Source organism: Hyposmocoma kahamanoa, unplaced genomic scaffold, assembly GCF_003589595.1.
Source record: "Hyposmocoma kahamanoa isolate Upper Pololo Valley unplaced genomic scaffold, ASM358959v1 100021, whole genome shotgun sequence".
Taxonomy (NCBI): Eukaryota; Metazoa; Arthropoda; class Insecta; order Lepidoptera; family Cosmopterigidae; genus Hyposmocoma; species Hyposmocoma kahamanoa.
The window spans coordinates 6,854,918-6,927,006 of NW_020653200.1; the positions used below are offsets into that span (position 1 = coordinate 6,854,918).

The 72,089-nt window shown below is 36.1% G+C and overlaps 2 protein-coding genes across 3 annotated transcripts in view; one reads left to right on the forward strand and one right to left on the reverse strand.

The window, feature by feature from the left end:
* The first annotated feature begins 9,510 nt into the window (after positions 1 to 9,510).
* Positions 9,511 to 34,064, forward strand: LOC113230259 (WD repeat-containing protein 47). Of its 2 annotated transcripts, XM_026464146.1 has the most exons (8): positions 9,511 to 9,965; positions 10,049 to 10,460; positions 20,376 to 20,602; positions 24,992 to 25,169; positions 28,102 to 28,245; positions 30,176 to 30,331; positions 30,487 to 30,706; positions 30,786 to 34,064. In XM_026464146.1, exons 1-8 carry the CDS (start codon positions 9,718 to 9,720, stop codon positions 30,929 to 30,931), a joined length of 1,731 nt encoding a protein of 576 aa, XP_026319931.1. In that variant the 5' UTR covers positions 9,511 to 9,717; the 3' UTR covers positions 30,932 to 34,064. The 2 variants fall into 2 exon arrangements, with proteins under 2 accessions (XP_026319931.1, XP_026320014.1); XM_026464229.1 differs by lacking the exons at positions 9,511 to 9,965; positions 10,049 to 10,460 and adding an exon at positions 14,983 to 15,625 and having other exon boundaries at positions 30,786 to 34,062.
* A 12,418-nt stretch (positions 34,065 to 46,482) lies between these two features.
* The window catches only part of LOC113228351, a 115,001-nt gene continuing 89,394 nt past the window's right edge, over positions 46,483 to 72,089 (reverse strand). The window contains exons 6-9 of the mRNA XM_026461620.1: positions 65,557 to 65,637; positions 62,586 to 62,730; positions 51,784 to 51,906; positions 46,483 to 46,971 (exon numbers count right to left, since the gene is read on the reverse strand). Of these exons, the coding sequence (XP_026317405.1) occupies positions 46,907 to 46,971; positions 51,784 to 51,906; positions 62,586 to 62,730; positions 65,557 to 65,637 (414 nt within the window). The 3' untranslated portion in view covers positions 46,483 to 46,906. The remainder of the gene's footprint in view (positions 46,972 to 51,783; positions 51,907 to 62,585; positions 62,731 to 65,556; positions 65,638 to 72,089) is intronic.

The window sequence follows — 72,089 nt, forward strand, 5'->3', positions numbered from 1 at the left end:
AACAAAGTGATTAAGTTTCGATGACTCACACGTGGTGATAATTAGTCTCGCGATGCGCTCACTTCCGATGCACAAAAGTGAATGATAACGTGACCTAATTACATTGATATTTATAGTTTTTGGAAGCTTGTTAACTAGTTACTAACTTAGTGAGTTGATCTAACCGGGATAAGCCAATGATTTTTTTTGATTTATGGCCTATGGGGGAATCACAGTGCGATGGTATATTATATGCAGCTTGCATTTTATTTTGTGTGAATTTAAGTTTCCTAACCCAAACCCCAAACAAGTATCTATATATCTATCATCGAATCAATTCTGTTTGGAGGATTAGTAGATGTGGAATTCTCTTTATATTTATAAATATACTTCTTCTATCTTCAATAGTCTCTTAAAAAAAATGTCTAGACCTAACCCTTTTTAAAACTTCTTCATTTAATATCTTCTTAATCCATTTTATTTTCTTTATTTATTCCAGCACCTTTTCAAATAACTCCAATCATTCCCTATTTATCTCTGTGATTGTCCTTGTCTCATAATCATAACGCAAAATATATCCAAAATTAAAAACCCTCTGGTTTTAGACCAAACCCTTAATCTTCGTAGCTGTATATAAATAGCCACTTTAAATTTTGATGGGACTTAGCGCAAGCAGATTCAGCCATTTGTGATCGGAAGGCTTCCGTTATGGATCAGAAGAATATCATAATTCCCCTGATAAAATCACAATTATAAAGTGTCAGTACTGAAAATATTCACTAAATAAAGTCTAATATAATTTAGTTAAGCAGAAGCCTCATGGTCTCTCATAGTTATAGGTGTCGCTTATTGCGATAAAAGCCAAAAAACGAAAGATCTGTAACACACATTTAAAGAAATTCATATCATAGGCTCGATCAGCTTAGTTGGCACACAGACGCAGGTTCGAGCAGCAATTTTTCGTTATGTTCGATTTTCGTATTAGTTAGTAATTATAACGAAGTGGGGTAATTTCCCAAAAAAATTATGCATATCTACATTGCAAATTTAAAACCTCTTATGTATCATTTTGTTCAACATGAAATTTTGTAATTTATTGAAAAGCGTATTCAAAGATGCAGAATACAGAAATATTTCTTCCATATATTTTAATATCATTTTTATACAATTAAATAATATTAAATTTAACAAAATGAACAAAAAATCTCAAAAAAAACCTAGGAAAATTTTAAAGGAAATAAACTTTTTTCGTTTTTCTATGATAGTTACGTTCTTTACACATAGGAGATATTAAATTTGCAATGACGATATCGTGGTAGTAAACTCATTATATTCAATTGAAGTCAATAAGTGAGTTAAGTTTCGCTTCCTAGATAGCAACGTGAACATAGTAACGACTACATAGTCACTATTGTCATAAAATCGATTTAAACTTACGTCATTCGGAATACTAAAAGCTAAGGTTATTATTTTGTAAACGTCAAGAGGTTCTAAATAGAGTTGCAATTTTAGAATACGGTAACAGTATCTGACCTTGCTGAACTAATGAATAATACTTAATATATATAAATAAAAAAAAAACTTAATTGTTGCCTCGGCAATACAAAGTTGATTATTGATCATTTTCATTACAATCACGTCATTACAAGATGTTACAATTTTGGTAGGTCAATGGTTACGAGTGACATATGTATGTACCTCTTTTATAACCTACCTACCTTGTAACTGTGTTATTCTGTATTATGGAAATGAATATGTGTGTTATTCAATCCTGGTGGGCGTAAAATAATAAAACACGAAGGTCAGAATTATATGGAGCAATAAATAATTTTAGGTATAGTTTTACATTTTTATTGTTATTGACAATTTGTGTTTTGTTTAATTGCCAAATTCATTTGTTTGTTGGATTTTTCTTTGTAATTTTCTACGGACTTAGGTAATGTAATATTCTCAATAATGCAATCCTTGCTAGACAGTTCACATAAAATCTCTTGTTTTACGAAATTTCAAATAAAATTTCTGGGAAGAAATTTTTCGTTTATAATCGTTTTTTTTTATTTATAGGCATAAAACATTTAAAAGTTAGTATTTAAATTATATTTTTTAAGTATACATTACACTATAGACACAAATAGACGATCGATTGGATGATTGTTTCGTAGTCGAGAAGAAAACAAACCATGATGCTTAGTCGGTTTAAACTCTTCAATTATTTTACTTAGTTTTTTGTATCTCTCATCTACCAGAGATGAGTTAAGAAAATGCAAGTTTTACTGAGGCTTCATTTGGGGCATAAAAATGCAGCTTCATTTGTGGCATAAAAATGTAAAAGAAAACTTTACTGTGGGGTACGCCATTGTACGCATTGGCCTATTTCAGGAGTTTACCACAGAATTTAACAAAAGGTTACCAATCCAAAGCTGATATCATACATTGCATATGCCCATGATAACTCCGACGTTAATCCAACATACTATACACCTCTCAGTAGTGGGAATCTATGACCCGTATACGCATCCAAGGGACCGGCCAGAGCCATGTTCACGATCAGATTTCTCAATATTGAATTAGATCAATCTATCTATGCTCAATCATATACTGAATACGTATATCATACTTTCAAAGGTATAACTATTTCAAGCGCGGACAGAATGACAGTAAAGTGAAAATAAAGTTTAAAAACACCAAGACGAGTAGTCAAATTAAATATTTCTCTCAAAATGCTTATGTATATTTTAATTCGTGTGATTTATAAGCGAAGCATGATTCGCAATCGAGCATTGGTGGCGCTGAGACAAGAATTCTTTGAAATAATAATATTATACACTCTAAAGTTAGGTAAAACATCGTAAATAATAATAACAACGAAGAACTACTATAATTTATTATCGCGACGTCAATCTTAGTTCCAATAATTGGGCCAAATGAATACTTGCCGTACTATCCATTAAATTTTGTATTTATTAGTCAAGTTTTCAAATTCAATCCATTTTTAAAATCATCAACTGACTAAACGAAACAACGGATTCAAGCAAAAAATAATAAGGCTGATTGAAATTATGAGAAATCGAAATTAATATACGAAACGGTAACCTTTTTTCACTTTCCATAAGTTAACAAAACTCACAAATAAGAGCCGAATCACAAAATGGTATACCTAATCGTATTATTGTTACCACGAAAAAAAAACGGATTTACTAATTGTATTATTCCAACAACACATAATTCAAAGCCGACAATGCAATAGAATAGTAGAAAATCTGTCCACATAGCAGGCACAAAAAGACTACAACGACGTACAATGCACTTTCCAAGGAAAAACCTATTTGTAGTGCGTATTGTGATTTTACACACTTGACACGTTTTTATTCTTATAAATGTTCATCATCATCAACCCATTTATACGTCCCACTGCTGGGCACGGTATGAATCGGGTTGATATATTCCGACATGACCGGGTACATGATTTATACACATACCGAATCGTAAGCAGTCCATGATATTATTGAAAAAACAAAAAAAAAATTACCCAAGTGCTTCAATGTTGACACATACAACAAATGTAAATCACAGTAATGAATTACATAACAGATCCTATCAATATAAATTAAACACAAATACGTAATTTGTATTACAATTACTACCTAAAAACTTATTTCTTAATTAGTATTTTAAATCTGATTTATTTTCGGTCTCCGGAAGTTTGATCGTGTTTCCGAATTTCGCGCTCGGTTGAAATGTTTCCCAATTCGCCTTCGCCGTAATGTGCATATCCTGTCTGCCCTTTTTAATATACTTCATGACGCAAACTCCCCTTCCTACCTTCGATCCCGGTTTCATTTGCTACCCCTCACACACGTTCAAGGCGTCCGTGCATCACTAAGATGCTCGTTCGTCCTAACTGTAAAACTAATTTCTTTTTCAACTCCTTTTCTTCTCGTGCAGCGCAGTTGTGGAACAGACTCCCTTCCCATATTCAGTCTAGCCCGTCTATCGCTTCTTTCAAGAAAAGGTTGAAAGCGCACTTTCTTGCTGAATTCTCTTTGCAATCATCTTATTGTATTTTTTTACATACTTATTTATGTATGTATATGTGTACCTATGTGTAAATACATAGGGTGCACTATAAGTTTCCGGAAGCGGCCACTTACATAAACAATATTTAAAAAGTAATTACAACATTTGAGAATGGAACTCTTTGGCTGTAGAATACAGTTTGTTTCATCTGACTGTCACTTGTTTTTACATTGTGGGTGTCATTTTAGAAATTGGTTGTTTACAACACCTTGGATTTAACTCGTGAAAATTTTCGTAGTATTTTCGACGACTACAAATGTAATATAACAGCTCTACGGAGCTTCGCTCGGCTTTCAACTGCTTTTGGCGATGAAGCACCACGCAAGACGACTATTTACAGCTGGTTTGCAGAAGTCAAACACGGTCGTGTGAATCTCAGTGACGAATTTCGTGATGGTCGCCCGTCCACTGCTATGGACAACAAAAACATCGATGCTGTGCGCAGTATGATCAAAACAGACAGGCATAAGACATACGAAGAGATTCGGGCATCTTTAGGCATAGGCATGAGTCAAATACAATCAATACTACTCAAACATTTGGGTATGAAGAAGCTGTGCTCTCGGTGGATCCCACACAATTAGTCTTAGTAAAAAAACGGATCGCGTAACTTGGTGCAATGCCATGCTTACCAGATTCAACGACGGGGCGTCAAATTTGGTGTCGGACATAGTAACAGGTGACGAAATATGGATTTATAGTTACGATCCCAAAACAAAGCAACAATCGAGCATATGGGTCTTCCGAGATGAGCCGAAACCAACCAAAGTAGCGCGCGTGCAAAGGGCCTCTAAGCGGATGATTGTTTCTTTTTTTAATAAAACTGGACACGTGGCTACTGTTGCTTTGGAGAATCGTTGTACCGTGAATCGTTGTACGTGACTGGTACGCGACCATTTGTTTAGCGGAAGTTATTGACAAACTCCGTAAAAATAACCGTAAACGCCGTGTCATCTTGCACCACGATAATGCCAGCAACACGGCCAGACAGACAAATTAATTTTTGAAGGTGAACAACGTTGACCTTATGAGCCATCCCGCGTACAGTCCCGAGCTGGCACCTTATGACTTTTATTTATTTCCAAAAATTAAGAACCAGTTACGCGTTCAACGATTTTCATCACCTGAAGAGGCTGTCGAAGAGTATGTAAAATATGTTTCAGAGATTGTCACGGAGTGCCACTACTCCGTGACTCCGTTTTTTTTTTTTTAAATGGAACCCATAATGACTTAACTAACCCTTAAGTAACCAATTTCCTCAAATATACTTGATTTCAAGAAACACACGTGATCGGTAAACAACCAACATTATACCATTCTCGTCGAATCGTAAATTTTCAGTAAATGCAATGCAATGCAATGCAATGTAGTCGAGCCGTTTTTATTCGTCACTGACCCGAGGTACTTTATAATGCCAATTTCGGCAATTATTATTATTATTACGTTTATTTTTCTCAGCCTATTGGCTGGTTTTAACTACATCTACGGAATAAAATGAAGTAAATACAGCATGGTGTGTTTCTTATATTGGAGTTCACATCGTCCTCTTGCAATCTGCGTAAACTTTCTTACAATACGGCATGTATGTAAACTTGCTTTTTGCAAGTAAATGTAGAGGGTTTCTTTAAAACCTAATAATTGAAAAAAAATGAGGCTATGGAGGATACGATTTTAAAGCTCTTTGTAAAAGAGTTCGTCCAAGGAAGTACTGCCACCTCAGTTATTTCTACCGCCAAACAGTAATGTCAGCTTTGTTGTGTTCCGGTTTTGAAGGGTAAATGTGCTGGTGAAATTACAGGCATATGGGACTTATCAACTTATGTCTCATGGTGACGGGCGCAGTGGCAGTGCCGCTCAGATCTTTGCGATTTGATATCCGAGTGGCACTGCAACTGTTATGGACAGGCGTGTAGCTTGTCGTAGGCGCACGACTTGTTCGTCCCGTTACTTGTATTATAAAAAAAAATTAAGATAACGCCGTTACATAACGTTGTGGCAAAAACAATACGGACAATTGTTGTTATTATTATTATTATATATTTTATTTAATTATTTGTTTACGAGTTTGAGCCGTCTTCGTCGTAATATGTGCGCAAGGCGAGCGTTGGAAAATATTGAGGTTTCTTTTATTGACGCGGGGCCGGTGGGGATACTTATTCTCTTAAGTGTGAGAATGATTGTGTCTATTATAACCTGCCAGAGCGCCATAAAAATAGATGGCGATAAAGATATGACATCTTCAGTAAATTGCAAAAAAACTGTTAACGACGAGGCGTAACAATAATTATAATAACCTGACAACATAACAGAGCGTCTAAAAAGTAGCATTGAATTTATTATGTCATAGATACTGCTTATTGTTTATGCCGACATCTACAGTATGTTACTTTGTTCAGCTTTTGTTGCTTATGGAAGTTTTTTGTAGCTTATATTATTTTATATTTATGTAGCACAATAAATTGAATATAGAAGTATTTCTTAATAACCGATTTCAATAAAGGAAGAGGTTCTCAATTCGATTGTATTTTTTGTGTGTGTTTACGTGATTACTCCGACATTTGTGAACTGATTTCGATGATGCTTTTTTTTTGTTGAAAAGGGGTAACGAAGTAGAGGTCCCAAATTGAAAGAGGATATTCCACTTTTAAGGCTGGCAAATTAGGGGATGAATACTGTTTTTGAATTTCAACCACTTTCCGTTAATCGATTTCAATAAAATTTGGCACTTGGATGTAATTCCAATGAAAGAATGTTATGGTGACCTAGAGCGGATCTGATCTGATGGAAATGGCAGACAGGTGAGCGGAACTCCTCACGTACGTCAGCTTCCTTGCGTTTGGGTTCATATTATTCGTTTTTACGAGGACTTCCATATTAATACGCGTTTCAGTTATAGTTGAGGAGACCATGGTAACGAACACGGCGAAATCGGAAAACTAACTTTTGACGATGGTTCTTTTAAATCAAAAAGATGTAATTATATCCATACGTTTGTGATTTTCGTAATACTTTTAACTTACTTCCTTACTTTATTATTATTTATAAATTAATAAATAAATATTAGACAACATCACGTACGTTGCTCTGATCGCAAAGTAAGTAGTTAAATAACTTGTTTCATGGAAATCGGAAACAACGACGGTACCACAAACACCCAGACTCGAGACTATATAGAAAAGTTAGTTTCCTATTTGGCAATCTCGTATTACTTGAAAACCACTTAAAAACGAACAATTCATTCTTAAATTGTATACATTAAACTGCAAATTCTGCTTTGACCACTCATCATAATATAACAGGGCTAATTGTGGCGGTATTGTCCTGGAAAATTGAGTAATTGATGGTGACTAGCTTCGATGATTAACGATTATACAGCTTGTAGGAGGATGTAGCCGCTTTAATTATACGCCAGTTGTTTCCATTAGGCAAAAAGCCGCAGCAAAAATTCTCTAGCTTAATTTGTCGGTTGCTTTATTTTTCTGCCTGATACACACTACCCGATGTTGATTATGTACAGCATACGTAACATATTATCTATCCGTAAATCCACTTAGTAATATGTAGACGTCAAATGGAGTTTAGACTGCCTCTAATTTGAACACTTTGTCGTAATTAATGTTCTTGTATTTTTAAACGTTTCTAAGGGTTAATATTAATTAAATAAAACTCATTACGCATTTAACGCTCGTTCCATTCCAATGAAAAATTCTACATTTTGACATTTGTAAACAATACCATAAACAACAAAGGAAATATGAAGAGTGTTAAAGTATTCAATGCATTCCAAAGCATATTATTCAATATCTCATGCCACCATCTAAACAATGAAATGACGTACCAACCTTAGTATATTTTATAGATATATTGTAAAGCTACACAATTTTTGACATAACTCTTCAAAAAATTCCCGTGTTTGGTTAGCGTGGATGCCTGTGGCCTTCATTTCCTATGTAGAAGAGATCCATGCTCAGCTGTGAGACGTATATAATGATAATGATAAGGGCACACACTCAACATAGCCCCACACTAGGGAAAACCTGAGTCGCGAATGCCATGGACACACACATAGACAACCACAAATTACATCCAAACTCACGAGAGAAATAAATGTAGGCCATACAAATATTCCTCCCGGCCCGGGAATCGAACCTGGGACCTCTGTGTGGCAGTCCGGCGTGGTAACCGTTCGGCCACCGAGGCAGTATATGGATTGATGGTGATAACAACTTAGAATTAAAAAATAAAAAAGAAAATAACATTTATTTCTGGCGACAACGACCCCTTAACTAAAAAAATTTGCAATTAAAATAAATAAATGTGAAAATAATTAATATAATTCCCATAAAAATCAGTCAAAAATTATAAAAATTAAAGTAAAATGGAAAAAAAAAATTTTAATAAAATGCCAAAATTGAAATTAAAAATTTCAGTTACCTACATACAATAAAATAAATAAATCAGACTAAAGTATGAGAGTTTGATTGAGCATGTTGATTTCGAATAAAACATATTGTTGTTTTTTAGTAGTAATATGATCAAACAAGCTGTGAATGTATCTCGTCAAATATGCTAAGATGGGATGTGTGTGTAAAAGGCTAACTTTTCAACTAACCATGAAATCGCCAAATTAACACATTTGATTACATCATTCAGTTCAGGCTTGTAATTAATATTCAAGAAAAACATTGTTCTAAATGAAACATTTAATTGAGTACTAGTTATACTACATTTTCTTTCATTAGTTTCACAGAGTTCCGTGCTTTACTATGTAATTTAGTATGGATTGTTAATTGGATTATTAATAATTATGATAACAGTAATAACGCACAAACTCTCATAGCCCCGCATTAGGGAAACCCTGTATCGCGGGTGCCATGGACACACAGATAACCACAAATTACACCCAAGCTTGCGAGAGAACTAAATGTAGACCGTACAAATATTTCTCCCGGCCCGGGAATCGAAGCTGAGACATCTGTACGAGACCTGCGTAGTAACGACGTAGTAGTAGTTACGGAGGCAGTTATTTAATTGTTAATGTAAAAATACGCATGGAATAAAATGATATATTATAATAAGTAAGAGATCGTTTCCTTGGAATAGGATATTGCTTTTTATTAAGCAAATCCCATAAATTGTATTGAAAAACTACCTGTATTCAGAAACATCTGAGTAGAGTATAAATGTAGGTGGAAGTAAATGAAAAAACATAATATGGTCGACATCATCTTTATGTAATTCACTTAATAATAAAGACGTAGCAAATTACAAAAAACGAGTTTTTCTCAAGACTTAAGTACTTGGTGACCTTCATGTGAACTTGAAGTTACGCCTACATGCGGTTTGGTCCTTGTTTATTATTGATGGCTCTGCGTTGGTCCATTATTTACCTCCTTGTCAGCTATATTTATATCTACTGTGTAATTGTAGGACACTGATAATCGTCGTCTCTTTGCGCGCGCGCCAATCGTGACTCATCGGTAAGCGTTCTGCGCACAATGCCGTCCGAGCAGTCCAGTCGCGACGCGGCATACTTAGAGGGCACACATGTCATTTAATTCACGTTTTTCCGTTGGGTACGATCGACGGAACTTTAAATTTTTGACTTAAGTTGTGAATTAAACGTTGGTAGCAGAGACAAGTGAAATCTTAACTTTGACGATGACTGCTGTGAAGAAGGTACTGGCCATGCGCCAGCTGGACTCTATGTTTGGAAACATGAATATAGATGGAGACGGCCGGCGCTCTCCGTATGTAAGCTCTGTGATAGAGCACGACCCGCATTGTGATGTGCATGGCTCCAGCCGATGCAGCACTCCTTACCGTTCTTCACTCTACCTTCACAGCAGAGAGTCTACTCCAAGTTATTACAGAGATTCCGTTTCACCTTCAAATGGCCTAATTATCAGGTCTGTATCATACTTAATTTCATTTTTTTTGTTTGAAGTACAGTTCTCTTGTCCTATTTTTAATGAGTAATGTAATGAAACAGACATCGTGATTCACTGGGCATGTCCGGTTCACCGGTGCGAGAGATACAGCATCCTTCAACGTTCCCGAGCTTGCTACGTCGCGAACGGCACAGCCCGTCTGTAACTCCCCCTCGCCGCGAGACGCCCAGTCCCACTCACAGACACAATAAGAGGCATTCTATGGGCTCCTTTAACAACCTTACTCGAAGCAACATAGTCAACTACAACAGAAGGGATTCACTCTCCGGCAATGGAGTTAGAGACATGAAACGTGACTATGTTGGCTCCACCAGCTCATTGTCTAGAAAAAGCTCCATAGACACAAAGAAATCGTCATCTGACTCTCTGGACAATTGGCACATCACATGGGATTCGGACCGAAATAATTCAATATCTTCGAATGACGAAAGGCTGTCATTTGGATACAATAAGGTAATTACTTCAAACAGTATAAGCCACTGTTTCAGTGCTCGTGACGGACTGCTATTCATTTGGACAATTTATTCCAATGATTGCAAATTGGTTACCTCATTATGACACTTGACCATGGCGTCCATTCATGATTGTTTATAAGGAAAATACATTGTTCATGTCTTAAAACTCATATTTTCCATATTGAGTTTGTAAAGGACATTGTTTCTCTTCTCCACTCGTGCCTTTGATTATTGACTAAATCTTGTACTTTGGAGCCATCCGTGCAGATACATGAACATAGTATGTTCAGTATAATATTTTCGTAGCATATTTATTTCCCAAAATATAAGTAAGGTCGTGTAACACAAAGAAATAGCCATCTACTAAATACTTGTAAAACCGTGCAACAAAATAGAAATTACAAACTGAACCCTGCAACTATAGTAAGTTAAGTATTTTTTTGCATTCTAATTTCTAAAAGGCATTGTAATATGTTAATAGTTAGTAGTGTTGTTAATAGTTTGATATTATATAATATCATAATATCAAACTATTAACTCCCTTTATATTCTAGTAAATTCATTGCAGTACCTATCGCTACATCTCCAATATGCATGTTGCAAACTTAGCATTCCCGGTATCTTACGTATACATTATGTTATTCTGGACCTGCGTGCAGCGGCTTAAAGTTTATACAACAGAATCACGTTATCGAAAATAAGTAATTACTGTTACGATTTGATATCGTAACTTAGGTATACGCAACTGTAACTTAAAATTACGCCGCTAAACTTCTACAACCGGTAAGACAATAAACATTTGCTAAAGTTTACAAGTTTGATATTGAAACAGGTAAAGTCAACTAAGTGAATATAGTTTTGAAATGTATTTTGTGAAGTTTATACGGACTATAATGTCTTAAAATGTTATTGTTTCTCTTGATAAAATCGCTACAACGTCGGAACGAGAATTTTATTCCGTACGAACGTAATTCAAATTATTTAAAAGCTATGTATTCAAATGTTAGTCACAGTGATTGTTAAAGTATATGTTGAAAAGTAACGTTTCTAGAAATGTGCTGTCACTGAAGTAGCAGCACTATATGGCCAGGTCGCTCTACATGGCTCGCTAGTAGGGAGATGGCGCGCGGTGCGTTCGTTGTCGACCAGCGCGGCCATACATGGACATGACGCTGCTAAGTAGCACCCGACACGGCACGACACCACTAAATCATTATTATACATATTTACATTTTATCTCGCACACCACTGCAATATTTACGCAGTCAGCTGTCTTTTACCAAGTCTTTTATTTGGATATTACTCTTTGAATTTCGGAGTTATGATTTTGGGTTATTTTAACTATTCAGACGCACACGACCGCGTTGATTGTCAATACAAGAGACAAGGGCATACTTAATGGACATCGAACGTAGGTCAACCAAACAAAAGTAACTTAACGAACACGGATCGGGTGATCACCATCTGTGAACTACATGAGTTAATGATACAGTATAACTCAAAAAATATTGTAAACCGCTTCTAACGACGTGCTATGCAAATACAACATTTTGTTTAGTACATTCTTAATTGTCGTTTGCGTTGTAAGGCAAACACGAATGCAAAGTAACCAGTAGCACCTACTTATTACATCTCAGTGACGTACTTTTGGCATTGCAGATTTTGCCGTTAAATACCACAAAAAACATTATATTAAAATGGATTCAAGTTGACTTTAGGCAGTTGTTAAGCTTATATTATCTATAATCGAAATCAATGCCAAGTCGAAAAAACTATAGTTGCAAAAAACTTAATGAAAACACGAGTTAATCATATTAACTTCAATATACAGTAATGTTGATGACTCAACAGTTACATCTCTGCCATTGTCGTTCCGTATTAACTAAGAAAAAAATCTTCATAGGGAGTCGGATTAAAACGACGGAAAACGTTTTATGATAAAAACTACATTTCTACTTATTGATTGGCATTTAGCAAGGTTCTTGCAGCTTATTTATCCACTTGATCCAGGGCCGCATAAAGTGCACTGTTTCAAAAGGTACCTTTGTTGAATTGAAACTTGACACTGTCGTAAATCTACAGTTTGACCCCCTCTTGACATGTTAATCTAGATCCAATTGGTTTAAATACAAAGGCAGCGGAATGCGATTCGGTTAAACTATTTGATAGTATCTACCAACCACATCGCTGTTTACTTCCCCCGTACACTGCGAGATTTACGAAGCAAACTGTGAGTCACTATGAAGTCATGCTCTTCAGCCTGCTGGCTGTAAGCTAAAACTTACGTAACGTTCGTGTTTATAGATCTATTATATTAATTGCCTTACTTGATCACTTACACTTCTGTCGTTCAATAGATGTTTTTACTTATTTTTTTGTGGAATATTTCACTTCTTTTGTTTATTAATTGTAGGGAAAGCATGCAATTCGATTTTTTGGTATTTAAATATGTCTATAAACCACCTCATAATTATTTAAGATTGCTTCTATAATGTTGTTTATATTATGAAGTATTGTGATAGTTAGATGAATTGAGGATAGCCTCATCGCTGTAACCCACATAATTTTTTTTCCCACAATATTACATTATATGATACTAAAGCACGTAATTATTTTATATTTGGATGCTATTTTCATGAATAAAAAAAAACTAATTATTAAATTTTTTATACATTAAAATTGGATCCAAATATAAAATAATGATGTGCTTTAGTATCATCTAAATATTGTAGAAAAGAAAAATATATAAATATGGGTTACACCACTTTTGCATTGATAGGCTCAATAGAATATTTTAAATTTATAATGCATTTTGTATAATTGAATCAATACATTAATTTGCCGTAACATATTTAATTCACAAGCATGTTATGTAAAGTAACGATGATGTTATTGTAATTATTTATTCGTTTTTCACGCGTAGGCTGAAATTAAGATTATGATCAGTTTCTTCTGACATAAACTTGTTTGTTATATGATCTGTATACGGCACAGCCTTGAAAATCCCTCGTTACGAATATGGTGACTAATTAATTTTTGAATTTTCCATCGTTATTTCTAGACTAAGCGTGGGTGCCTACGTACGGAATATACTCTGTATATTAATGATTTATTCTCCCAACTCGTAAATAATAACATTTTCAAATTAATAATTAAAATTTCATTATACCACACAAGTATTACGAAACGCTTCTGTTCAATACATTATATTTCATTAGTCAGTGGGGCGTAAAAGAAGCGAAAGTTTGCATGCGCGTAAGATGATTAAAGCTACATTCATTGTACTTGTTGGCTAACATGTCGGAAAAAGTGTTCGTCAACGTGGTCGCATTGTTTTTTAACATAGCTAACATTCAAGTCAATACCGTTTAACTTTGTCCAGGCTTACTAACTTGGCTGTTTGCTCCTAAATTAAGGAGGAAATCACGAGTTAGCAAGTTCACTGTCTATGTTTTAAGCAATGATAGTATAGTTAGCTGAACGTTACCCTCTTACGTAGGAGATAATTTGTTCTACTCCCACCGGGGCATGCATCACTGAGTCCTTTTCCAAAAATGTGAAAGAAAAACCATATCGAAACCTGAATCGTGCTAAAAAAAGTCGTCAATCTGAATTGGGTTAGGGTGGTGGACTATGACTAAGTATTATACATATGGATAAGCATAAACAGGAACCCGTGCCCCTGATAATAGTTTATGGTTATTAGGGTTCATATATAATTTGTCTTCAAAGAACAATAATTAAATGGAAGCCTTTGGCCCTTTGTCATGAATTGGTGAACAATGTTAATCCATTGTTTAGACAACAGGCGACGTTATTTTTGACATAATTAACACTACTTGCTCTTTTTTTAAATTTTGAAGTTACATAATTAAAAAATACGGACGACACAGCTAGCATGCTCACCAGTGAATAGTGTCCTTAATATTGTATCCAACTTAAGCTTCTTTTTATGCGTCATGTAGGTACTTTATATGTCACATTCAAATGTGTGCAATTAATACCTGAAGCGTATTAATTGTGAAGAAATGAATTCGTGATCGAGATCTACCCTGCTTACGCATTTAACAATTAAATCACGTCCACGAATTATATCTTTACGCTACAACTATGTTTTACAATTTATTCACTAATCAGGGTACGTGTAACCATCCAAATGAATCTGCAGTAGAAAGTGCACTAAAGGCACTACCTGACCCCGAGTGAGAATTCTACAACTGACAGACAAAATGTGTACGAGTAAAGGCGGCACGAACTCAGTTGCAGTAATTTGTTAAGTTTTGTGTCGCTCTGTGACGACATAGCGCAGTTAAATGAAGAGATATCTACTAGCTGGTTAAAAGCGGTATCTGCGCGTGTAGAACGCGTTGACCGCGCACGGACTACCCCTTTCACTTGTATTCGCATTCAGCGGATCGAGCGGAACGCGAGAACGCCTTTCTCTATGTTCTCATCTCTGTCTAACGCGCGGCGTCGTGGTGGTGCAGCACTGGTGGTGGGCCGCCGCACTCCGCTCGCTGTCCGTGACAACAGTAGCGAAGTTTCCTCGAATACATCCGCACGGAACCGACTCCGCGCTCGGATGCTCTGTTGTGATCGGACATGAAGTCCAAACCGGCACACTACGCAGACGCGCCATTTAGACCCTGGCCACCACTTGTCCGCCAAGGCCATCCAAATTTTTATTTCCGCCCACCTGATCCAATGGATTTAAGAAATTTTAAAACGTCGTCTTCTAAAGGTTCCACATATTCGGATTTTTCTGGAATGAGTGCGTACAGTAATAAGTCACGTGACTATTACTTTTTGTCGCCAAGTTATCGAACGACTGTGGCGCCGACTTTGGGTAACCACGCAGATCTGTACCTTGGGAGAGAGAGATCTCGTCAGACCCGACACCCTAACCCAGCACCTGTTTCCACCGTCTGCCCCTGCAGCCGTTCGCGCTCCCTCGAAGACGTCCGGACAGATATTGTTACTGAGTGGGAAGACGACGACGAAAACGGCAATCGCATTGTTGCACCTGCTACTAAGTTCAACCGCAACTCGTACAAAAGCAACACTGTCTTCCAAAAACAAGGATATCACAGTCGTCATTCAATGGAAAATCTAGTCGACAGACCTCCGCAGGTGTTACCCCCCAAACGTATTTCCGCTTTTCAGGTAATTTTCTATTCGCAATAATAGGATGATATGATCATAAGTACTTACTTATGATGTATAAAAAATAATTATTTTACCAAAGGTTTACTATAATGTTTGTAACGTTGAAGTTGGAAGTTGGTGTGTGCAACTTTCTAGACTACATACAACATAACATAATGATTGCTGCTGGCTGCAAATGCGAAGTAAATTGTCATTGAATAATTTAGCGTTATGGCGAGGCGAGTGCATACATTTTAACGCGTGGAACACGCGTCGACAGAGTTTTCAATAAAATACTATGGGAATGGGAACCAAGCGACGGCAGCAACGTCAGACCCCGTTCAGCTCCGGTGAACCGCAACACACCGTCCTGCGTGTAACGGATGTGTTCAATACAAGTATATCATATAATTTATGTATGTACGTACGTATATAGAAGACCCTTAAACGCAACAGTAATATGTATCAACTTTGTGTAAAGTATTATTTTGCAATTCAACTGTTTTTGTTATCTTTTGCTTGCGAATTTGGGTTTCCAGGTAATTCGGGCAGCTTTTTGTTGTATTACCTGGTCCGCTTGTGCAATGTGAGTGTGAATTCTCTTGTGGAAATTGTATTGTTTAATATTATGGGCGTTTCGGATTTTTTTGTGATTGCGTAAGAGTCCGTCGTCGTGTGAAGAGGCTAACATCTGGCTACAAGTATCAATCTACTTTTTTCAATGTATATGGGTTCGTGCTTGATTGTATTGTAATAGAAAGGTGTATATTGTATTTTCTCAATCTCTCTGTCTCTCTCTCTCTCTCTCTCTCTTTCTCTCTCTCTCTCTCTCTCTCTCAATATATCTCTATTTTTCAATACAAGTAAATACCATAACCAATGAGTTTAATTAATAATAATTTAATGTACTAGACAATCACAACAATTAAAAACAAGCAATTCCTTACACTGTGAGTGCCAGAGCAACAGAAACCACGCACTACATAGGAACACTCAGACTAGAATCAGTTTAGATATTTCATTACCAAAATTGGTCCTGGAATCTGAGAATTGAAAATGGCACTTCATCCACCACCCACAGCGCAGACCGTTGGCCACAGAGGTCGTCGAATTAATATATTATTGAGTTGATGATATATTTATACGATTAAGAAGCAACCCCTTTAACGGTTTGCGACCCAATATCCTAAATTGCATAATTTATACAAGGCTTTACACCAATATTTGGACTCAAATAATGTAAGTAATTAATTATAGTCGGATCGAACATTAGATTGGGTTCAAAGTAAATAAATAGAAAGTTGAGCAATTCAGAAATAACTTGAATAATCCGTGAAGCGTTGTAATCTTTGAAGATACCAAATTATATTGATGCAAAAAAAGTTACAATAACTAACGCATTCGTAATATACGTCATCCTATTAGTCGTTCTTACTAATAAAGTAGATGACGACGCTTAAAGTGCAAAACGACAAACATAAAAACTTGCTAACTTTTAAACTTGACTACTCACGAACATTGTTTGAGTTCCTATGGAACCACAGCGTTAAGTAAACAAAGTCAGACGCAAACGTCATTGCAAAGAAATATCGTAATTGGTAAGATAACTTTCTATTACAACCTGACAGTTTGGCTGTGGAGTGAGATGCCACAGCCTGACTGATTTGAGCTGGATAGAACTTTCTTCTGTCTGGAGGTATCACAATTAAAAGAAAATTGTTATCGGTCAACGGCATGAGCCTTTAGCTAAAGAAACTTGTTTTCAATGCGCGGTCAGCCCATGACTTGTCAATGGATATATATACGAGTACAACCAGTTTCATTGTATAGTTGCAGTTTTACAACCTTGTCATCGAATGTTGATCGATAGAACCAACAAGCTCTTGGTTACATAACGATTACTATTTCTCCACGCTTTCGAGAACGTTTTTCTTCAAGTCATTTATTTACTTTAGATAACTAGATTACTTTTTACTGTGATCTTTTATAATGTTACTTCTGACTTTTGTCATTTCACCTTTAGTCAAAATATGGACGGGTCGTACGTCCATAACATTTAATTTATTGTTCACCTTATTAGGTGATCTCATTTGTTTGCACTCCCATAAATTGCCTCTCTAACGAAAACATCGTGCGCAGACACGAGAATCATGATTTGCCTCGTGTTATTCTCGCATCCTAATTAACTTTATTGATATAAGTTGTAGATTTCGGTGTCGTCAGTTATTTCTATTGTTGGCAATTGTTCGGCGTAGTGTGGTTGGTGATATAGAGGTGAAATATTAACCCGTGGAAAGGTAAGAGGCGTGTGTTGTTGCACTAAACCGCATCCGTGTCTTGTCAGTCGCACACAATGCAGATTGATGCATTATTGTGCACCGCTATTGATGCGTACATGAAGCAAGAATGTAAGGTTGTTATGGTCTCGACGTTTAGGAGTAACAGTTGTTATGACTCTACCAACAATAGCGTTTGCAATATTTTGGTTTCCACTATAATCGCGTTGTGTTGCAAATAGACAAATACATCATCATAAGTGTCTAGGGATCATGCACGTTTTTGCTAATTACTGAAAATCAAGTTTTTTTAAAAGTTTTTTTTAACACCAATGGATTTTTTGGTCTATTTCATTTTCAAATTCAAATTTTATTATTATTTATTATGATATAATTCGTCGCCTTATTTTCTCAAACTCGAATCTTAAAACACAAAGCTACTGAAATGCAAAAAATGGATTTCACATCACATTTACTTAATATTCACACACTGGCTTTTTTGTATTCTTAAAGTAATGCATCCAAATTAACACCCTTAATAAGAAATTTTAAATAAATGGAAAGTTTTGCCGCCTCCTGACTAATCACTCTTTATAAGACACGAGTTAGAGAAAGTAGGGCATCGAATTTAATTTTAAATTAATACCCTGTTTTGATATTTTTTGAAATTTAGATCAAGGTTTCAAAATTATCAAGATATTTATTTATTATTATCGTGATAATTATCCGATAAATATACATGCTGATTCAAAGTTTTGTCTTTTTAATTTTTGTCTAAAAATGACTAACAGTGAGAATATTAAAAAAAAAACAAGAAAAATCTCTGGGAAAACGGATTGGTTTGTGAATTTTGAGAGTGCTAAAAAAGTCACAAAACAAATCTTTTTCCCAAAGATTTTTCTAAATATTATTAAAAATGCCTTATCAAGTCATATCTTAAATACATTTAACAGGTTTGGATATGTGTCTGTTACGAACACATACTCGTAACAATCACGACATTGTTGGCGGTAGCATTTTGTTGTTCTAATTAATTTTATAAGTATCAAGATCTATTTACCAAGGTATATTTATCAAGATAACTATCGCGGTAATTGCCATGATATTTTACACCGAACCCTGATTTAGATTAATACAATGTATTGTATGCATTGCTACTATTACATTCATGATTGTTTTCGATGAGCAATTTGCGAGTGTGTTGCACACAAACGAAGACTAATTCAGTCTTTAATATGACACGATGATATTAGACGACTTAGATAGGTACTAATATTTAAAATCGTTATTTGACATTATCTCTGGCGACGGCTTAGGCCTTAAGTTCCCAAAATTTTTGGCTTACACCACACCACCACAACAAAATCACAAGGAAAAAAGTTATGTTGTATTTAGTTTATAATATAATTTAGGTTTTATTTTCAATTGCGGTACCACGCCCTAGATAGCATCAAGCCCCCCAAAATTGCTTTCGAAGTCCCTACCGACCCTCTAGGACTCTTCGGCGCCCACTGGGGTGCGGTAGGGACCACTTTTGAGAACTATGATTTAGGCCATACATAGTCCGCCACGTTGGCCCGATACGGGTTGGGGGCTTCACATGTTTGCCGATGGTTGTGAACCTTCTTCGACGTGCAGATTTCGTCACGTTGTTTTCCTTACCGAAAAGCTGATGGTAAATTTGAAATAAAATTTCGCACATAAATTCCGAGAAACTCAGGTGCGAATCCGGATTCGAACATACGTACTCTGCTTGAAAGGCCAAAAGGTCAAACCATTAGGCTACCACGGTTTTTTATTTGACAGTTTTCGTTTAAAGTTACGCGGGCTCAAAGAATCGTATATTTTTACTAAAATGTATTAAAATGTATAGGGACTGACAATTCTAGGATAAATAAGATAAATAAGCAGACTTAAGCAAATAAGATAAAAATTAAACAAAATCTGTTGTTCTGTGTTGTTTATAATATCGGAAAATGTGAAGAGAATGTTAAGATTAAAATGATGCTCTAGAATGAAAGTTCAAACAAATGAATTTTTACTTATATGCTTTAGTCGGTCGATGTATTTATTACTAATGATGTTGGTTTTTACTTATGTGCTTTTAGTCCGCCGACCCTAGAATTATCATTTTCATTTTTTCATGTTTCCAAGAGTAATGTTTTTTATATTTATATGTTTTACTTAGCCGTGAGCGATATTATTTAATTGACATGAAACTTCGAAATATAAAAAAAATTTCGCTGAAATATGACCAAACGAATGCTATCTGGCCCATGTATCTATACTCGCGATACGGGCGACAGACAGGAACATTGTTATAAAATATTGCCTAACCTTAGTTTAAATCATTTTGTTCATACCAAAACTGTGATTGGAACCTTCCTGTTATCTGTAAATATTGCACTATTTATACGTTCTGCATTTTATGTACATGTACAAAAGCACTATCTTTTTTGTATACAAAATTTAATCCATATGGATGTTCACAGGCACATAACAAGAATGGCGGGCATCATAACGCACCCGTATCTTCAGGGCCTGTGGGCGTTGGTGCAGAGGTTAACAGTTCAAGGCCTACATTCAAACCTGTCACGGTTCTTGAAGACTTACAAGCAGTACGTTGTGCTGAGTTCCACCCAAGTGGTAAACTATATGCTGTTGGCTCCAATACCAAGACATTAAGGATATGCACGTACCCAAAAGTTGAAGATATCAAGTGAGTATCATTTTCTTTTATTTACACAACGACAACTACAACTAATTATGCTTGTTGTTTATCTACGCAGGCAGTTTTTTTAATCTATCGCTTTTCAACACTCTGAGATACCCTCCACTTTGCATGGTCACTTCTCTTTTCTAAGCCGTGGTAACGTACGATTTAAATGACGTCCGGAAGGCCGCTGGCCGTCCGTGTTATTTATTTCAGTTTTCTAATTCGCTTCTTGTCCTCTGTCGTTGCCACTCTTCTGTCTTCTCTACCTAGCGTGTTCCTTATGCATATGTGTATCTTATTAATTAGTAGCAATCATCTAGATTCAATAAGGCAATGACAAAAGCTCAAGTCGTAATCAAAAAGTAAAAACTTGGCGTATGAAGGCTTATAATTTGTTGTTATAAAAGCCATATAAGTGTTTATTAGTGTGGATTAGGGTACTTACAAGTGCTTAACTCTTATGAGTGTCATATTGTTACTTTATTTATATTACATACAATCTATTCCTGTACTAGTTTTACTATCACAGGCACAATGTATATGCAATGTATATTCGACGTAATAAAGGCAATTTCAGGGCAGTAGTAGCTTTTTAAGTTATTTAAGAGACCTAAACTTATAATTGTCATTTTGACGTTGTTAAGCGATTAATTTCCATGTTAAAGCATTATCTGGATATGTTAATAAGGACATCATTCTTGTAGCCGGTGTGTAATGGTCCTACAAAAAAATATTATATCTTCAATGCTTATGAAACAAAACTTTATACCTGACAACCATTTTGATAAAATGGCAATTATTGTGATATATTTGTATGCAGCTGTTCATACTTTTAATAGGTATTACTGCTGCAAAGATAAAAAGTAAATTACACAACGTATGTAAGGGGACTGACTATAAGAACCTTTTATAAAAGCAATACTTATTTATTTACGGTCGACATATTTAAGGCTTTGAGGTTCTTTATTTACTAATCAAGTAAAACGTAAACTCTAAGCTAAGTGAAATTTTGCTTACAGAACTAGATTAATTTTATCACCTACATAAAGTAAGGCGGCTTTCTGACAAGAAAAGATGTTTTATAGTTATACGATTCCCAATGGTCTTGGAATTGGAAATATTTTGCACTCATCTGTATCTCTATCGCCATCATTGTCTCCTTTTCAAACACCTCGCTAAAATAATTTTGTACGGAACTACCAGTCTCGTCGTTAGTGTCGTGGTTAGTCGATAACGTCAGAGAAGAAGAATTGGCAGATGTAGGAATTGTTTCCCTGCTCTCGTATTTTTTTGGAAACCCTTCTCCGATAACCACCATTTCTCTAACACACAAGCACCTATCCGACCATGCGTTGCACTTCAAAATGGCTGTCTTACTTATGTAAATAAAAGTAATAAAACGATGTTAAGAATGATTGATACTCTTGTAATAACTATATTAGTGATTATGAATTGCTTAAATTCTTATAAAAGCCACATAGCTAACAAGTATTCATTTTCTTTATTACAGACGTCTTATAAAATACCTCTGTAAGATTCATAACCTTCTTTTAACAGTGCCAACTTCTTTTATAAAGTCTTTACGGAGACCTTTATATAGCTGTAAATATTATACAGCAAATAAGCAGTAATATTAACCTTTATAAAGGGAATAAATTTTTTGTAGTCATAATATTTGACTTTAATAACATTTATATGATAAGATTAGTGGTATATAAGCCAAAACCTCTTGTAACGAGCACATCAAAATATGAATGTTTTCATACATAAGTTCCGGCCACATTGCCCTAAATAAAACCTCATTTGCTAGTTGGGTATATATCCAGTAAAGATTACGCCAATTGCCGTTGTGAAAATCTGAATTACCAATGAATGTTTTGAATACCAATCGGGGATGTTAATGTCACACTTTGTTAAAATATGTCGGGAAAGGCTACAAGCAAAACTAACGGCATGTGAATATTAAGTACATTTTAGGCTTATTTGCACAACGCTATATACAAACTAACCAATTAGCAGCATTAAAATGTTCGTTGCATAAATTGGGTTCTAAATATACCACTATTCAAAGCTTACAAATGGGACTGTACGTTTTTATTTTAAGGCTTTTGAATAAAACAATAGGCGCCATATTGCGGCAAGGGAAAATAAATCTGCCGAAATAATAGGCTCGCATATAAATACGAATTCAGTAAATGTTCTGTAACGTGTAATGTCAGATTTCTTGCGACCTCCTCTCGGCCCTGGACTTTCCACGATAACCTTGCCGGAATCCATGAACCTCGAATGCATTCGGCGTCACAAGTTTATTTAAACATTCTTCCTTAAAAACTACTAAAATTTAAGTAAGTTTATTTCAGAATTTAAATGTTATTGCTGTTGGCGTTCCTAATGGAGCCTGTTAATACATTTTGAAATATACTGCCAGTTGACTAACGCTTAGGTCATTGACACGTGCACAATCGATATTCACTCGATGTTCAGAATCATTATTCTAGACGATATGTTTGTTGCTTTGCATAGATTAAGACACGTGGGTTTTGATCTAGACATATACTCACGAATTGTCACTTTCACTGTAGGCTAACAACTTCGAGGTTCTAATACACTTTCAATTATGGACCGGCGCCATCGATGCCAGGCCGACCGTATGCGTACGCTTAGGTATGTTGGCTGTTGGATGACTATTGAACCGAAACAGGATTTGTTTAAATTTTAAGTTTTAAATATATTGCTAAAAATATAAGAAATAGAATAGTTTATTCATTTTTTTCCAGTTTAATTCATTGTATAAACCTGTTCATTAGCCTTGAAGAATACGTTATAGTTCCTACTATCTAAACTCAAGGCTATATGAATCCGTGAAAGCGTCTCCCCAATAGCATGTACATGACTTGGAAACCGAATCTCTTACGATATACCCGCTAAGATTACGTCGTTGCCTGCTACAGATGTCTATGTTACCGAATTGACAAATGTGCATTAAATAGAGTGACACAGCATTATGAGGCAAAGCAATATATGCTCTCACTTTAAGTAAATGGGGGGATAATGACAGCGCGCAGTACTCTTTGACGTTTTCATGGTTGCCGGTGAAAGATCTATTTTCAACGCTTTTATTTACGATAATTTTGAAACATGTATGTCGTGTTCCGCATTGATATAACGTCCTTCTTTTAACCTTTTGGATTGACATGCCTCACAATTCCAATAACAAACAAACTCAACATTCGTACAATGTGACTTTTGCAAACATAAAACACTGTGACTGATAACCCTATCTACACACGCTTAGGTAAATAGTGACAACAGAAAACTGTAAGTGTGACACGAAAGCAGTTATATTAACGACCTTTTACATTGCAGGGAATGGTCAAAGCAACTTTTGTTTTGGTCACTAAACCGCGACTGGTAGGCGGCGACAGGTCACCCAAAACTATTACATTACCTTTTTCTCGACATTTTAAAACGAGGTTCTAATGGTATGCCATTACTAAACTCAAGATAATGTACATGTTCATTGTTAAAATAAATTTAGTAGTTTTGTAACCAATTGCCAAAACGTCCTTTCAGCGGAACCTCAAGGCTTCTTTTTCTTTTTAATTTTAAATACGCTATTTAGTCATTGTCACGGAATATCGGCGTTAAAACAGTTTATGGCTCTGATGGAATAATGGTGAAAGCTTTATGCCAAAATTCTTTGTGTAGATTATGGCGTGTTCAGGCTCTTTTACTTTATGCACTATGAAGTCACGTATGAATCTAAATTGAAAACAACAAATGTCAAGTTTTGCTCTCTACGCAAATCAGCGTCCCATTGTGTCTTGTAGAATACTACGCAAAAGTTAATTCACTCGACAAACTTCTGCCGCTTTCCGAATAAAGTTTCTCTTGTGTTTTTATGTCGCAATTGTGGGTGTATTTCTGTATTCTACGATTTCAATATACCGTTTTCCTATTTTGACCCAGACTTCTTGGTTGACAAATAGCCTCGTCCAACGGTACCGGGACAAAGTCAGTCATCGTATATGAGCTCATTCTGGCTCAGTCTGTCTAGTAGCATTCAAACTTCGAAAATGTCTTACAGTAGGAAAATATGCGTGTTTACTTTCTCGTCAAACCACTGTTGTACACACGTTATTATCGACGACCTCATTGGTTCAGGGTTTTCGATTTGTGGTAACGCCTGTGCAGGAAACGTGCTTTATTGGTTTATGTCTCACCGTTGTTAGTATCTACATTAAGACCAGCACCAGTGGGACGTGTAACAGGTTGGTAATGCTGTTGTTAGTAGCTCGATGGATTTTTAATTTGAACTTTAGTTATCGGTGATATGGATTAAAGTCGTTTTGGTTATCTTTTTTGCTAATGTATGATTATTTGTTTGAACAGAGACAACAGCACACCAATCGCGCCCACAGTGCTTCTAAAGCGCACGAAGCACCATAAGGGCAGTATTTATTGCCTAGCATGGAGCCCTGCTGGTGACCTTCTTGCCACGGGCTCCAACGACAAAACTGTTAAATTGATGCGGTTTAACAGCCACACGTGCAATCTTGAAGGACAAGAGGTATGTCATACAAACAATTATTATACATTATTTTTAGACTATTACTGCATTTGACAGATAGAAATATAGAAATAGCAACATATTTTTGTATTTTTTTTTAAAAAAAACCTTATTTAAAGTGTATAAACGTTACATACAATTTTTTTGAATATCGAAAGTTAATATCTTACTTTTGATGGTCTACAAGACGACAGCTATTATAGCATCAGTGAATTAAAAAGTATTTAACATCTTTGATACATACATGTGATGAAAACTAGTACATGCAAGTGGAATTGGTCTATTCACAGTTTGATAATTACTTCAATAATAACACAGTTTCAAAGTATGCGGTCGATTTTTTAATGAGGATACTTTACGATCCGAGATGGTTGGTTACAACGTCATGTTGCGTCACGACTGTGAACCGATTTTGAAATAGCTATGTGTGTACGTTCGGCTAATATGTAAGAATAGAACAATTAAATGAATAAGGTCCGCATTGTGGGTTGCCACTCGAGGTACTTGAACGAGCTTTAAACTAAATTCAATTTACCATTTAACCGAACGCTGAGTGAAGTGTAGTTTCGTAATTCAGCCGAGTACCCATCGCGATGATTCGGGACGTTCGACCGGGCTGATTGAATTTGTGTGTCATTGGCTGTCAATCGGCACCACTATCTTCCTATTGCTTAAAGAGCCTGAAATGGGAGAGACAATTCGTTCCAATAGCTCCACGTCGATCTATATTACGGCATCAATTACGTGTGTTTAAACCCAGTTCAAACGTATCATTTGTTACCATAAAGAAATACAGTGTAGTGTACGTTGTTAGGACTGGGCTCTGTTTTTAACTGACGTCAAAAATGTGGAGGTTCTCAATTTGATTGTATTTTTTTGTGTGTATGTTACGCGATTACTATTTGTGAACCGATTTTGTTGATTCTTTTTGTTGGAAAGAGATACCTCAGTTTTCATTGGTCCCATTTAAATTTGAAGAAAATAATCTATCTGTAAAGGTGGCAAACTAGAGGATGAATCCGGTTTTGCGCAATTTCTGGTAACCGATTTAAATAAAACAAATAAGCAAATAGATTTAAATAAGCAAATAGATTTAATTTCACAAACTTTTGAGGTAATTTTTTTTAATAAAAATTATAATAAGTTATAATTCAACATTGGACCAATACTGACTTATTAATTAGTTACATTGGATTGTAATTAATAATTAATGTACCAAAAATTAAATGAAAACCTTTCTTGTTTTCGTGTTCTACCTACCGTATTTTAAAAATTATTTGCAATATACTAGCTACCCATAGCACAGGGAACAGTTTCGGAGCACAACAACTTGTACCCATTTTTGAGTCTTTACAATAAATTTATTACTACATTATACATATATCTCAACACGTTACCGTCTCTTGTTTTGATGGTTCCTATCAATCTACATTGACGACTCACGTCATTATAATATGTATTGTAAAGTTATTTGTTTAACGCAAATATGTATCTTATGATATACATAGCTATTACCTTGACAAATTTGCCTGATACCGATTACTTGCCTTTTTTGATAATTTAATAGCAATAACACCCAATTATCGGTTTATGACGTCCCAATACATTTAATAACATTTCTGTTAAATTTCATTAGTCATCTATCAGTCGCTATTATTCACAGGATTATTATGTCATCGTTTTCAAGAAATTAACGTTAACGAGTTTTGCTATTCGCATATTCATGAATGAAACACCAATGATGAGTTTGATATAGTTGAAAGTCCTTTACGCTTACGACGAGGAATATAACTTAGTAAATACCGAAGAAAGACGCGCAGTTGAAAGTTGCTTACGAGAAACGTTGAGTCGAGAAGTTTGTACGATGATAGCTCTCTACATTACAGTATGAAACTCGTTTAACTCTCTAGATTACAAGATGAAAATTCTCATGACTTTTGTTCCTTTTAATGCATGCCCACCAGATATTGTCTATGCTGTAGTATTAAACTTTAAAATTCAGGAGTTGAAGAACATTTCGGCACTTTTCGTGTGTGTGTGTGTATGTGTGTGTGTGTGTGTGTGTGTGGCATGTTAAAGAAATGTTTGCAAATGACTTAAATAAAAATGATGTAGTATATTCTTCTAGTGTAAAAAGCGTACTTATAGTTAATTTCACGTAGCATGTGTACGATGGCATTTGAGATTTGAAGTTTCTAAAATCGATTTAAATATTTTATCAACATAATTTACATCGAAGAGAGAAACGGTTTAGAACCAATAATTTAAGAACAAATAATAAACGAAACAAAAAGGATTATTATTTTATTAAAAAACGAAATTTCAATAATTACTCCAAAAACGTTTACGTAAAGTTTAAAATAAAAGAAATCGACTCGCATGCAAGGAGTTGCGGAATAGCCGATTTGATTTATCGATTCTGTAGTGTCATTATCTATGAAAAAGTAATCCTTTTTACGCATTATGTAGTTGGGGTAAATTATTTTTATCTTTATTATTTAATTTTCTGTGTACTTAATATACTGTCATTTTTACTTAAAATTATAACTGCAACAAACATTGTTAGTTTTTGGTATATTAAAACAAATCTACTGTTTCTTTTTCAAACCTGGTTGAGAGATTTGTTAAAAACACGCATGCAACGTAAACATTTGAAATGCCACAGTACCCATGTGAAATGGACTGTAAGAAGTTGAAATGAACATCGCAACATTATTTATTAATAAAAAGATCGAACAAACCCAAAGGAAAATTTTACTCGATCTCATTGGTCACGAACCAGCCTCTGTCGCTTCAACATGGCTATCGCTCAGCTAACCTAGCTTTATCAATAATAATAACAAATTAGTAGAGTATTTTCACAAGAAATAGATGAATATCATGATAGTAAAAATATCATGATATTCAATAAAAACATCCAAACATTTGTCAGGTGGAGCTGACGATGCACGACGGTACAGTGCGCGACGTTTGCTTCATTGAGGACACATCGAACAAGACGAGTCTGCTCGTCAGTGGAGGCGCTGGCGACTGCAAGATCTACGTCACAGACTGCGCAACTGGCAAGACATTCCAGGTACGTTTTTGATTTTATACACGAGAACTAAACGTACGCACTTTTTCTTCATTACTGATTATTTATATAACCAGTCAAAATAATATAATAAGCCAGCAAAATTGAGATGGTACCGGTTGCCAGTTCACAGTCGATATGTATATTTACACACACTTGAAGGAAGTAATAGTAATTAGTAAAGTAAAAATATAAATAATAATATAAAGTAATGCCCAGTTTAGCAGAAGTAGAGCACCTTGTGTTGTGTAAGAGTTCGTCCAGGGAAGCGCTGCCACCTTACCTATTTTTGCCGTTAATACTTACTATTACTGCATCACTGCGTTCCGGATTTGAATGACAAGGGTACAGGCACATGGAATTTATCAACTTATGTCTCAAGGTAACGGGCGCTGTGGCAGTGCCTCTCAGATCTTTGCGATTTAAAGCTCTGAAAGGCACTGCAACTGCTGTAGTTAGGCGCACGACTTGTTCGTTCCGTCCCTTGGTATTATAAAAAAAACATAGTATAGATAATACCTCCCTTTGAAATATAGTAAGGTGAAAAAAAGTAATTGTAAGTAAAAATATATACATTTTTGACTTTTTATTTTTAATCATTACCTAAATTTTAAGAAATATACATTGCCTATTCCGGTTTCTGATTGTAACTAACACTTTCTAACATTCTATAGCATCTAATATAATCTCAAGAAAAGTTTTGCGTTGAAAACTTTCTGATTCCTACTATGTCTATTATATTATTATCTACTATGCTATTTCTATTCGACATAGATAAATGGAAAAAAAACTTCTTCGTTCATCTCAATAATTTAATTTTTTTTTATCAATGAAGGACGTTTTGAAACAAAAGTATGTAGAGATCTGAATTTTAATCGTCATGGAACATTTACGCTTTTTAGTGTCACAGGTCGAACATTTAAACTCTATAATAAAGATAAGCTAAATTGAAAATTACTGTTTGCAACAGAGGACTAAATCTTAAACAGATAACATTACAGTAAACAAGGGTATCTTGTAGTGAGTAAATGCACCATGCTTCACCTCGGGCCAATGCAAGTTAAATACAGAGGAGTATCAAGTTGATCCACAGCTATATACACTTTCACAAGTTTCACAGTTTATTGCTTAGTAATTGTAGACTTAGGTCAACTAAGTACTTATTGGGAAACGCGAATGTTTGTATTTTTCCTTGTTCTATCCAGCATATAATATGTACATTTTGTAAACTAAGCCAACGCAATAAATAATGTAGTACTGTCTGCGAGTGAGGCATGTCTTGGTTGTGTGTGTAGGGTTTAGGATTACAAACGTATTCTGTGTATAAAACGTAGTAAACATCTATATATCTACCGCCTACCTACGTATATATATAATGTCGTCAGTGGCAAGGCAAAAGTCTAACAAACACTTCTCTTAAATACTTGAAGTTTACAACACTTGAATTGTACCAAAGCGATGTTAATCAACATCACGAAAAATTGGCGAATTATTGGATTAGTGAAGCGTCCCAAAACGGCTCAGATCGTTATGAAACTTGATAAATGGATGCAGAAAAGATCTAAATCTATAAATATGTCTTACTTTTGCCTAGTGACGCCTTATATTTCAGTAGAATTGCTGCGGATATCTAGTTACTATTCTGTATTTGCACTATTCGGCCGAATATCGAATGTTAAATCACTATTCGACCGAATACCTACAACAGAAGAAAGAAGTAAAAAAAATACGGAAAAATATCATATAATTTGTCGAGAATGCGCAGTTTGTCACTTAACTAACTAAACAAAAAAACTAACTAACTAAAATTCTGATTTGAATTGTAAGTTCACTCAAAAGTGTAAACAAGCGGTATCTAGCTCTAAATATATTGACAATGGGACAATCAAGAGCATTAAACGATTTGGCGTTTGATTTGTTTTTATTTATACAGGCATTAAGTGGTCACTCTGGCCACGTGTTGTCGTTGTACAACTGGGGTGGAGCGATGTTCGTCTCTGGCAGCCAGGATAAGACTGTCCGCTTCTGGGACTTGCGCACTGGCGGCTGTGTCAACATCATCTCGCCTCCTGCCGCACATCCTGGCAAGGTAAGATTTTTTCAGAAAAATGATTCGTCTATACATGTTAAAATCGTAATGCATGTTTAGCAATGTACAAATTAAGGTTTAAGTGTCGTCTGTTTCATTATCGAGTTTCAGGGATCTTGTTCTAATGTACGTGATTCCACGTTTATGTATGGCAGGGTTCAGCCGTGGCGTCGTTAGCGGTAGACCCGAGCGGACGGTTGTTGGTTTGCGGACATGACGACGGCATTTGCGCGCTGCACGATGTACGTGGCTCGCGTGCGCTGCAGCGCTTCACGCCGCACTCGGGAGACGTACGCAGCGTGCGCTTCTCCCCAGGCGCGTACTATCTGCTCACTGCGGGATACGACGGACGAGTTGTATTGACTGATCTGCAGGGTAATTATTACTTACCAAATAATCAACACAGCTCTGTAAAACAAATGAAGATAAATAATCATTAAATTTTTTGCTTCAGGTGACCTAACATGTCCGTTGCCGAGCGTGCCAGTGGCCCGGCACCCGGATAAAGTGATATCTGCCCGATGGCATCCGGACGACTTCTCATTCCTCTCCACATCCGCCGACAAGACCGCGGTATTATGGACCATCCCACACGCTTAACCTGCGTTACACCTTCGGCCACTGGCCACGAAGAGCTTCGTGACGAATTCTGATTAACTAATCGGCTCCATTTGTTGTGGTTTTATTATAACACAATAACTGTATCGTCGTACGAATAGTTTTACGAACTAAGATTTAGTTTTTATAACACAATTAACAAACTTTGTCCTAATAATGACAAGGGCATATCTCTTAAGTTCATAGATACGCACAAGATAAACATTATTATACAATAGCACGTCATTGGAAACCTTTTAAGGAGCTCCACACATCTGGTCCTCGTTCTCGCACGAGCCCTGGGTGCGTGTGGAGCTCCTAAGGTTGCACTTATGAAAGGTATGAACGTGTATTTGTAGTTTTCTTTAACATTAATACACGTTGCATACGTGTGGAATATGTCCGTGACAAATAGGCCAGCTAGGCGCCACCAATTTGCCACTCCGTGATTCAGTATGAATGATAGTCTAATTCCAAATTAAATTTAGGCCTTTCGTGTAAGTATGTTGGTGGCTTATTATATATGAAGGACGTACAAGAAAAATGCAATTTTGGATAATTTGAAAATATCCGATTATTTTTTGTTATACAAGAACTACATAAGACAATAACTTAATAGGAAATGTACTACGTAATGATCATCGTTAAACTATGTTTTATATTATCAATGGCGCACTACTTGTGTAGTGTACAGCGTAAAAAATCCTTTTACCTTGTTCCGCCTGATGTGGTTCCGTTCAATCAACTGTTCCGAACAGCTGATACGTCCAATGGCACGTCCGCGCGTTTTCGGATGTGGTTTCTAAATATATTTATTTAATAAAAAATATTTTTTCTCTTATTTTTTCTGACCAATACTTCATCATTTCTGATCTTCAGAATTTTAATTGTGCTTTTATTTACACCCGCTGTATAGTAATAAATAATTTAGCATAACCTAAATAAAATGCAATTGAACAAAATACAGTAACAAACTTTAATGACGTACTAAATGCCTAATTGGTTTTTGCAACTGATTAATTTTATTTGCCAACTTATTTATTCTTACAATGAACAAACTTTATACAGAAAAAATAAATTAAAATTATTACAGAGAACTAGCTATAAAACAACACGCATTCTTAGACAACTTCGTTTGATTACCCACGCGAAGAAGTGGTTCATTTGCTCGAGTACAATACTTTAGATAAATGTGTAATATAAACTGACCTTAATCAATGTTGTGTGCTAACTAAGTGTTTATATGTACGATGCGTATGGTTTAAGGACTGACTGTTAAAGTTCATGAATATACACTCACTGGCACATTTAGCAGGACATTTGTAATATTCGAAAATAATGAAGTGTCATTTCAAAGGCTTGGCCGGTTATTTTCATTTTTAATTCAGGTCTAATTTCAAAATAAAATAATTTGTCGACTGTCAGTTTTAATTTTTTTTAGTTGCTACTTATCTGTCCAGTAGTTCGAGGTTGTTATTGTGTTCTTGTAAATTTCACTAACTTTACTTGATTTCTTATTTGTTAAACTTTGATTCTGTCAATATTAAAAACTGTTACAATTTTATAGTTATCAGACCTTTCTGTATTGTCACAAAATAAAAAAGGTGCATTTTGTGTAATTTCGATTTTTTCCAATAAAAGTAAGGCTGTTTGTACTAAGTCGATGTTAATATAATTCCTACTTTGTGCCTAGTACTTATTTATTTAAATATAAACGTTACTATTTTATATTCTCACTTCTTTTTTGCTCCGTTTAATCTACCGGTGAACTATGATGAAGGCCATATGCTTCACGCTTTTGTTTATCGTTTATGTCACACGTTTAGATTGAATGGTTATTATCTAATAAGAATACCGAGAACAATCTGTTAGCGCTTCCACATGCTCCATAATAACATATAGACTTGAATATACAAACAGACTTGTTTTCACCTCTTTAATGGACTAACTTAATGATTATAATTTGTTCTAATGAAATGATGCTTTCATGAAGCTTTGTTATTTCATACCGACAATTGAAACAAAAGCTTTAAATCTTTATATAGAAAGGTAGCCAACTATTGAGAACAATAAAATGTTTTGGTCACCGCAGTAAGATATGTTATAAAAGTTGCACGCAAAGTTGAACAATTGAAAATTATACATGCTGGAAAAATTCTTCAAGTCTTCGCTTTATCAGTCCTCCTGACGAATCGTTATAGCAATCAGAGGCAATTTTAACAGGGAATCGTATTAATGGTTTACCACGTCAAATATTGAGCTATATCTTGTGACAATCACATAATAAATAAGTTATATTCATATACAAACAATGTAGTCAAACAATTAATTGAGAATATTTTGTCAAAATTTTCGGATACTGCAGTGAGGAGAGGGATATGAGTATGTCATAAATTATGACTCATAATAAATAATTAATTTTGTACGAGTATAACAGTTTTAGATTATAAGATGTGACTGCTACTATGTATATTATCGATACCTCGAATGAACACTACGCCAATTAAATTTTTTGGTAATCTTTGTTTTTATTTGCTTTTTTCGAATTTAGTTTTTTGTTTCTCTGATTCCCCCCTATGCAATTCGGGAGGGGGGGCATAGTAAATAAATTGCCTTAGTATTCATTGGAGGTGTGGTTATGGTGGTACTCACGAAATACATTAACATAAAAAATCATCTTATCAAATGTGACTGTATATCGTAAAACAAATAAATGAATGCCACCAAAATGGCATATGTAATTAAATTAATAAAGATTAATAAAATTAATTATAAAATTAAATCTTAAAGATTTTAATGTTACTTAATGTTAAATTATACGAAGTAATGCATTCTAATTGTAAGGACTTGGCACGAATATATGTATTATGAAAAGTAAGGCTACACCTAAACCATTGTTTTTATAATACGAAATTCATTGTTTAGACAAACAAACAATGATTCCTCATACATTAGTTTCTACTTTTTATTATATTTGTGCTTTGTCTATAATGCACACAATGGTATAGTTATAAAATATTTATATTCAAAATTATGATATATTGTATTCTTATGTATTATGCGTATAATGTTATAGTTTATGGAAATTATATTTAACAAGTCGATATTCACCACATTGAGTACATTTTATTTAAAAATAACCATCACACATCTAACGGGGACTTTTTTAAACGGAATTTCGTTGACGCGAGTATCCATTGTAATTTAAGAATATAATCATATTATTTACAACTTTGTCTTTGATTTTTTAAATGTGTGGACGTTCGGCTGAACTAAAACTTACCTACCCTAAAAAAGAATAATCAAACCCCTCACATGAAGCGCGGTCCACACCGCGAGCGAAACTAAGCAAAGTTAGTATTAGTATGCAATCAACTATGCAACTTAGCTCGGTTGGCTTAGTTCGCAGTGTGAACGATGTATAAAAACATGCTGCGACTACGTGCTAACTTAGCTTAGCGTCTCTCGCGGTGTGATCTGCGCTTAATTATGTTTTAATATTAAAAGTTGAAATTATCAATAGTAATAATAATAAAAACTAAAAAGTGCCTAAAAAAATTTTTAGGCACAGTCACATAAACAATATGACATTCACGTAAGTAAATTGTTTATGACTGGAACCGACAAAATCACGAGTTTTTTAATGCAGTCAGATCTATTATAAATAAGTTTTGAACGGCGTAATGACTAAATTAGTATTTTACGACTAGAATCAACTAAATAAAGACTTCTTTTAGTCCAATCAGATCTAAGCTAGATAATGTGGTTCTCGAGATTGAAAAATGATGTTGCTGGAATAACCTTATTCCAGTGTGGACAGTGGAACGACTTTAAAGCGTTGGATCGACTAAATATAGATTTTTTTGAGACTAGAACCCAGTAAATGATGAAGTTTCTACCTGATCAGTAGAATTTCAAATACTCGATTATGGTCATGTTGGAATATACATACTATATTTCAGTTTCTTATTATTATCATGCGATACATTAAAAAGACGTAAAATAAAATCAAATTATTCAATTTTATGGTCTAACCGTGGTCCAAACTGTGGTCCACTTCACATCGTGCCCTGCGTGCCGTAACGTCTGCCCGCTTGATGATTTTAACGGCGGCGGCTAATATCGGCGGTCAGTGTAGTTCGAGGTCGCAATAATATAGTGTATGACATAGAAATGATAAGAACAATATTTATCTATTAATCATATAGTTATTTATTTACTAACTTTATACTGTATTCCACAGTTGGCTTAGTGCCGGCTGTACCTATGGTGGAGTGTATGTGCGGCACATACGGGCACAAGTTCTTAACGAGGTTTCCACCGGTGACGTGTGACAAGACGAGGCGAAACGAGAATTGAAATCTCGCCAGCTAATTTCCACTATAAATTGACATTACCATTAACGGTGCTGTTTAGTTTGTCTAGCGGTAAACACGCGGCTGAAGTAACACGTCCCGTAAATTATTATTATTAAATATGTTAACGGCAAAAGATCTTTTAAAAAATTTGTAATCATAGGTCACCATTTCGCGATTTATATTAATACCCGTTGCCAGCTCGCGCGAGAAATCGTGTTTCCGTTACAAAGTATTATACTTAATGTAGGCAGTAGGTACATAGAGTATCATACCATAACGTACAATATTACATCAACGAATATTTCAGTTCACGCCTCGTCCATCGTCAATCCAAATCCTTTCCACCGAAGATGGGCAGGAGAAATTTTGCCATACAAATTTCAATCCTCGTCTCGCTTCGTCGGTGGAAATATACCTTTAGGGGGCGCCGAGCGCCACTTGCCGTGAAGTAAACGGGCTATTGCTTCCCAACATCATTTATGATTGCACCATTTGCACACGAAGTATTCCGATCACCGACCGGAGAAAATATAACTAAGTATTACAATTAGATCGCGTGCCTACAGGATATTATATTGCATTTGGGCGCCACATGGGTTAGCGCTGGTGCTGTGTTGGCTACTTCAAATCCACTTTGTGCCTGTGATCCAATTGACTGTCTCACCTGTGTGGACCATGGGCTTTTCCGAAGATGATCTACAGGTACGTAACGTTCAAATAATCGCACCATTTAAGTAAAATAATCGTTGAGTGGTTATGGTACGTACTTAGTAACTTACTAGATGTCTAATATGGTTACACATTTGTGCATATATTTCACTTACCTATAGGTATTATTGGTTATAAAACATGCCTGTAAGTAAACGTGTTCAAATTATATAATTTGTGGATACACATATGTATATGTATATATCTAGTTGTTAGTTTTTCTTCTTCTTTGTAATGTTACCATCGATAACATCGATGATTAAACCAATGTCTAGTTAAGGAACGCACGCGTTTTTTTACTCAAAATTTGACCGGTGAATTTCGACAGAAATCACTGTGAGGAGAATCTCAACAACAGAACTTACACAGACTATTACAGGTTCGTTTCCCTAAAAATGTAAAATAAAAATAAAATAAAATACTATGACAGTCGTTCTAAAAGATTCCATTAAACGGGACGCTGTGAATGCGCGCCTCACGTGACCGATAATGGGTAGGGTCAATAAAGAAAATACAGGACAATCAAATAAACACAGTTTATTATGTAAGCAGTAGGTACGTCGCTCCGAGCCGACGTCTGCAAACTCAACAGTACGGAGAATAATACATCGAATGAATAACTACACGATGGCATTAGCAAATAATACCTAGGTACAATACATAGATGTTACACATTAGGAATATTGATAGAGATATTTTTTTTAAGTTTCCTTTACATGAAACAAACATTTGTTTAGGTCCTTAACATACTCCTTTATACTGAATTTATCAATGTCCAAAACCACGCAATGTGTTTGTGTGAAATCTTCACACAAAAAGGTAAGTGAATTCACTATGGTGAATGGGAAAATTATACTTAGTAATAAACCTCCCTACGAAAATGTTACGTACTTTTGTTCCAGCTTTCCAGCATAACCTATTTAACATAACCATAATATATTTAAAAACTCTGTAGAGCGGTCATTTTAGAATACTACATAGATTTGTCTAAAAGTCATTTTACAAGATAGAACAAAGATTTGGCATTAGCGTACAAATTTATAACTTATCATAATAGTTAGGTAGTTAAAATTAAATAGTCTTTCTGTGGCGCAAATGGGTATTACGGTAATAGGCATATTATGTTGCCTAAAGTATGTATAGTCACCAATAAAATGTTCAGGCGGGTTAAAGAAACCGAAAATATCCACACGTCTCAAGTGGCCACTGTTGTTCTAACTAACGTTCAGAATGCTTACACACAATCGTCAAATTCAATATTATGGCCATGTGTTCAAGGTACATTTTTCAATTGTTTTCAGTATCAATGTTAACTGCAAGGTGCGCTGTTGATTAATTGATTTAAGTTTATTTTGTGAAGGATAATAGAGTGAACAGACTCATCCAAACTGCTCAATTTTATTTATATGTTCACAGCACTCAAAATAGAAGTACTCAAATAAATAGGAAAAAAATCCATTTATCCCATTTGATTGAGGTAGACGTTTAGGATAGATAGAATAGACTTTTTGGACGTGTAGATATTTTGGTTAGTTTGTTTTATCAGATTATTTTCATGTAGACTGTATTTAAGGTAATGGCCAATATTAAAGTAACATCCATGTAACATCTAATAAATTCAATAGAAATATGCAATAACATTAGCTGTTTACGTACGTAACGTTAGCTGTTTACGTAACGTTGCGGTAATTAATTTTAAATATGCAAATGAAACAAGTAAACCGCTCGTATATAAAAGTTTCACACGATGACAATTCAGCAGGCATAGTTCTAAAATATGTCCAGCATTTTCATTATGCTCACAGTGTACAGTTGGTTATATAATGAACTTTGTTGTTGTTTTGTTGTATTAGAACGGAAATTTTACGACGAAGGTAGCGCACGTTCTAATTACCATTTCATGAATATTGAAAACGTGCAGTAGCCTAAAACCGTGTCAGCTTTGGAAAGATAAAAAAATATACTTACTGGAGAATTTTATTTTGGTTATACTTTATTGAAAATAGAAACGATTCATAATGCTAAAAACATTGTAAAATCAGTTCCTTGCAAATTCCTGGTAAAAGTAGGTAGCTGTGACGTAAAAGATCGCAGTGTGATTTAACATGAAAATGGTGTTTATTATTTATAATATCACCGCTTTTTTTCTATTTTGCCCAATTTTCGGCAATTATCGTCATCTGCGTTCCGTATAATATATCCTCATAGAAATTTTCATTTTGTTAAACCCTCTAATATGTGGAATTAAGTAACCCTGTAGCTGTAGGACATTAATTGTGGTATAAATTAAGTTTCGCTTAAACTTTAAACATTCTAACATTTTTTCTGGTACTTACTTTAAAGTCTCTTTTGAATTCCCGACGCAAAAAGAGGGGGAATATTGTAATGTTTTTACATTACAATAATCAATATATGTATACAATGTAAAGTTTGTGCTTGAAGCATCGGTCTGTGTAACTGCGTGTCAGCCTGTCTGTGGCATCGTAGCTTCCAAACGGACGGACTGATCACTCTGCATGTTTATTTGAAGGATAATTTAATAAGGATGGTAGGAAGCTATGTTTGATAAGCATCTGTTAAGCTGTTTAAAGATCATCAGCTTTTTTTTTAAATATCAGGTGACGGGACGAACAAGTTGTGCGCTGGATGGTAAGCTACACGCCTGTCCCCCTGTATTATTCTTATATCAAGGAGAGTGTGCGATGGAATTGCATAGTTTAAATGCGCCTTCCCCATTCCATCATTGTGGAATTAGACGTAGGCTGGGGTTCCTATGTTGTGGATATTCTAAATATTCGCACGAACCGTTTCGTTTCCATATTTATATGGTGGACGGCTAAGGAGTGGAATTCCCTCCCTGCAGACTTGTTTCCCGAACAATATAACTTGGGCCTTTTCAAGGCTAGAGTGAATAGGCATTATATGTATGCACGCTATGGAAAGCGACGTCATCTTCATCAGGTGAGATGCAGGTCAAATGCGCACTTATTATAAAAAAAAAATACATATTTTACTTTCATTTGTCCGATGTATTTGAAATGTGTTATACTGTGGAAATCCGATGACATTACAATATAGTAACCTTAATCTGGTGCTGCAACCAGCTGCAAACAGTCTGCAGACCACCTAACCTTCAATTACAAACAGTAGACTGTTGTGTTTGAGTTTTTTGGACTACACAGTTTTGTATCGGGGTTTTTTAATTTTTTTTTACTTAAGTTTTCATTACTGGCTAATTTTATGCCGATATAATTTTTCATAGACTATTATTATATGTCTGATACCCAACCCTGCGTCTTGGTGAACGGCGATTTGGATTAAAACATTTTTTTTTGCAAAAATATGTAGTCACACATCTTTAAAAATTAATTAAATTGGAAATAACTATCTACTAAGTAATTTAATTGTTTTTCTCTGTGACTTCAATTAAGTTTCGTCATTTTTATATACAAGTCCACATAGAAAAACAGGCGTAGGTAACTACCACATACATAAACATTCAAGAGGTAATATTATATTTTAAAAATTTAAAAACAAAACAAAAATGTAGGAACAAGGGAGTGTAATATTAGTACGTCTACGTAATGTATATATAGAAAATGAAACGATCACACTCCATTTTAAGGTATTCCATTACTGCTACATTACAAATAAAAAAATTAAAAACAATAATGTTATACATATATATGCACATAACTAAAAAAGAAAACACAAGAAAAAAGACGCAAAATCCGTAACGCAGTTTCAATAACAATTAACACCTTAAAATGAGACATTCACGATAAATGTTTTGCATAGATCTAGGTACATATTCCAGGCGACAGAAGCACATACATTTATACAAAGATTTTTGGAAGGAAAGTAACAATTAATAAGTACGTCACAGCGGCCTCAAAAACACATAGGCTAACTAACTCCTATTATAATTTTCTAAAAACAACCAGAACTGTAAGTATGTAGTACAATACGTATACATTAATAAAAGTATCTATGTGTAGGTTTTTATTTGCGATTGTTTTTTTTTAGTTATTTGTGACTACCTCCAGATTTTTGCTTACTACACACAATTATATATCTTGAATACATTGACTGAAATTCTGGTAAATATTAATAAGTTGGTATTGGCACTATCTCACATATGACTACACTTACCCCTTTACATAGATGACTAGCCTGTACCCTGTTCACAGAGGAATAATTAGATCGCCTTGAAAATCCGCTAAGTACATAGGTACGTATAACAAGAATAATATTTTGAGCAGTCTAATATCATAGAAAGATGCAGAAGTATAAAACGTTTAATATGTATCTTCTGGGCGAGCTCGTTCCATCGTAGACCCCATATTTGCTCCAGAGTTAGATAGAGTAAGATAACAGTAGTAATGTCGTCTGGCAAAGTGTTTATAGTCGACATTAGAGCTACGTTTGTGTTTACGTTTGTGACAAATATTGCAAGTGTGGAATAAGTGACGGTACGACGTCGATGAAAGGTTAGGTGGAGAAATAACAACAGTTGAACGGTTATTAACACCCTGTAGGCATAATCAAAATTGAATTTGTCTATATCAGGAGAAATATCTAAACGTTAAATTAAATGCAATAAAATACAAATAGGTGATCACGCCATGTACCATTTTCCATTTCCATTTTTTAAACTTTTTTAAACCAGAACTAAGACAAAATGGCCGACTTATGTACCATAAATATTTTTAAAGTGATAATGGGAGATCTCTACAATATATAAAAAAGAGAAGTGTGTGTAAATTAAGATAATTGTTGTACATAACGTGTCTCTTATGATTAAGAAAATTACTTTTAACCGACTACAAAAAGCGGAGGTTCTCAATTTCACTGTTTTTTGTACGATAAGCATCCATAGGTAATTAATAAAATCTTGATTGGTAACTTACATTCACAAGTTTCCTATCGAATACGAAATAGTTTTGCTGCATGGCTTTAAGGCCCGACGCCCAATGACGGGGTAACGGAATCGCTCAGCAGGGGATCCTTCGGCATCCCTACATGCAAGCGCACACGATGGGAATTAAGCATACCGCGGTATCCCTAGGGACGACGCGACATCCTCAAGCATGCCTATTCGTTTAGGTATACCGAAGCATCACGTCACGACATCGTGCTCGCACCTGGTCTCTCTACAGATCAGTCTTGCATGGTTGCACTCAGCCTTCCAAAACATTCCAAAGGTTGCCGAGGCATAAGGTATATTATTATTCGTCACCTAAGAATCCCTTGCCGTCCTGGCCCGTCAGCGGGCGCCGCCTTACGAAGATTTTCATTTATTGACCAGTAATATTTATAGTCAATTTTGTACTTGATAGGAGGTGAGGTACACCTAAATAAATATAGGCGTACCTGGTAAACTGTGTATTCGATATTCAATTTCTCAATTCTAGTTTCGTTTTCATTACAAGAATTCATTTCTGACATAAAATATTTTGTGTTTTCGTACGTGTACGAGTTTCCACGACGTCTTGGGCTCGTTGTCGTTATATGGACAAATTTGTACGCAGTAATTTTGCCATAAAGAATAAAGTTTTAATTAAACCGTTTTTGCTTTTGCAAAGGTATAATGCGCCTTCGTAAATTCAATTCAAGTTTGCATTGTTTCATTTAGGTTGTCAATGTCCGAATTATGTTCAATTATGTTATTAAAATTTTATTCTTGTTTTTTGTTCTCGTTCAATTCTTTTCTTTGAAGTTCGAGTGTTGTGTTTTTGCCGAGTTTGAACAATAACAATGTAGTGGTAATTAAGTCCGATTCAGAACTATTTCTATTGATATCACAGCAGGCAGTGGTACCTAATGATGACGCGCGGTGTGCGGCTAGGTTTGAGCATGTTGAGATGAGTTTAGCAAACTTATAAAACACGACCATAACGGCGAATCGTACATTTTTTTATTCTGCACGTAGTGTAACATATTACTAATACACAAGTAAAAAATATTGATTCGGCTTATAACTTTAGGCCGAGGTTTAATACAAGTACTAAAACACTTGAAAAAGTTGTGAAGTCGTGAATGGATTTTCCCATCGCAGTACCAAACACCCAGACTCGAGACATTATACAAAAGTTCGTTTCTACACTGACCCGGCCGAGAATCGAACCCGGGACCTCAGAGATGGCGGCACCATGAAAACCAGCGTGCAAGCCACTCGACCACGAAGGTCGTAAATTATAGTTACATTTTTATTTCCTTGTTAGAAATACACTATTTCATAAATTAAAATCTATAGATTATTATCGCATTATACTATGCTCGTCTATCAGAAGCTATTTTGAAAAAAGTCCAAACTGGTTAATTGTAAGGTGTCTCATTTCATCATGATAATGCTAAAACCACAAGTGTTCGAACTTGAACACACATCTTTACTAATCCGTCAAACACTGTTGCAGTTATGTTGGGATGTGCTACCTCATCCACCATTGACGCGTCCATTAATAACCAGCGGACTGACTGACCACAAAGACAGACTCACTAGACTGACATTAATACAAACTAATATTGGCTTTTTGTTGACAGAAGGCGACAACGGCAGTCCTAGCTCAGCCTCTCACACGAGCAGACGAGTCCTCCTGATTATATTATTTTGTCCAGACAAACAGTCTCTTCAGATTTTCACTTGCTTACTTTACAAAATTCTTTGAATGGACACGACTTTGATAATTAAGAGACCATCAAACGACATTTACAGCTGTATTCTATAAGTAAAGATAGGAATTTTTATGAAAGGAAAAATTTCAAATTTACCACCCGAAAGTTGACAAACATTGTAAATCAACGAGGCCAATAATTGATGAAGTGTTTTTATTTATTTGATATCGGACGGACATTTGGCCAACCCAATAGATCAACGATACTGGAATGAATCGATCAAAAGAGTGAATCTGTCATCGTCGTTTCCTATAAGGGGGTCTAGTCTTTTTTATATTCACTATGTTTTATTATTAAAATCAAGTACAACGGCGATATCCACAAATAGTCTTCACGACATGTGACTGGTCTTATTAAAATTGGAAGCCCAAAATGCCCAAAAATGTATGTACGTGGTTTTAGGCACTAATTTCAAATTAAAAAGCGCACGAGACAGATCCTATAATGATCAGAGATCATTCATTTTTTTAAATTGAAAATCTTGATATGCTGGTTGATGGATAACTCGCGTTTCGACTAAAATCTGTTACCGATTGTAGCGAACTTGCGACGTGAAACCCGTGAGTAATAAGGTCCCAGATTCTACGAACACCTAACCGCAAAAAAAGACAAACGACGAAATGTTTTACACCCGACTAAAACTCCTTTTATTGCATGGTGTATTTTACAGTGTAGAGGATTGAAGAAATTGTATCTTTTTTTAATTTGATTTGACGTCGTCGTCGTACTTCGATAATATTTTGTGTATTTAACTGCCTCTGTGGCCGAACGGTTACCATGCCGGGCTGCCACGCAGAGGTCCCAGGTTCGATTCCCGCGCCGGGAGAAATATTATACCACGGCCTACATTTATTTCTCTCGTGAGTTTGGGTGTAATTTGTGGTTGTTTATGTGTGTGTCCATAGCATCCGCGACACAGGGCTTCCCTAATGCGGGTCTATGTTGAGTGTGTGCATTATTATTACTATTTATAAATACTCGTATATTCTTAGGTATGCCTTTTTAGTTTTACATTCACTATTATTATTTATATTAATAACGATCATATTGTCCCTTGACGTTGTATTATAAATTGTTATATTGTAACATTGATAATATGAACTAAATTATTATATTCTAATCTTAAATTTGAGAAATACGTTTATATGTTGGAGCACATTAGCGTTGATTCATATTGCGGAGACACTACGCGACGCGGCGCGAATTTTTGCAAACCCAATCTTTTTGGAGTATCGAAGTGAGACGGAGGTTAACAGATTGGTCGGTATTGTCTATTGTAGTTTACAGGGATATTATACGAATCCTGTTTTTAATGAGATTGTGGAAAATTTTTCAAAGGGTTTAGAACTCTTGCATTCGTTTCATTGTGCTTCCATTTTCTAATAAAACTCCGTTGTTAAATACTTGTAAATACTTTTCATCACACTTTTTCTTAAGTGGTATATATAAATAACGTGCAGCAAAATTATGCGGTATTTTTATTATACCTGCGGATCTGAACGGTAATGGTTTTTTTAATTTCTACCCTCCCGTCACTCGCTAGGAGCGCGGACAAACTCCCTGCTCGGCCAACGCCACCCCGTCTCGCCCCAAATTCGCGCTCCGACCCCATAAAACAGTCGGCTTTTTGATTTCATTTATTAAAAGTAATATAAATACAGCCGGCTTTATTTCATTTATCATTTTTATACGGTACTTTAGCATATTTAAAAGAAATTTTGGTTAATTGAAACGTAAATTTAAAGCGAAAAAATTTGATCTTAAAAAAATATTATTCTTTATGCTTAAAATGTGTAAATATAATATAAATAAACTATAACATTTTTTAAGTATAATTTTCATTTTTTTAAACTTCCTCGCGAGTGTGATGAAAACCATTGTACGCCGCACCGTGATGAAACAGCAAAAAGGAAACAGTAGCAACAACCGTTCGTGCCATATTGTAAGACTCGCCTTCTGCTCGGGCTTTGAATGACTGTCTGTTCGTAATTGCTTACTTGCCGCCCCTATAACACAATGTACTATTAAATATTGTTAATAGAAGTAGAATGTAATTTAACACCAGCATGAAATAGTACACTTAAGAACCTAAGTTACAATTCTTCTCATGACCGTAGCTTTTTTTGATCCTGATTTAAATCTACTAAAATCCAGCATTGGTGATATGAAAGGCTTTGTATCTAGTGCATGGTCTTCATCTGTTACATTTAGCATCTCTTATATTTGTACTGTGTATGATTGCAATAAAGAATAATTATTTGAAGTGAAATAAAATTTGGTTGGATCTACCATTATTCTTCCTGAAAAGATGTAACGACATACAAAGAATTTGTTCTCAATAACATCGGCAGTATACTTACGTACCGAAAGTCGATTACGATTTCTATTCAAGCGTTACACTACAAAATAGTTGTCCTCCAAAGGAAGTTATAAATCATTTTACTATAAAAGAATCTCGGCCAATACTTCGTAGTGCTTTGTGGAATCCTTCAATGGTCCACTAAACATAAAATGTGTACTTACCTACCTATCACTTATTTAGTTGCTGTGAGGAAAAGTTGTCTGAAGAGGAAAGTTAGTCATTTTTCGTAACTCGGAAGAGCTCTTTTATGAATGGCCAAGGTTCTTCATCCATTTAAGGACCCATGGGAAAAGTTTAGCTGTTTCCTGTAGTAGGTTTAGCGAAAGACTGAATTGTTGCAGTTTAGACTTGATGAATTACAATAAAGAATGTTAATATCAATTAACAGTCTTGATTGTGCTTTTGTACATAGTACTTACCCAGAAGATCCCACGCGCTGTGGTGAACCTAATAATTAGATAAAAGCGTATGCACATAATGTACTATCATAAAACATTGATATAATTATGTACACACATTTATCATGCCAGCGCTGGGTGATAATTAAACCTGTCCAATACTACAAATTGGTCGCATTTTTGGAATACATTTATAAGATAGGTAATTGGTTACTAATTCGTTATTCAATTATTTGGAACAACGATTAGGATTTGCATCCTTTCGCCGATTTCACAACACAAATGATCATTCATTCATTCATCATTCACTCCACGATCGAAATTTCCACAACATATAAATGTCTGCATCCTGATAAAGTTATCGTATTAAATTCTATAAAATGCCTCTTAGTGTGTACCAGTTTCTCTGGTTTATTTATTACATAGATAATAGGCGCGTAAAACATGTATAATTTCTTGGGCAGTTTGTTCCACTAACTAGAATTATGTTGGGAGTTTGGAGTGACAGGTTCGCTGTTTGAAGTTAAGTTCATTGTGTGTTTTTGTCGGGTTTAAGTAGTTTAAGTCTTAGTGGCAATTTGTGTTCTTAAAATTTTCTATCAGAACTGCACCATTTATAAGCTCGCTTCTGTAGAGGTGTTAAGTTTTGGTGAATCTGCGCTGTAAGTCATTGAGTCGTATTCTTGATATTACTCCAGCAACTTCTGAATTACGTCAGTTGCTTCTGAATTACCACTAATGTTTTTCAAGGCGATTTAATTTATCCCCTCACCACGTAACTTATTAAGATACATTGACTGAATTAACACATCATCCTACAAAACGTTGTTATGTTACTTTTCACTTCTTTAAAAACATTATGTTCATGTATCTATCTATCTATGATCATTGAATGACATAATAATTATAAGATTTGCCTACGTTCGTGAGTAAATAGTACGTATTTTGATACGTGATACCCTCAGAGGCAATGACGTTATCATGATTATATAAGTAGACTACCCAGCATTCTAGCTGTTACTGAATGGTACTTATTGTGGGTATTATGCAGGTACCTCGGGTACGCGACTTGAAGCAGACTACTGCAATACATTTGTTTATAGACAAACTTCTCAATCCGCTAAGAAAAGTAGTCTGCGACAGACCTCAGATGCTCATACCTATTCCAGCAGTAACCCTATGTAGTCCGCAACCAAGAAAGAAAAAACCGGTACAACTGATCGAAACATCACTTTCCTGATTACGAATAGTAAAGGTACCTTGTACAGTATACTGATCCTTATTATGTGATTCATCTTTTCAATTAAATTGATGAAGCGCGTGCGCACTTATGTACATCTCAGTCATGTAGTCTCTGAATTTACAAGTAGGAGTCCTTAGTCTTGGTTTCGGCGGGCGGTACCCCGGCGGCGGACATCTTGCGGCGCTCCAGACGCGCGCGCGATACCGGCCGGTAGAACTGCTCGCTTCGCCGGCGTCAGCGCTCCGGCGTCTGCGCCTCCGACTCAAGCTCCATCCACAACGAACTGATCACGCGAGTCTCTGTTAGATGTAATTAATTATATATATCAACAGACGGGTTTAATTCCAATTAGTGGTATCTTGCCATTAAAAAAATAATATTCAATAAAGGACTCTTTACATTCAGGCCTAAATTTGATTATTTGAATTTTGACATTAGTTCTAAAAATAAACACGAACACGTAAAATTCTTTGTTTATTTATTATGAGGTATTTACTTCAACGATTATGCACCCGTCTATCTTTCTAATTAACATAAAAATACTGTAAGACACGTGATAATCATGATGGAATTTTCGACGGCCCCAAAAATATCTGTGAAATTTCTTTCCTATATCACTTATTTTTATATCTACACCTTTATTTACATAGTTAACAATCTGGTCACTGAAACTGGCGATGTAAGGAATAATTTTTTTTTACGAAAAGATGACTTTGAAGTCTCAAAACCTCAGTCCCCTGGTGTGTCGCAACTCCCTAATGAAATACAAAAACGTGTTTAAACGCTGAATTACCAAGCATCAATTAGAAGTTTACAGTCACGAAATAAGTCGTTGTGTACAAGAAAATATATTCAACCTAATTATTCAGCTTATTTTACACCCAAGGCTATGTGTTATCAGGCCCCTGCAGAAAGCGGTCTCCAAGATTATCACAAATAGTACTATTTTCGTAGTACGACGCGAAGTTCGCATCAAACCACAAGAGACGACACGACATCCGCTCAGTTCGTAAGAAATTGTGTCGCGATCAGTCAAGCTTTCAGTTCCCTGATGAGTGCTTTCGTCAGTAACCACTATACTCTGTAAGTAGCTGGATTTTACGAAAATGTGATCCTGTTCAGGTTGACTAGAAAGTATTTTATAATTAGTAAGTTGTCGTTTTAGTTAAGTACTTTTGTTTCCCCTAAACTAAAGTAATTTATTGAGACTGAAAAATTAATGTACACCAGTATTTGGGGGTTTTTTGCTTAACTAAAACTAAAAAATAAACGATTTTATTGTGATTTGTTTCGTTTTATATACGTTCCCTTAATTTACCAGTTCCCTGACCACTCTTTTTTTTAAATCGCCGAATTACGCATATTTTTGATTTTTTTACTGTGTCTCTTAACAATGCATCATGAATGTCTTTACAAACATGCAAGGCTAGTTTCCGAACTAAAATAGGGGAAAAAAATGGTGGGCCAGAATTTTGTCAAAATACTTCCATCGTGACTAAAGGTGATACTTAAAACGAAGTACAATATTGTTGAAAAATGAAATTGTATTTTAAAAATCCTACGAGAACAAGTTATTTAAGAAGAATATAAAACAAAACAGGATAAACATTTTTACGAGAAAACGGTGAGTAGCGACGTCTTGAAAGATAAAATGCCATTCTTCTCGTTAGCGAGATACTGTAGGTATATTATATATTATAGGGCATCGTTACTACAAGGCGACGTATTGAATGGAAGGCTGTAGAAAGGCTCTGTGTTATTTGTTCTAGCAAACGTTCTCAACTTGCAATAACAACTTCGAAGGAAATGAAAACGGGGAAGGCTGGCATGCTAAAGTCTAAGAAATTCCAATCTCATATATGTTATATTTTATATATCGATTTGTATTATTGAGTTTTGTAACAAGTACTTTCTAATATTATACAATTAGGATAGGAAGGCACTAGACATTGGATTCCGAAATAAAAACTGAACAATTTTTTGAACTACAAAGGTAAACTAAAAAGTTTTCGAATGGTAACCAAGATGTGTAATGGTTTTGTTTGAATAATAAACACAAGTCTTGAATGAATGTAAATACAACCAAGTGCAAAGCTAGAAAACCGGTACGAAATTACCGAACAGACAATTATATAACAAATAAAATGCTTTGAATTCAATCATGTACATACGTAACTAGCTTACAACTAAACAATATGCAAAGTTAAATTAGGTATATTATTTTGAAGTACAGTAATTTAAATTTTTTGAAAAGTACAAAAGATTTTATTCGATAAATCTCTACGTGCAGGTGTCCTGCAAGAGTGGATAATAGTTTTTTTTAATTTGAGGTGCTAATAGCATAAGGCACTACTTAGTAAATATATTCGACCCACATGACACCCTGTATTAGTAAGTTCAGTGTTCAAAAATATTCTCAGACCGGACATTTCGAGCGAAGCTGCAAGCAAGTGATGCGAGATAATTATCCAAAGCTAGGACAAAAAGTTCAGCGTGCCAATTTTATATACTTTTGGGGGAATTTCACTTTAAATTTCTTCGATTTTTACATGCTTCTAACTCAAAAAATTAGAACTTTAGTACTAAATGATTTTAACAGACACCCAAGGCAATATCTATGTAGCTTTGCCGCTTTTCCAAAATGCAGCAGTAACTACAGAAAATCGAAAAAACTCGTACCGAATTAATATGGAGCTTGGTGCTTTATTCCCAGAAAATTTAATCAACCTCAAGTTTTTTGGTCGATATAAGTTTGAAATGAAGAGCTTAGCAGAATAATAATAAAAAAAATTACATCTGTTTTTTAAATTGGAATAATGACATAAAAGTGTTGTGTCAACCAATATAACCATAGTTTTGCGAAAATGGCTCCTCAAGTATTTTTTTGTTGTTTTTGATAATTACATTTAAAATTTACTTTAATATTATTTTTTTTAATTGCTGTTGTGTTTGTTGTCGTTGTTGTTAGGGAGTTATAGTAATAAATCACAACAAAGCTGGGGTGGAAAACAGCAAAGTTATTGGAACACGTCCTTATCAGTATCTGAAATAAAAATATATTAAAATTGGAAGTAAATACGTACGTGCACATGCAAACCTGAGCTAGCAATAAATTTCGACTTCTTTGGTTTTCGCGATTGCTATATATTGCAAATGAAATTATTTTTTCAGATCTGAACCGCATATATTTATTTTTACAAATTAACCAACGTTGCGGTGTTAAGGTGTTGTCAGGAATCCTTTAAACTAAGTAATTCAAGAACGTTAAGGTACCACGTTTAGGCCACAATGTATTTAAAAAGAAAACCCATAATTATTTCCACTATCATCCTAGCCAGTTAGTTAACGTGGGCAAATCTTTGTTGCTTTGTCTGCGATAGGAGTCATCTGGCCAGGGAACTGTAGCATATAAAGCAAGATCTACATGCAAACAAGTTGAAATTTCCACACCAATATCATAGATGCCATGTGAAACCACGACCAGTCAAACCGCATATATGACAGGCGTTACAGACGAAATCGGAAGAGTTTTCAGGTGTGAGTTTGTCAAGACTTATTTCAATCCCACAAGGAAGATTTCTCAGTTTCTGAAACTCGTGAAATTTGGCATCCCTTTACAGGATGTAGGATTTTATGAAATTGACTGTAAGTGCGTCCTCTTCTATACATTGGTCGCGTAAAAAACTTTATAATCTGCAAACATGTCGTGGTAAAAGCCAGTCACTTTTTTGTTATAATAGGTACCAAATGACAGGAGGAACAATTCGTGCGCCTGATGGTAAGCTGCACGCCTGTCCATAACAGTTGCAGTGCCACTCAGAGCTTGAAATTGCAAAGATCTGAGGGGCACTTTTTTACGAGTGTTTCTTACGAAAACCCGTACCTAATTCGTTCCCTAATGGACTTACGAAATACGGTTTTTCAATCGCTTAAACTTATGTGGTAGCTGGCAAGGCGTATCTAATTCGTCACTTCGAGGGGACATACTGTGTACGGTATTTCAGTTGTTTAGACCATTAAAAAAGCGTACCGAACTCATCTCTCCTTTGGGGACATACTGTATACAGGAAGCCATATACGCGGCCCGGACGCCCACTGTACCCACTGTGGTCTTGCCGGCGAGCCCGTAGTCTCTACGGAATATCCTATCTCTTGGATTGGTAGATAGGAACAAGTTGGCTAGGGCAGTGATTATATTAACTTTGCACTAGGTTCCTACAAAAAAAATATTTGCAAATCGTATGTAGAGCAAATTTGCAAAGTTCTTTGATAAATTAAAAATAAGGTATTTAAATTAATAACTTTTGTAACCATACTTCATAATAAGGTGGTTTGTATTAGTGCGTATTAAGTGTAACTGGTTTATGATTGTACCATCTCAGTCAGCCGTGGTTTGTTTGAAAAAAACAAGTGTATGCGTACGCGAAATAGATCCGAAAAAATAGTTTCACTTCCAATGGTGCAATATGTGCTGGTAATGTAACTTCGTTATGTACGAGTATCAAAGGAATAAATAAATATTAGTGACAATATTTTGTTTTAATAAACCCGATTGTAAGCAAAAAATTGGTCAGAGTACATTGACAGCATTTAGTTTTCAGGAAATGTCCTGCGCTTCACATGAGTGACGCAACTGCGATGGCGTTATGTTATGAATGACTATTTTTATTAATGAACTCTTCTTACCATAAGTGTAGGGGTCGTAATGGACCCGTGACGCTAACGTATCGATATGGAAATCACTATTGAAAATTTAATTAAATTTCATTTTTATTTGAAATTTTGCACAGATGTTCTAAATTAAGTCCGCGTTTTGGTCCTTCAATAAGACTACTTTTCTGTAACACCGTACATAACGGACACTCATTCTCATTAGGACAGGGCATGGACAGGGTCACAAGAAATTCTAATCATGTAACTAATAACACGGATGATAGGCTTGATATAAAAACAAAAGTCGGTGAAGAGAGTTAGTAAACGATTTTAACAAAAGTAAAATAAAAATCTCCAAATTGTGTCTTACAAATGAACAGTAGAGTTAAAAATACATAAAATATTCAGGTACGTCTTTGAAATAAAGAGCCCTTAGTTTTGATTATTCATTTTCTTACCCGATTTTTCATCATCCATTTCGCGGGCAGGGATCTCAGTGGCTTCCTCGATGCAGCTTTGCTCGTCGGGGAATTGTACGTGTTTTTTTCCACCAACACGACCTGTCTTCGATAACACCGATGCTGTAAAATAGTCTATAGTAAATAGAGTTCTTTCAAATAAGTACATATCGCATACCGGATTCTATAATGTCATAAGTCAAATATCATGTTTTTTTTTATTCTGTTATGGGTGCATGCTCTACTAATCGGTAAATAATAAAAATAAATGTCACTTTTGACGACTGGTCGGCGGGGTATTTCTTTGGAAACATAACCGTTATATTTTTTCTGCTAATTTGGTGTGCGATATGTTCAAACTATAATAATGTTGAAGGTATATATTATTACGATATATAAACGAAAAAATTTAATTGACGTCACGTACAGTCACAAATTTTTGATTGACATTTCAAAGGTCATCAAATTTGATTTGTGGAAATAATTTTATAGTTTACTTTTCCCAATTATATGTACAAACTCTACAAAGGAAAGTTAAAGTGATTAAAGTATTTTCAATGTAGAAGTTTGGATAAATCTAATGCGCAGATTGGAAACCAAAGTGAATTGGCGGGAATTATTTTATATTTTTGCCACAATTCGAACCTGATTATAGAAATAAACTAAGAAACCCTTGCATTATTTTATAAATGAATCCCGAGTAGTAAAATAAGGCATTAAATTGTCATTGTTCTCTGAAGAGCACCCAGGGGGAATATTGTGGAGAGAAACGAATTTTCAGAGAGCAGTTACGGTAGATAGGTATATTTCATTCACATTAGCTTAAAATGCAAAGACGCCGTAGAATTTCGATTGCGTTTAATGCTATTATAACAGAAGAACAAATTGAGGATAATTTACTTTGTACTTAGTTCAGGGTCACCGTAAGCTACTTAGATATTTTAAAACATTTTATCGCGTGGTTCTCTGTAGCACTATTTTTTATTAATTAACACTTATAGATGCAATTTAAACATTGTGCATTATGTATACAAAAAAAGCTACACTCCAATTGTCAAAGGGTCATGAGTCGCTTTTAATTAAAGAAATTTAGGATAGAACACTTTTACTTTTAAACAAAGTCTACGGCTATTAGCATAAATATGACGTAAGGAGTAGTGCTGAAGGATCCATAACCAAGAATCATTCATGGTACTTTATTGATTAACGTATAAAAACATTTTTGGATCGGATCAAGACCAAGTATTTACTAAGTTTTATATTAAATGTGTTATTGTTAACCTAATTTTTTATGCTTTTGGTACATTATTATAGATTTATGGCATAAATGCATATTAACTTTGACGGAGGAACAGGGTATTTTTTGTCTAGGTCGTAAATTTGTGGGATGCTATACGTTCGGAAAAAGGTGTCTGTATTTTCTTAAAAATTCTAGGATGGGAATCGATGGCAAGATAATTACATTTTGGGAAAATATGGTTTACAGCTCACTGTCCACTTGAGGTTGGCTAGTATTCTTACACATTTCTTTTGGTAGGTATATAAAAACTTCAGCTACGTCCGCACTATTGCCCCATGACGTCACTACAGTCGCAGCTTAGAGCTTTTTTAAGATCGATGGTTTTTTATTTGTAATTATTGCATAAGCGAGCTAGACAATTTGGAGCGTATTTTTGAGTATGTACCTTCCAATTGACATATGTATCAACTTCTAGGCCAGGTAGTATGGATGTGCCTACACATTTCACGGCTCTATCGTCGTATGAGAAGTCGGTGTTGAGGTTGCTCCTTTGGTAATGGTGGAATGGCATTAATTTGAACCTATCCTTATTTTTTTACATCAAGTGATAAGACGGACGATTAATGTACCAGGTGCGTGGTGGTAGCTTCAGAGCTTTAAATCGTAAAGCTCGGAAGCCACTGCGCCCTTCATCCTGAAAAATAATTGAAAAGTCCCACATGCCTATAATTTCACCACCACCCTTCAAAATCAAAACATAGCAATCCTCACATTCTTGCTTGGCGGCAGAAATGGTAACGTGGCATTACTTTCCTGGATGAACTTTTTCAATGTACTGATATTAAACTGTTTTTACGTTACATTTATAGTATATAGCAAATTGAGATAGAGTCTGCTACTAAATATATTTATTATAAATATTTAATGTTTAGTTATGGATCGCATTTAGTTACTTTATTTAGGATGGCATTAAGATGGGAATTAAATGTATTTACGTCGTCCTTAAGCGGGAACACAAAGGAGATGTAGTCTGTGAAGAGGGCGCAGTGTTCAAAATAAGCATTTTAGATAGTCGTTTATGTAAATACTGAACAGCAAAGACACTGCCTTGTGACAGTGTACTCTGTTGTTTTGTGTAATCGCGTCTAAAACTATTTATTTTTAAGATTATTTTTAATTTTGATTTCTGTGTATTTTTTTAAATTCATTTGCTGGTATCATCACATACACAACAATATAATATTGTGTGTGTGATACAAAACAATAAACATCTTATCTATCTATCTATCGATCTATCTAAAAGGAGTTAAGTAGTAAGAGTTTATTGGGCGGTCGATAATCGGCTCGCCAACTGCTTGGGCATTTTTGTCTCCTAAGGAAGAGAAGTATCTAGTCATTGAAATATTTGTCACAGTTCTAGATTTTTCTGCCAGTTTATTGTTAAATTTGAGTGTAGATAACCTTTTTTATTAGTGCGTTTTGTTAGTTTATTTGGTGTTATTTTATTACTCTCCACATAGACTTGAACGATTTATTATTTTTTCATATTTAATGTTATGTAATCGGTCTAAGTAATGAAAGTTTTTAATTTATGTCTACAACACTTTTTTAGACTAGTAGTTGCCATGGTTTTTTTTTATTAACTTTATTTATTAAATAGGTAAGCGTTTTTAAAAAGTTATTACATTTTCGTTGACATTTTTAAAATAGTAGCATATTGTGCATGGTGTGCGGCGCACTCGGACGCAGGGTCTTAGGGAACGTCGTGGTGAATGTTTGCCGAATCCACGGCGCCGACTCAACCGGCGAGAGGTATACCCGGGGGGTTTTAGTGGGGTAGTCCCCATATAACCTCTGAGTCTCCTTGGGCTCAGGGGTATCTATAAAGATTTCCCCCGTCAAAAAAGGTCTTAGAGAACATTCAGCACCGCTCGTGACCGCGACGCCTCAAAAGAGCTTGAATCGCTCGCAAGCGCAAGCGAAGTAAATGGGCCATTGCTTCCCAATTTCATTTATAATTGCACCATTAACACCCGTATTTCTGATCACTCGAGGAAATATAACTGTACGTATTCCATTTTGATCGCGTGCCTACTAGAGGTAATAATAAATAATAAATAACGCACACACTCAACATAGCCCCGCACTAGGCAAACCCTGTGTCGCGGGTGCCATGGACACACACAGTCGCCAGAGTATTTACTGCACCCGGGCGCTACATGGGCTAACCCCGACGTTGCACTTCAGTTAATTAGTTGAAGTCTTTACTGGAACGAATTTAGGTGTCGCGCATTTAATAATCCCCTCCTCAAAGGGTGACGTTAACGTAATGAAAATGCCTTCGTGGTCCGACAAACCTAGTTCATTTACGGAAATTTTGATTTCTTTGGAGTTAAAGTTGTTAAAAACCAAGTCTAGGCAAGTTGCTGAAGAAGTAACCCATGTGAGTTTTGTGTTGTAGTAACTTTTCATAAGATTAAATATCCATAAGGATCCTAGATTTCCATCAGCTTGCCTAAGAAAGCGTTTATTTAATCATAAAAGAACTGTATCATTTCTATCTGTTTCTTTTCATCTAACGTACACTATAAAGTAAGTACACTTCTTTTAATCACCTAACTCTATTTTCCAGCAATTTAACCCAGCCCTAACCGGCTTCTTAACCCCACACAAAATAATAACACAAAATATCATAGACTACAGACCTGTCTTTTTTGCTCTTATGAAAAAGCGTATGTTTCGTCTCGTTTTCACGCGTTATAATGAATGCATTGTAAGCCGAGGAGTGCCGAGTTATGACAGATTGAGAAAATGTTGCGACGCACAGGTACAAGCGGGAAAGGTAAAATAATCGACAATCGCGTCTCGGTCGATGTTAACAAAGTCCAAATTGAAAGTTCAGAACGTGAGATTACGAAAGTAACATTTTCCAAATGCAGTATTATTTTTGTTGTTGGTTAATTTTGAAATTGGTGCTTTGCTCGCAGTTCTTTGCAAGAATTGTTTTGAGTCACGTGAAAAAGTATGTAAAATTGGAGGGTACAATTTCTACTTTCCTTGGCATAATAAAGCCACATGTAATAATACGTCAAAAGTAATTTTATCACATGAAAGTGATGAAAATAATGCGAACTACACACATACAAACAAATAGTGAAATTTTATAACTCTCCTATTTAAGCATAAAAGTTATCGAGCTATTTCGTTTGTAGAATCGTCAAACCTCTTTCCTTAAAAATTGTCATTTTGTTTTCGTTGTCAAATGTGACTTTATTACACCAAAGGTGCTAAATATGCTTTGATTGTATAAATAATTTAGTTTAAATATGCAATAACTAACCTTTATTTTTCGCTCTTGTAGCTACCTATTCAACAGAAAATCTTTTGACTAGCTGGCCTTATTGAAAATGCATTGTTCGTTACACTACGTGTACGTAATTGAGTATTGCAAGTCTTTTCAAGCCGCATGAAGCTAATCTGACCGCTTTGATTTTAATTTTACTAACTCAAGGGTCGATTACAAACGATACAATGTGTATTTTTTTAGTGTTCCTCTCCGCACGCATAGTAACAAATGATACATTAGGAAAGAAAACCTCTTAAGCCGTAATAATTACTAAGTTAGAACCAATTTGTTATTCCGATATGGGTCGATAATCAAATTTTGTAGTATAATAATAATTTTACCCGATAGTCACCCCTCACTCGGTCCCAAGCTAAGGGAAAACCTTGTTAATACAAGTACAAGTACTAAAGTAACGAGATTACGCCTGAGGTTACCCAGAACTTACAAACCAGAGCCAATTTAGAGAACTTCGTTTCCTAAATTGGTCCAATTCGGAGTCGAACCCGCGATTAATCTATTAACTTAACTGCCTCCGTGACTGAACGGTTACCAGGGCACGCAGAGGTCCCAGGGCTGATTCCCGGGCCGGGAGAAATATTTGTATGGCGTACATTTATTTCTCTAGTGAGTTTGGGTGTGATTTGCGGTTGTCTACGTGTGTGTCCACGGCACCCGCGACACCGGATTTCCCTAGTGCGGGGTTATGTTGAGTGTGTGCGTTATTATTAATCTAGTTCCTTGTGTAACAATCATGGACCATGAAATGGATGACTTAGTTATAATAATATAGTATAAAAACAATGACAAAGGGTAGAGCTGTCATTATTTCAATGTATGTCGTCATTGACTAACAAATATGTCGTGCTTTTGTTGCGTGGATACTTTGAGCATTATACTTGATATAATTATTAATACAAAGATCGAACATAAAGAACAATTCTTTGGATCTGACAGGAGTCAAATTTGCGCCTTTTTTTATAATGTCAAATGACGGGATGAACAAAGCTACACACTTGTCCACAATAGTTGCAATGCCACTCAGAGCTTTAAATTGCAAAGATCTGAGGGGCACTGCCACTGCGCTCGTCACCCTGAGACATAAGTTGACAGGTCCCATGTGCCAGTACCTTTACCCTTGAAAACCGAAGCACAGTAACGCTGACAATGCTTCTTGGCAGCAGAAATAGGTAAGGTAGGCAGTTCTAATCTGGACGAATACATTCACAAGGAATTCTACTGCTTCTAAAAAAATTTTGATAAGTTTAGTGCTAAGTCTTCAATATATCAGTGTGGCTAATGTTTGGTCGGACATGGTGAAACTTTATGCAGACAGTGCTTCCACAAACAAATGAATTTATGATAGTGAGAGAAAAACCAGGACAAGCAACAAAATCTGTCTTCAAGAATCCGCATTCCCAGTGTGACCATTATAGGTAATCATCCTCATTTGTGATGGATGTTTGAGTATGCGACATCTTCTTCTTTGTAGTAAATTTGATAGACCCTGGACAAAATCTTTCACTAGGTGCTCTATTGCTACCGTATCTATTCTAGGGCAACAGACTAAGACAGGCAACTGAAGATACGAAGATTGGTATACAGACGCAACTTCGATTCCTGTATGATAGAAGGAATTGTTCTTTGTTTTTGATCTTTGTATTAATAAATTATAACAAATTGTCTCAGTTTGCTCTCCACACCATCGTTTTTTCAGCAAAGATGTAAGTGCTCTGGGTCACCATGGTCTTTTTTGCCAGCTGAGCACCGGTCGTGTCTCCCGCCACGCTGCCCTCAACGACATTATCCGCCGGTGTCACACTTAGTCACAGTTCACGTGCCCGCTGTACTTGACTCGAGCCAAGCGGCATACGCCCGGACGGAATGACACTCATGCCTTGGATTATGGGCCGGGCACCTGTGGGGGATGTCACATTTGTCGACACACTTGCACCATCTCCAGCTCACCAGTAAAAGGGCTGGCTCCACCGCTGAGCTAGCGGAAAGACTGAAGAGTGACAAGTACCAGGACCTCGGCTCTGACCGCCTATTTACACCCTTTGGAGTCAAAACCCTTCGTCCGTGCGGTGACAGTGCCCCCCTCTTTTCAACATTTTATCAAAAAATGAATAGACTGTATGGGAAATCTAAGGGCCGGCAGCTACCTTGCCCAACGCATTAGCATAACAATACAAAGGGGGAACGCTGCCAGTATCTTGGGCACCTTGCCGCGGGGATCCAATTTTATTCATTTAATTTAAGTCTAATTTAGGTTTTTGGTATTTAAACTTTTTTGTAATGTACACCTTAGCTTGTTTAAATTGAAATAAAACAGTAAACTGGTGGAGTAATTTCACAAAAAAATAAATTTGATGCTAGATAATGTTAGTTGTTGGTTTGAAAGTGTAATTTCCTTCGACATATTATTTATTATTCTAACGATGTTTGTGGATGACAAAGAACCTACAAATTATCAATATTTTGATATGTTAAACAAAAGTCAATACGATTATAATCTACCATGATATTCATTTATTTGTGAAATTACTCCACTACTTACTTTGTTACAATCTGGATTTACAATTGTCTGACATGTCGTGTCGCAACGCATCAGAACGGTATCGGTTTCATACATTTAATATGGTTGGATTTATATTAGTATGTCGCAATCAAACGGGACGGCTTGTGTTGTGTATATGAAACGGATACCGTTCTGACGAGTCACGACACGTCGTCAGGTAAATGTAATCCGGCTTCACTAATTAAAGAAAGCAGTTTGGTGAGCGTTCGGAAATGGACCCGCTCCACTACACAGTGAGAATTATTATTATAATTCGAGTCTCGCGCGGTATATCAAGCCGCTGCGCGTAAGTGGCAATGGGGTCCCAACTACTCATAGCCAATGAGCTTTTGGCGTTTATCCAACACGCCATCGATACTATGGATGAGGTCAGCATTGTACAGATATGCAAATCAAACTTCAACGAGGATGAGATTTGCAGTGGAAAGTTGCTGTTGTCCAGAGCATCCGCAAAGCTGAGAAGATGCCATCTCCCCGGAGGGATGGAGGCGTGAAGAGTCTCCAGGATATTGTCGCACTCCTGAAGGAGACTGACTCGGACGACGTGCCTACATTCGTGACGAAGGAGCTGCACAAGCTGCCTCCAGTCACGTTACCACGTCGATGTCACCAGGCTGCTGAAGGATGTTACTTCCGTGAAGTTAAGCCTGGCCGAGTTTCAGTTTAAATTGGAGTTTTCATATAACACAATAAGTGAGTTGCGTTATTAAGCAACACTGCTTCAGTATGCAGATCACCAGAAGCCTCTAATATAAACACGCGACGTGGGGCGCAAAATGCATCCATCAGCAGTGTCGAGTCGGCACACATGGTTGCGTCACCGATCGCTGCTGCCGTGACGCGTGATGCGCCGCGCCCTGCTGCCCGCACCTGTGTCCCGGCGGAAATGTCACGCGTGTACATGTCAGCCCCTGCACGTGCATACGCCGCTGTAGCCGCTTGTACCAGCCTACCTGCCACTTCGAAACTCGAGCGGCGGCAATTGGTTAAGAGCAAAAACGATCCCCGTGAGCCTGTCTCTGAAGTTGCAAAACCACAGAGGTAGACGGACCGGTGCGAAGAGGACGGCTTCACAAAGGTGGTGAAGAGGAAGAGGAAGTCTACCAGCCGTAACCAGTGTAGTACAGCACCGACAGGACCGAACTTCCTGCTGCGTCCGGCCATACCGACGACGCTGACGTACCTGTCACGACTGCATTACTCCACGAAGTCTGAGGAGATAGTGGAGTACATTAGAAATAAAGCCAAGTACACCCTGAGGGTCGAGCGGTAGGAGTCTCGCCACAACATAAATTTTAATTCGTTTGTGGTGAGAGTGCCGACCGAACATCTATCGACCTTCATGAAGGAAGAATTTTGGCCGAAGGGTCTCAAGTATCGGCGATTCCGCGGCCGGTTACCTAACACCAGATTGCGCCACACGTCGCCGAAAAGTGCAATTCGTGTAGATTAGTTAGAAAGTGTTTTATTATAATGTATGTATGTTAGTCCTTGAGGTACATACTATACGAGTGTTTTATTGTATTATTATGTATGTTAGTCTATGAGGTATGTATTTATGGGTCTTTGTAGCTTGAATACAAATAAATAGATTAATTAATACAAAGATCGAAAGTAAAGAAAAATTCCTTCAAAAATTTTTTTATGTTCGTTCTTTGTGTCAATAATTAGAAGTCGATACGTTTATTCATACGCATTACTCAACAGTAGTGATTGATAGCCCCGTGTGTTTGGTGGTTAGGGTTCTACCAAACCAGCCGACGTGTTCTCGACCTATGCAGGTCGGAATAGCCATTCGTCAATAGAAGTTAGAGCGTAAAAGTGATCATACCAGCGCCAGCGTGATTAATAATGTAATGTGAGTAAAATTACCGGTTTGGTGAAACCTTTACATTCAATAGAAAACAGTTTCCGCAACTATCCACATTATTGTTATCATAATCCACGTTTCAATTTAGCCCTTAATGGCCAAGATAATGGCGAAAGAGGACACATTAACAAATAAAATTGTTGACTGAGACTGGGTAATTGATTGGACGTGTGTTGAGTAAACATTAACCTTTTGCTACACCAAACTATCGAATTGTAGTGCTTAATATTTCAAAGGCTCTTTGGAATATGTAGATAATGGCGAATTAACGCGATATTAACCGAGGCTTAAGCAACATTTACTCCATTAGATACTAAAACGTGACTGTGTATATGCTAAGCAATAAATTAGCCTATTTCATGCAACGTCACAAACTTTATTTAGACACGATTTCCTTCATGAACCTCATTCTTCTGAAGTATATTAGGGGTTCCAATAATATCTACAGCACGAACTTACCACAAGGCGCACAACCTGTTCGTCCCGTTACTTGATATTATAAATATAAAAAGAAACGTGCTGTTGCAATACCATTTCGTGAGAAAGCAGACATTGGATACCCACTGTGAGAAAAACTAGAAAGTGTTAACCTTATCGAGAACTTTATGTAAAATCAATTTTTCTTTTGGAGACGTTGCTTTAGGTAAATAGATTATCGATTATCAGCACAATGATTGGCAGACAGTGACAAGTCAGAAACGGAAGTTTTGTTTGGATAATATTTTCCCAAGCTAACAAGAAAAGGGAATTTGTTGACCCAAATGTTTGCTATCGGAGCCGATTAAACGAATATTGAATGAACCATCTTTTAGAATTATGTGCTATGCCCGTAATATTGTAGTATTAACTTTATAAGTTGTAAATATAAATCAATTCACAATTGACTATGGATTAACCTAAAAGGTGTACTAAGGTGAAGTGGCAATATTCGTGTAACGTTTCATTCCTCAGTCTCCCATCACGTTGGAGCAATCCTAACACTTCGATCTCGTAACTTACAATTTTTACTTATGTTCTGTTCTTCTTCATAAAGTCGCAAATTCATTTAAGAGTCAATGTTATGCGCTTCTTTAGTAAGATTCCGACAGATATTTAAAATTGACCATTTACGAGGTTTAAACTATAGTGAAACAAACCTACAAACTAAAGCTTCTGCGTACTTGGATGACAAAAATCCGTGGTAGTGACCCGTTTATCTCTTGCAGGTAGTCTCGAACTAAGATGTTTAAATATTGTAATGATAAACGTGTTCAAATGTATGTTTATAAAGAGCAACTCCTAGAGTTCCTTGCTCATTCTTCTCAGGGGAATCTGCATTACGAATGAGCAGTAGAGTTTAATCAGTATGACGATTTCAAGTGTAATTTGCTTACCTTTGAAATAAACATTGTTTGACTTTGACTTTGACTTCGATATGCGAATTCATAACTACGTGCTTAAAAAGCATACTCATATATTAATCATTTATGATTCGGTGAAAATTTGTCAATTTTTTTGTTAGTTTTGTTTTCGACTCACAATGAATTTGCGATAAATAACTTCGGAGTCTATTCCGTTTATATTTCGCTTTGCGTATATGTGTTAATGTACATGACTATACTACTTACCACAGAATGACTAATATAGTACTATCATTGAAGTTCCATAGCTTGACAAATTGCTTTTGGCATCAATGATCGTCCATCAGAAAAGGAAATTACTTCCTCAAATTGTGCAGCACAGTGACGGTCCAAATTTAGGCGTTGGCTTTTACAAGGCCAATACTTACTGATTACTTTTGTGGGGGCTTCTGAGAACTCTTCAGGGTCGAAGCGGCTTGGTGTGGGCTTGCCAGCGGATCGTCGGCGACCACTGGGCGCCGAGCTAGTGGTCGTCGTGTGCTGGGCCGTTGCCGTGTATTGGACAGCCACCATCTAGTAATGAGAACTAAAATTAACTTATACAGTATACTAACATACCTATGTCACACGGGACGGGTATATAATGTAGTAGATGTATACAATAAAGCATATATTTCACATTTAAACGTGGCAATATGAATGAAACACCGCTTTTATTTACAAACTCGCAAACATTTCATAACAGTCACATTTTATACAAAAGACAATTTAATAAAATCTTCGTATCTTATTGTAATATAAGGGAAGAGGTGAATTTGCAAGGGCACCAAAATCAAATATTCTGAATACGAAACAGGCGACGTTATTCGAAAGCTTTGGCGTACAATTAGCGAAGTAACCATTGAATTGAATCGAAAGCATTTTGTTTTTCACAAATTCAGCTATCTAGATCGGAAAAAAACATTCTTAGACACTTCAATCCCATTTCATTTCATAATAAAACGCAAACAAAGCCTGTAACCGTGTGCGATAAATACAAGGTTCAAGGATCCAATAATACTTCAGGATTTGAAAGTCCATAAAACTGAACAACATTAACTTTAAATAATAATTTATCTCGCATCTGTTTAGGATAAACGACTAAGTGTAATGAAAGAACATAAGGACGATAATAGATTAGGGTAATCTCTCAATTTAATTACATTACGAGTAGGATTAGTTGTGACACACTTTACAATTATGCACAAAAACATACCATCTATATCATTGTTATGACACACGTATTTTAACTTCTATGGCATTCTGTATCATTGTGTATCAAACATCGTCGATACTCAAAGGTTGATTGATTAACACGTCGGCTCACATGAAAAGGACTAATGGGCGTGCCGTAACAGCGGCATTGTATCGCTCCAGGCTATTTACAACGAACTTGTTTGTTTGCACCTCTGAAGCTACGAACAACCTAAATTGTTTGCAAGGCTATTTTACGGTACCATCATGTAAAAGTTGAAATGTAAGACACAAAATTTATCGTCTTAACATTTTCGCGTTGCGTTAGTGTAGCACATTAATTCACTAACACGGAAGGAAATTGGTTTATTAACATAAACGATGCACGCCCCAAACGGCGATTGGGCCCAACATTTTTTCACCAAAATCGAAGCACAGATTGCCGATAAAAAAGTTTATTTAATCAGAACAGTCAAATGGCGAAGGAAATGAATTCTTACGATATGCCCAAACTCCGACTGTTTTCGCGTATATGACTTCCTCGTTTAGGAAAAAAATCCACGACAAAAAAAAACGCTCTGAATCAGAATTTAATAGTGGGTTAGCCAAATGTAACTCCCAAAGTTGCGCGAAAGTCGAAAAAACTTCACGAACTTTTGCGCGGCAAGTACCTAGGGACGAATTTGTTTTTGCCGCAAATCACAACGCAAGTCTCTAATGTTTCGCACCGGAAACTTTAATTGAAACTTGACAGGGAAATACAAAGAAGATTCACTATTACTTCAAAGAACCAAATAAAATACCAGGAATAAATAAATATACGCCTGAATTGCATGTTTTTAAGACATATCAAGCAGTCTTTATTAGCGTCTAAAATAGTCAACGTATTTCGTTCATTTATGTGCTAGTTAAAATGATCTAAATTATTGTAGCATGTGGAAAGTGGTACTTTTAGACGCTAGTGGAAAAAGCATTTACTTTTCACACTCGAGCGGAAAAGTATTTTCTTTTTAAATGTCTAATTTAGAAGTGTATTGAGGGAAAAGGGCTTGAAGGGTAGGTATGAATGAATGTTTTTACTATATCGTCGGTATTTTTGTACAAAGGGCGAAGGTGGCATTTACAAACATTTTTCAGGGGAGTAAGTTTTACATTTTAACGAGTACTTTATAATATTTACATCCTGTTTTAAAATTCAATGTCAGTTTTAAATAAGTTAAGGTTTTAAAATATATTAGACAAATTGAATTATACAGGTAGAAACTAAAACTAGAATTAAATTATATGTGTAAAATTGGGCCCTGACAGGGTTCCCCCTTTGTATGGCTATGCTAATGCGTTGGGAAAGGTAGCTGCAGGTACTTGGGTTTCCCAGGCAGTTTTTGTATAAAATTTTATACTGATGAAGGGCGCCGGGGCCTCACGAGCCAAGGCTTTCGACTACAAAGCCTGTAAATAGTTAGTCGGAGCCGAGGTCCCAGTACTGGTGTGCTGGAGATGGGATGGGGAATGTGTGTCGGCACAAAACTGAATTTAAAACAGGACGGAAATATTTTAAAAAGTCGTGAAAAACTAAAACATGCTCCCTTGAAAACAATATCGAAGTGGCTATTTCACCCTTTCCACAAAATACCGATGATATATACGTTTTTGTATCTTTGGGAGTCCATTATGCAACAAGCAAGTAAAATTCTGTCCAAATTAGTTAATTTAAGATATTTTATAAAAAACAAATTGTAAGGCGAAATATGTTGAAGATTTTTAATTTTGTTTCAATAATGAATGAACCTCGAAACATGCAAAATTACAAAACCCGACATTTTCGTAAAATTGTTTTGAAACATTGTTATTTCTTTGTAATAAACATAAATATTGTATAGTTGAAGTCATTACGCGGATATAATGGAATTTACCCTGCCCGATGTCGTAAATTAAGCGCCAATTAGAAAAGATATTCTCTTGCCGCGTAAATTTACAGGCAATTAAATGTGTTACAAATTACAACTCAATAAAATGTTTGTGTGATAACATGTCGAAAAGCGTCAAGGTTATTTACTATAAACTCGTGAAGTTTAAGCCCTCGCCTGCGGTTTGCGCTTGAAGTGTCAACTTTCCACCGCAACAAAGCAATGTACTATTAATGTGTATGCGTAATCAACAACTTACCCTGTCTGAATCGAAGGCGGCCGTTCCGCGCCCAGCGAGATATTCTTGAAACTGCGATATTACGCACACCATGGCATATATCTGGAAGTAAATGGCTTATTAAACATTCAATTGGCGAATACATCGGTAAGTAAATGACTATGATATATATGTGATGTAATGATATATATATATACAGAATTGATACTCAAGCTGGTGAACAATTCAACAAATATCTGTTTTGTCAATCCTTGCTTATTCAATTATAACAATGTTTTGACGACTCATATGTATAATTTATAAAAGGGAGGAAATTTGTTTTATTGCGTGTATCGGTATGTAGCTTTCTACATTCGCGCAAAGTTGGGCAAAAGGAATGCTGTGAAACAGGCTTTGGTAATGCTTTCTCAGCGCTTTATTTGACAATTAGCACCCAATTAACTGTATTCGAAATATGGTTTAAATCAACAATTCTTGCAACCAATGCTGAACGCTAACAAGTGGCATGTTCGGCTTGAAGTAGTAAACTTGTAATATATACAATTACATTACGTACTTTGATCCAGACCTAATAGTAAATTTAGATGCCTCTTCTTTGACATAAATTTGAATTGAAATACGTGCAATACACATACGTTACGTTACCATACGTTATCAACGTTTTTCGTCTGTAGAGCACAAATTTACTACTACCATTTCCTACATGTATGATTATTACGGTCACCGGCAAGTTGCATTATAGCCAAGATGGGAGTTTGATAGGGTGTTAGGCGTTGTGCGAACCTTTTTCTTCCCCTAAGGCTGACGGAGAGGGTGTTTTGACGCACCAAATGAATAATTAGGTCAAAGGGGTAGAGCATAGCGGTATTTCCAAGGGAATTCGTACGGCACTCAATCTACTGAATGTGAGAAGTCGAATTCTAGGACAGTTCTACATCTAATGAAAATGTAAAGCAAGTAATAGTGTCTATTAAATTGTGTAGGTTCCAAGGAGCCGTTAACTTTACATAGAAGTTAATCAGATTTTCGGATAACGTCAGGTAGACTTGTAATAATATTACTACAACTTGCGACTACTAGTGCTGCGTAGACTGGAGATGTTCTACTTAGTTTTAATATCTCACAACACTTTACGAAAACTTCTCAACCACGAAATATGTTCCGCTACAAAGCCCCGAGGAACCTCAGGTCGCGATACTGCTGCGCAGGCAATCGGACAAGAACAACGCTCAATTAATTGAGTTGCTTGTTATTCTCATATTCGCTTTGGAGCAGAACATTTGTCTTGCCGCGTACTTCCGACACTGAGTGTTAGCACATTTATTTTCCGTTTTTGAGATGTTGATTTCTCGATTATTCGTCTACTGTATTTTCATAAGGTAATGTAAAAAAAAAGCATTTATTTACTAGATAAAAGTAATTACAGTATCCATTGTTGGGGCTACTTGTAAGTAGAAGTTACTTGTGTTAGAAGCCCCGCTCTTCAGGGTTACAATATTTTTTTTTAAGTCTCTCTCTCTGTGTGTGTGTGTGTGTGTGTGTGTGTGTGTGTGTGTGTGTGTGTGTTTGTATGAGTGTGTATGCGTGTGTATGTGTGTGCTTGCGTGTGTAGCAGAACGTATAAGTACTACATATCTGGTTGTGTAAATAAATATTGATTTAATTTATTATGCATTTATTTATTTATTTTAGGAGGTTACTCACCAATCCTTATTAGAGCCTCAATGTCATCATACGTTTTTATTTTTAGCCAATCCCCTAGTATTTTTTTACATTCCCGGGAAGTTTTACAATAAATACTGGTTTCTTTGTTCACAAGGTTGTATAGATAGGTAGATAATTTTATAAATTGTCTTTGAGCATACGTCGTACGTACCCTAATCTCGGGAGCGATGTGAATCGAAATATTCATGTGGATCTTAGATAAAACGACGATGCTTAAATGCTATTCAGGAAATGTACTTGGTGCTGGTTACAATATGCGATTGGGGTAAGGTATTATAAAAACTATAGAAAATTAATTAATCGTATTTCATATTTAGACATTTACGTATGCATATATTTATGTGTATGTATATTAATGTTGTTTATTATTCGTTATATAATCTATGTATTTCTAATACTTATTTTTTTATAGAATATCATGTGACGGGACGAATAAGACATGCGCCTGATGGTAAGCGACACGCCTGTCTATAACAGTTGCAGTGCCACTCAGAGCTTAAATCGCAAAGATCTGAGGGGCATTGCCACTGCGCCCGTCACCCTGAGACATCAGTTGACAAGTCTCATGTGCCGGTAATTTCACCAGCACCCTTACCCTTCAAATCTGGAACACCGAAATGTTGACATTACTGCTTGGCGGCAGAAATAGACAAAGTGGCAGTACTTCCTTGGACGAACTCCTTCACACTCCTTCACAGCTCTACTGCTACCAAAAAATTTTGTAAAAATTATGTAAGTAACGGTATTTTTTTTATTTATCTGGTGGTTTGTGATAGTTCTCCCTTATTCTCTTGTATGCCGTTGCCCGCTTATGACTTTTGCCGTTACTGCATTGTTGATAAGTGCACCTTTGCTCGCCTTCTGTACTATTAATATTTATTTTGTGTTTATTTGGTGCAATAAAAATTGTACATACATAATTAAATAGTTCATGGAGCAGTTTCTTTATAAGTGCGGTTATAAATTTCCTATTTTACAAGTAAGTAAGTAGATTTGGATCTTTTAGTTTTTAATAATACATATTTAGTTGGCATTAATTTTATAAAGGATAAAGTGGTATCCATGTAGGTTGTACTGATCTGTTATATAATTAAATAATCTTCTTATATCTTCTGATAAATACAAAAATTAAATCAAACATAAGTACAATTAAGAACATAGTTATTTAAGAGCGGATTTCATTTAAGTTAGTCAGTACGTACATTTTCCGTTTATCAGGAAAAAGCTGTTCTTAATTATGTTAAGCAATTAAGTGTTGTTTATAACAAAATTATTCGCTAATTTAACCAAAACTGTTTATAGCACAAATCCGTCCCAAAAGACGACAAGAGAATTTAAATTGGCCCGAAACAGATTATACGTCTGAATAGATGTGACGGCTATTAAGTAAATAGTTTGTAAACTTTATACAAATCGCAAGCATATCTCTAAAGTCAATCATGATATTTCGTGTTGAGGGGCAGAACTACCATTTGCCTTTAACATAACTAAAGAGACAAAATAAAAAATAATCTCAAAAGATAAAGAATACCTATCTACCTCACGTAGACAACCCGGTCTCCTATGCACAGTACATTAAATATTAAACAACAGTACATTAAACTGCTTACTGTTCAAAGGATACTGTTTTGATAGCTTTTACAGAGGTTACTTCGCCGTCCACTATGACAGAAAACTGATCACGTGTTTATAAAACCTATTCATTTCGTAACATTAGAAATACGAATAACTTTTAGAGTGCGTACGAATCTGGCGCCACAAATGCACCTGTTTGCGAAAGGCTCGCAAGCTGCGCACGTGCATTACGTAGTGCGATCTGTTCGTGTGCCGTTCGCGTGCCACATCTATTACACGTTATTTAACTGCACGCATGCAGCAAGCGTGCAGCGCGCACGCAGCACACATGCAGCGCGTTCGCGGCGCATTCGCCAGATCAGTACACACCCCTATGTTGCTTTGGTAGTAATAAAACATAATAACGATCAAATGAGTGATTGTTTACAAAATAAAGACAGACGGACGAATATTCTAACATGGCGGAACTGGGATGACTGACTACAAAACTTTAGGATGAAACAATATTAAATTGCTGCGTAAAATAAAAACAAGAACATAAAGCTATTTATTGAGACCACATTAAAAACAAGTCGCGATATGGGTTGCCATTACCGTCTACCCCAATTTCACTTGACTCTCTTTTATTGTCATTTTTGTTTTATAGCTAGAATACATCTTCAGATACCTAAAACGTACGATCTCTCTTTAAAATTTAGCATAAAGTTGATTTTAGTGATTTATTATTATAACAAAGCTTTTTCCTTACCGTCAAGGCGTGCTTGCTGTTTTTATAGTTATTGTTAGTTCAGTTACTGAAATAAATAAGTCAATTTAGATGGAAATTAGTCACTAAGATACAAGCGATTGAAAAAAACAAAAATCCTTTCTAAAAATACAAATTCACCGCAAAAGTGAAAATTGCATTATCTCAAAATATCAATCTTGTGGCACTGCACTTTGTCTGTATAGTCTTCAGTTAAAAATGTTGGCATGCGCGCTTACAATGTCTTAAAAATATATTTTCTTACAAGGAATTCATGAAACAGTCATATTCGCAAAAAAGTTTGTGGAAAGGACTGTGTCAATTATCATATTTGCACAGAGCTTTCCACGAACTTTTTTGATAAAACGTTTTAATGTAACAACGGTTATAAATGGGACGGATACATTAATTTGTAAATAAAACATCTCGCGGTTTATTTAACTTGATGCTGTCGCGTTCAGTCTTCGCTTTGTTCACGAAACAAAAACATCATCATCATCATCATATCAGCCGGAAGACGTCCACTGTTGAACACAGGCCTCTCCCAAAGGTTTCCAGACCAGCCGATCGGACGCGACGTGCATCCGTCGGTTACCCGCCGCCCAGTTTTTACCAAGTTTACCGTCCATCTAGTAGGGGGCCGTCCCACTGAACGCCTTCCGGTTCGTAGTCTCCATTCAAGAACCTTTCTGCCCCAACGGCCATCTGTTCTACGAGCTATGTGCCCTGCCCACTGCCACTTCAAATTGCTAATGCTTTGGGCTTCGTTCTTCGTTCTTCTACGGATCTCCTTATTTCTGATTCGATCACGTAGAGAAATACCGAGTATTGCTCGCTCCATGTCTCGTTGGGTGAATTTGACTTTATTATGAGGCCCATGGTAAGTGACCAGTGACTCAGAGCCGTAGGTCATCGCTGGCAACACGCACAGCTCGAATACTTTTGTCTTCAAGGACTGCGGTATTGCGGACGAGAATAACGTCCCGGAGCTTCCCGAAAGCTGCCCAACCGAGTCGGATTCGACGATTGATCTCTTCCTCGAAGCTGGGTCTGCCTAACTTGATGGTTTGTCCGAGGTGGACATACTCAACAATAACTTCGAGAGTACAGGTTCCCACTGTTATGGGGTTGGATACAACATGAACATTCGACATAAGTTTCATCTTGTCCATGTTCATTTTTACACCCACCTGCCGGGAAACTCTATTGAGGTCACCGAGTATGCTGCCAAGCTCTTCCAACGATTCTGCCATCACCACGATATCGTCAGCAAATCGAAGGTGAGTGATGTACTCGCCATTGATGTTGATGCCGATCCTTTCCAGTTCAGTAACTTGAAGGCATCTTCCAATGCATTTGTGAACAGTTTCGGAGAAATGAAGTCTCCCTGTCGCACTCTTCTTTGGAATTGGATAGGCCTTGCGCACTGGTTCTGTACTCGAATTGACATAGTGGCATTTCTGTACAAACACTTTAACACTTCGATATATCGATAGTCAATGTGACACCGTTGTAGAGACTGTAGCACCGCCCTTATCTCGATGGAATCAAAGGTTTTCTCATAGTCCACATACGCTAAGCATAATGGCAGGTTATACGGCTCGGTCTTCTGTATAACCTGCCGCAGCGTGTGGATGTGATCTATGGTACTAAAGCCCTTTCAGGAACCGTTTTGTTCGGGGGGCTGGAAGTCATCGAATCTGCGCGCGAGACGGTTCGTGATGACTCGTGAAAACGTGCTGAGATGGGCCTGTAATTCTTCAATAGGGTGTTATCTCCCTTTTAGAAGAAGAGTGTCACCACGCTTCTATTCCACGCTTATGGCTTAGAACGTTTGAGCAAGACTGAATTAAAGAGCCTCTGAAGGACTCTTAGTACCGGTGTTCCACCTGCTTTCCACCGCGCACCCGAAGCTCAGATGTAATTCCGTCTTCACCGGGAGTGGTTGTTTTTTAGCTGTTTCAGAGCCATCCTGATTTCGTACAGACTGATGTCTGCGATATCCTTAGTATAGTGTCGGATGAGCTTGACTCTAGAATCCTTAGAATCAGCAACAGGCAGAGTAATAGAGGCACATAGCTAGCTATAAATTCTCTTGATCAACCTCTGTACCTCTGGCTTGGACGTTACAACGTTGCCATCTTTCGTCTTCAGCTTTGTAAGCTGCGTTTGCCCAATATACATGTCCCTTGCAAACACTTTGGAGCCCTTGTTCCTCTCTGAGGTATCTTTAATATTATTGGTATTAAAGACCCGTATGTCGTGTCGCATATGTGTCTATTGAGCCGTCTGTAGGCTTTAACCTTTTCGGAGGACTGAATCATCATATCGCGTCGATTTGCCATTAGCTTGAGAGTATGATCGAAGAGTTTCTGCGGCCTATCCTTGCGGTGGGTCATGAAGAATTTTGTCCCAACCGTGTGGACAGTCTCCACCAATCTGATGCTAATCTCGTCCACAGAGACGCAGTCCTGTGGGCAATCGAAACAATTTTGAAGTTCGAGCCGAA

Coding starts and splice junctions, on each gene's coding strand:
- LOC113230259 (XM_026464146.1), top strand. CDS start 9,718: ATGACTGCTGTGAAGAAGGTACTGGCCATGCGCCAGCTGGACTCTATG. Junction 30,332..30,486: donor CTGCCGCACATCCTGGCAAG/GTAAGATTTTTT, acceptor TATGTATGGCAG/GGTTCAGCCGTGGCGTCGTT. Junction 30,707..30,785: donor TGTATTGACTGATCTGCAGG/GTAATTATTACT, acceptor TTTTTGCTTCAG/GTGACCTAACATGTCCGTTG.